Source organism: Lolium rigidum, chromosome 2 (assembly GCF_022539505.1).
Source record: "Lolium rigidum isolate FL_2022 chromosome 2, APGP_CSIRO_Lrig_0.1, whole genome shotgun sequence".
NCBI classification, from domain to species: Eukaryota; Viridiplantae; Streptophyta; class Magnoliopsida; order Poales; family Poaceae; genus Lolium; species Lolium rigidum.
The window spans coordinates 166,934,505-167,002,680 of NC_061509.1; the positions used below are offsets into that span (position 1 = coordinate 166,934,505).

The window sequence follows — 68,176 nt, forward strand, 5'->3', positions numbered from 1 at the left end:
ATCCCCACAAATTCTTCGAGGAAAAAATATGGAGAGGTAAATTTGGTCATTGTGGTGTTGTTTAGTATACACAGTTCTAAACTAGCTTGACCTTTAATCCTTGTGCAGTGTTCTGCCCGGTTAGGACTGTAAGTTGGTGCTGTAAAGTTGTAGTCACAACCGATTAATTAGCAGTGATGAAAGAGGCGATGGCTTGGGCTACTGCTGCTCCATGTCAAAGGTGGGCGGACCCATTAGGCTTTTACTGTTACGTTTGGATCAGCTGATCTTTTCTTGCTTCTCTAGATAATATTTGTGCTGTGTTCAAATTGAAGTTCAGTTAACTGAAAGCAAAATGATAAGATGCATTTATTTCACTCAGTTTTATGATACATGCTCTTAATCGTAAAATACCATGGCCACTTTACCTGGAACTGGAAGAGATGAGTTTTAAAGCTAAAAATCTAATTGAGAAGTATGAAATCTTTTAAACTGTTCAAGTGTCCAATTACTCATTGTTATAGACTTATAGTCTTACATGATTGAATGTTACTGCTTCTTATATTACTTAGGGGCTTAGGCCACTGTTCAAATGTTAATTAGGGGCTTAAGTCATTATGCTTTATCTACATTTATATCACTTCGAAACTTGGTAAGTGAGGGGATAATTATATGTTTTTATTTTTATTTTTCTACTGCACTCATCTTGATTATAGATGCAAGCATAAATGTCCTTACACTACAGCCAAAGGCAGAATATATTATTGTTCTTTCATATCTTCAAAGATAAACAGATGTATTGCCTTATTTGTTACAACTGTTAGATCACCATACAAGTTTTTCTCCAAAATCTGAGACCAGCCAATTTGACCAACTAAAGATTTACATCTCTGCGCTTGAGATCAATATTCTCTTATGCTCTCCGAGCTTTACGTGATATGCTTTGGACTTAAAGAATCACTGGTTGTCTCATGATTCCTTAGTAGTACAATCTGAGTTTCCTATCAGAAGAAATAACTTAATTGTTGATCATGTCAATAATTTGTCATTTCAAATAAGAAAGATGCCCCATTACCACCTTCTTGGTAATACATCTTACCAAGAACTGAATGTTGGAAAAGAGCTCTATTGCAGAAGTCAAGCTTTCATTTGTTCGGCCTTTTCCGTTTATAATTACATCCTCCTTGTGTCATAACTTAATACCATTTCCGGCTTCTATACTCCATGCAACTATTTTTTCGTGTTACCTTTTCCGCACCATACCAAATTATTTACCCTCCTTTGTTGCTGTTACAGTTGGTAGTTGATTCCTATTAATTGCAGGTTACTGCAGGAATGCTTACGATGTGGTTCTGGTGATAGGAGTTGAAATTAGTATGGCTGGACTAATATAGGTAAGTCAGTTTTCTTACTCTAATATTAACCTCTTTTTGCCCAACCTAATAATCTTGGTAAAAGTTTCCCAAAAAGCATTACACCAGCCTCGGTCAGCTACTTTACATTTAATTTTGCATGACTGTGACGAGGGATTAGTAGTGCTAAGTTAACGTGAATATATTATACTAACAAAATAGAGGCTTCTTTTGAGCCTCCATCTTAAAGTTGTAAAAATAATAGAAAATCTTAGTGTATGGTCCTGTCATTTTTGTACATAAAAGTATGACCAACTAAATTAGCTACACAGAGGTATGCAGGAACGCACACTTCAGTATTGTAGCACTGGATATTTTTCTTTTACTACCAGCATATTGAGTATACATACCAAATTTAAGGTCATGTTAAGTGTTACCGAGTTAAGAACAATTGAAGACAATGTCTTCGAACATAGTCAATTTGTAGATCAGGTAAACAATCCCCCTCCGAGTTAAGAACGATTGAAGGCAATATGCATTGTTCCGCTTTTCTTATGTATTTATACCATTTGCTTTGTCCATATATTCTCTTAAAATGTGTGCCTCATAGCATCTCTAACAGTACACTACGGGAGAGCTGAAGTCTGCCGACGGCCGCCAGCCATCGGCACAACACGGAAGGCCGTCGGCACAGGCTGTGCCGACGGTGACCGTCGGCGTAGCATCGTCAGCATAGTTCTGGTCGGGGACTGCCCAACCACCATCATCTCCATGCATGCATCCCCTCTCCGATGGCCCCAAGGCCACCACATGTCAATGGAGTCTAGTAGTACTTGGCTAGGTAGGTCCTAGTCCAGAGGATCCTATCTTGCTCAACGATACCGATGAAGTTGGTAGCCTGGGACTTGTTGTCGACGAGGTGGCTCAGAGCCTCCATGAGAGACTCCCCGGTGAAGCCAACAATGTCCTTGACTGCCTTGTATAGGTTAGGGTGCATGTTAGTACGCTTGTTGTGGCCTGTGCGGCGTCCTTGACGATGTAGGTCATGTTGGAGAAGGCCATGGTCTTGTCGTCGGCATGGGCGCCTCTCTTCCTCTTACCTACATCGGCCTTGTCAGGGCTGATAGCAGGATTGTCAGAGCCATCGAGGATCACATTGTTGGACTCCTAGGTCTCAGCATCCTCCGGTGAAGGCGTAGGTGTGCCAAGGGGCTCACTTGAGCCCATGGCGTACTTGACAATGGGGTGGTTCGGGAACTCTTGTGCCCTTGGGGTTATCCTAAGAAGGGTTGAGAGTGTGTTATTGTGCAAGACAATGATCAATGCTGAAGTGCAACAAAGGTGGTAGATAATATGCTAAGCTGTGACGTGTCCGTGGTAGTGCTCGCTCTCCAAGATGATGGATTTGATGTCATCGCACCATTGAACTCCGCTAAGATCTGAATGCCTGCTAATGGTGAGCCACCGCACTCTCCACTTTCTTAGGTTGGTGTGCACCTGAGCAGAGCTAAAATCTGCTCCATAGTGCTCCAGGAGAGCCTTGGCCACGGCTGTTAGATGGACTTCCTTGAAGCCCCTATCGAGTTCTCACGTTGGTTTTGCACAACTTGCACATCATTTCAAGGACGAAGGTGGACATGAAGGGGAGCCTTCTTAGCGTCACTGCCAGACCGCACTTCCACCACCACCACCATCACCACCTAGGTCTCATGTACGTGTTGTGAATTGGCCACAAAGGAGGGGATTGCGAGTTGCGAATGCACACCATGGCCTCGATGAAATCGTTACAGATTGAGTCCTAATCAAGTACACAAAAGCTGATTCTACACTATCTAAGATTACACCATGCATGAGATCAATGTAACAACATGCAGATCTAAGATTACACAAGCAAAACCTAGCCATATCTGCCCTACCACACCAAGATGTAAGCCTACCTTACCAAGATGAACAGGGACTACACATGCAAAACCTAGCCATATCTGCCCTACCACACCATGACCAACTACAGAAGGCAGAACCCTTCCATCCAAAGTCAATGACATCTGCCAACAAAAATACAGTACTCCAATTAAATTTCATGTTAGTAGACCAATTAAATTAATTTGCACTCCATCCTTTCCATTGGCTGGAAAATATCACATCGATAAAACAATATCAAAACGAAGCATTAGGTATATCCATGTCGGATTTCATGGAGAAGAGCCCCCAAATCCATTTGCAGCAATCACCGCCCCCCATCGGATTTAAGCCCAAAAATATGGAGAAATGATGTATCCTAGCATGTGGAAGAAATGGTAGTTACCATGAGGCGGCCGATGGAAGAAAGGCCAGGCCCTGCTCAACGGCGACGGAGAGGGAGAGCGCAAGGTCGCGGATCAGGAGAAGATGAGCGGCGTCGCTGCCGCTCATCTCCGTCTCCACCAGATCCTCCGCGCGCCAAACCACCATTGCAGCGGTGCAGCCATCGATCAGACGAGGAAAGAGGCGGCGGCGAGGGCGACTTCCGAGCTGCTCGACAGTTTTTTCTTTTCAGGATAGCGTTTTTTCAAAGAAAATGTTGACGATAGCTGCTTGACAAACAGGTAGGGATGTAAACGGATCGGATCGGATCGGATATTGCTCTTACCATATCCTTTACCATATTTTTGTAACGGATTCGGATCGGAGCGGATAATGGTCGGATACGGATTCGGATGCGGATTATATCGGATTACGGATATGGAGCGGATTCGGACCGGACTCGGATCGGATGCGGATTATTAAGAAAATATACATATAAAAAATAGAAGTATGTTTTTTTATGTAAAATATGTTTGTAATTATAGAGTATAGTTAAATGTACACACTTATTCGTACAACAAAGCAAATTGCGTGCTAATAGAGGCCGATGAACAAAATATATTATCTAAATATTTAGGGTTGGGCTAGTTTTTTCGGATTATCCTCTTTGTGGACCTCGGATAATCCGCAAAAAATGGCGGATAATCCGTATCCGTCGGATAGTATCAATACCATATCCTCTACCGTATCCGTCGGATATCCAGCTTGATCACTATCCGCATCCGTATCCATATCCGGCGGATTTCTAAAAATGCATACCATATCCTCAAAAACGGATACGGATGCGGATTCGGAGCGGAAATTATCCGTACCATTTACATCCCTACAAACAGGGGACTGTTTTTAGGGACGAACTGTAACGGGCACTGTCATACATCAGGAAAGGCGGCCCGGTAAATAAGAGGTCCCCAAGCGCCGCCCGTTTTGTTGCTCAAAAACAAAAAGCGCCGCCCGGTTCGAAAGATGTGGCCCGCGTCAGGGAAATCCTATACACCGATCAGGTCCGTGCCTACCAGGCACCGCACATCTTGATCGGGTATTGGGCCTGGTCACTTTTTCCTCTTTCTCTTTCTCTTTCTCTTTTTCGTTTTCTGTTTCTGTTTTTTCTTTTTTCTTTTTTGTTTTCTTTTTTGTTTCCTTTTTTGTGTTTTTTTTTTCAAAATCGAAAAAGTTCAAATTTGAAAATAGTTTAAATTTAAAAGTGTTCAAAACGAAAGATGTACAAAGATAAAAATTGTCCGTATCTGAAAAATGTTCATAATTGAAAAATGTTCAAATTTAAAATATGTTCATTTTCGAAAAATATTCAACTTTTGGGAAAAATCGAATTTTCTAAAAAAATGTTCATTCTAAAAAATGTTCAAATTTTGAAAATTGTTCAATCTAAAAAATATTCAAATTTTGAAAAAAATATATTCTAAAAATTATTTTTTGAAAAAGTTATTTTAAAAAGATAAAAAAATTAAACTTCCAGATTTAAAAGTAAAAGAAAGGACCTTCGCAAAGGTAAGCAGAGATTACCATGTGCTAGAGCTTTTTATTTCAAAGCAATAAGAGTGTTGAAAATATTTATTTTGAGAGGTGCTACTTATGTCAACGGTAGTGATAAATAATATAACTTATGCATAATTACTTCCTGTAAGTTTGCTTGCCTCATGCATAATATACCAATAGTGCTCACACATTGCCCTAATTAGCTTGGACTCCCATGGATTTTCATCGCATGCATATGTTTTAAACAAGTGTCACAAAGGTGTACCTTCTTGCCTCCTGTACAAAGATCCTTAGGAGATGGATCTCATTTGATTTCTCCAATTTGATGAATCTCAACTTTTTTGGACATCCATATCGGAAAAGCAAGGACATGAGATATTTGGACTTTTCCAGCTGAAACTTCCACCATGTGAACATGACTTTAGTTAGCGGTCCAATGTTCCTTTCTAACAATATGCATACTCGAATCTTTGCAACTCATGGTAAATCTCCCTTACTTCAAACAATATGAGCATGCATAGTATTTCACATGATATTCAACAAAAGCATATTGATGGTGGTCCCCATGACAGCATGGTTATCACACAACAAGCAACTTATAAGAACTAAAAATTCATAAAACATAGTACTTGCCACAATAGTTTTTAGAGTACTTTCCCATGAGGTATAATTTACACAAAACATGTGATACTTTTTGAAGGTTTAAAGGTAGCACACAAGCAATTTACTTTGGAGTGGCGGTGAAATACCACATATAGGTAGATATGGTGGACACAATTGGCAACTTTGATTTTTGGTGGTTGGATGCACGAGTAGAGTTCATACTCAGTACAGGTGAAGGCTAGCAAAAAGACTTGAAGCGACCAATTAAGAGAGCAATAATGGTCATAATCATGCATAGCGATAAAACACTATCAATCAAATCATAAAGTGATATTACAAATCAAAAACTAAATGATCATAAAGGCTTTAGTTGATTGGTTATAGTCACAACATGGTGTAAGCATGCGCCAAGTCAACCCAATAAAGTATCAAAGGAGAATACCACAATACTATGTTTTTATGATAGAAACAACACACTTTAAATGACACATTATGCACTCTCAGCTATTTGAAACAAGTCAGGCTAAAAAATAAATACTAAGCATACGACAATAATAACATCCAACATGACATGCCAAAGTCTATGCCACAGTCTATACAAGCTTCCATTTGCATCACTATAGTCATGAAATATTTTACTTGTATCCAACACCAATCAACTTATTTGAAAATAACTCTCGAGAGATGAAATTTATTATGGATCAGAGAGCTAATCATACACAAATAAAGAATACTAACGTGCTCTGAACAAAATTCAAGTGAAAGAACAAGAGCTAAACGCAGTACCAGAAAACTAGAACACTCGCAGAACAATAACAGCGAAAACTAGAGCGTTATATGCAATTAAAAAGGAGCGGATCTTCTCCAAAACAAATGTGTCGGGATCCAACATATGCTACAACAAATAAAACTAAACTAAACTAAAAACAAAAATTAAAGATGCTCCAAGAACAACACATAGCGTATGAAACAATAAAAATATAGCGTATATAGAGATAACCTATTGCTTTGTTGATGAAGAGGGGATGCCTTGGGCATCCCCAAGCTTTGACGGTTGTACCTCTTGAATATGTCTCGGGGTACAGGAGAATCCCCAAGGTTGAGCTTTTGTCCATTCTTCATCCCATCACATCATTCTTCTCTCACTACACTTGAAAACTTCCTTCATGCAAAAATTTCACATAATTCTTCATTAGCAGCATTAGTACAATCAAAATAAATAAATCCACTTGTGTTCAGTACTAACATATATCAAACATCTATTAAAACATAAGCTATTGTAGCAACCTTTAAAAAAGCTCTTTGATGGCGTGTACTCGGCGTATGCGGACAGAGCTGTTGGGGAACCCCAAGAGGAAGGTGTGATGAGCACAACAACAAGTTTCCCTCAGTAAGAAACCAAGGTTTAATCGACCAGTAGGAGAAAGACGTAACTTCTGAAGGTGTTGCTAGTTGACTACTGGCAGGGCGCACTACCGGCATTAGCAGCAACGTGGAACCTACATATAACACAACCAAAATACTTTGCCCCAACTTAAAGTGAGGTTGTCAATCTCACCGGTTTGCTGAACACAAAGGATTAGACGTATCGAATGGAAGGAGATGTCTGCAGAAAATAAACAGAACATGATTGCAGTTGAATTTATCAGTAAAGGAAATAGGACCTGGGTCCACATGTCACTAGAGGTGTCTCTCCATAAAGAAATAGCATGTTGGGTAAATAAATTACAGCTGGGCAATTGACAGAATATCGATCGATACATGACAAGATGATTACTATGATAATTTGGTATTGGGCATTACAACATAATACATGGATCGTAATCCAACTGCGTCTATGACTAATAATCCACCTTTAGGTTAGCGTCCGCACCCCTTCCAGTATAAAGTTACAAGCAATAGACTATCGCATTAAGCAATGTGTATAAAGTAAACAATAGAGTTACCCTCAGATAAAACATTGTTGGGTTATCCCTAGTAGAAACATCACATCTATAACCTTAGAAGTTATATAGTCACTCTCCCAAATTACTAGAGGCATGAACCTACTATCGAGCATAAATAGCCCCTCTTGGAGTCACAAGTGTCCACTTGGCCAGAGTTTCTACTAGCAACGGGAGCATGCAATATCACAAATAACATATGACATGAATATATAATCAATCTTAACATACTTTAACATTCATCGGATCCCAGCAAACCAAATATATAGGATTACATAAAGATGATCTTGATCATGTAGAGCAGCTCACAAGATCGATACATGAAGCACAAGGTGGAAAAGACAACCATCTAGCTACTGCTATGGACTCATAGTCCAAGGATGAACTACTCACGCATCACTTTGGAGGCGGGCATGGCGATGTAGATGCCTTCGACGATGATTTCCCCCTCCGGTAGGGTGCCGGGAAGAGCTTCAGAACCCCCCGAGATGGGTTCGGCGATGGCGGCCGCGATGGAACTTTTCGTGGACTTTGGCTCAAGTCTTCAGGTTTTTCCCTAGAAGATGTATAAATAGGCGGAGGATTCAGGTCGGTGGGGTGCCCAGGGGGGCCACACCATGCCTTGGCGTACGTGGGCTAGCCCTAGGCCGCGCCAAGGGCAGGTGTGGCCGCCCTGTGGCACCTCTTCGTCCCCCCTCCGGACTTTGTCTTTGCTTCGGTAAAATATTGACTTTGGCTTTTGTTTCATCCAATTCCGAGAATATTTCATGTACAACTTTTACTGAAATACAAAAACAGCGGAAAACGAGGAGGCTGGCACAATGGCATCTTGTTAATAGGTTAGTGCCGGAAATCATGTAAAAGTGCAACGAAGTGTAAACAAAACACAAATGAATTGGTGTAAAACAAGCATGGAGCATCAAAAATTATAGATACGTTTGAGATGTATCAGCATCCCCAAGCTTAACTCCTGCTCATCCTCGAGTAGGTAAGTGATAACAAAATAATTTTTGAGGTTACATGAAGCCAACACAATCTTAATCAAGCATGTAAATCATTGTGAGCTAGGATCTAAATACTCTAGCATGGTCATGATAGATATAATTCAATTGAATTTAGCAACTACGGTATAACATGAAGAGTAACTCAAACAAAGGATCATGAATAATAGTGCATTGAAAGCAACTATGTGTTTATAATCATAGAGTAAACATAATAAAGTAGTACTCAACATGTCCTTATGGAATAGCAAAACATAAATGCAAGGACACCTTCAAAGTTCAAAGGGTGACTAGATACAAATAATTTAAGAGCAAACAATAGCACAATTATGAATCAATCAATAATAATTTTGGGACTATGCACATTGCACTAAAAATGACAATTATGCTCTAATAATTTGTGCATAAGGTAAAAGATGAAGACTCAACATAAAAGTAAAAAAAGGCCCTTCGCGAGAGGAAGCGAGGGATTACCCATGTGCTAGAGCTTTTTATTTTGAAAGCAATAAGAGTGTTGAAAATATTTATTTCGAGAGGTGCTACTTATGTCTACGGTAGTGATAAATAGTATGACTTATGCATAATACTTCCTATAAGTTTGCTTGCCTCATGCATAATATACCAATAGTGCTCACACCTTGTCCTAATTAGCTCGGGCTTCCATGGATTTTCATCGCATACGTATGTTTTAACCAATTGTCACAAAGGGATACTCCTTGCCTCCTGTACAAAGGTCCTTAGGATATGGATCTCATTTGATTTCTCAATTTTGATGAATCTCAACCTTTTTGGACATCCATACCGGGAAAGCAAGGACAACAGATATTTGGACTTTTGCCCAGCTGAAACTTTCACCATGTGAACATGGCTTAAGTTGGCGGCCCAATGTTCCTCTCCAACAATATGCATACTCAAATCTTTGCAACTCATGGTAAATCTCCCTTACTTCAAACAAGACGAGAAGGCATAGTAATTCACATTACATTCGATAAAAGCATATTGATGGTGTTCCCCATGACAACATGGTTATCACACAACAAGCAACTTATAAGAACTAAAAATGCATAGGACATAAACCTACCACAATAGTTTTTATACTACTTTCCCATGAGCTATAATTTACACAAAACATGTGATTATTTTTTGAAGGTTTAATGGTAGCACACAAGCAATTTACTTTGGAGTGGAGGTGAAATACCACATATAGGTAGATATGATGGACACAAGCTGGCAATTTGGTTTTTGGTGGTTGGATGCACGGGTAGAGCTCATACGCATTACAGGTGAAGGCTAACAAAAAAGTCTGGAAGTGACCAACTAAGAGAGCAATAATGGCCATAATCATGCATAGCGACAAAACACTATCAATCAAAGCATAAAGTGATATTGCAAATCAAAAACTAAATGACCATATAGGCTTTAGTTGGTGGTTATAGTCACAACATGGTGTAAGCATGCGCCAAGTCAACCCAATAAAGCAACAAATGAGAATACCTCAATTATATGCTTTTATGATAGAAAACACACATAATTTATTTAAATGACACATTATGCACTCTCAGCCATTTGAAACAAGTTATGCTAAAATAATAAATAACAACCATATGACAAGAATAATATCCAACATGACATGCCAAAGTCTATGCCACAATCTAGACAAGCTTCCTTTTGCATCACAATAGACATGAAATATTTTACTCGTATCCAACACCAATCAACTTATTTGAAATAACTCTCATAGATGAAATACAATATGGACCAGAGAGCTAATCACACATAAATAAATAATACTAGCGTGCTCTGTGTAAGGGTATATTGCCCCTATGTGTGGTTTTGGTAATTAATGACAACCCCTATGGACTAATGTTCTCATTGAGTTTATATGAAGGAATATTCCATAGGTACTACTTGTATTCCATGTGTTGGATTCAAGTATGGATGCCAAGTAAATAAAGATACACCTTGTGTATTGGCATCAAGATCATCGATTTGAAGATATATATGTGATATGATCAAGAAGAAGAAATGAAGATGGAGTTCTTATGTGGAACTCAATATTAGCCATGCTCTATCTTATGTAATAAGCAATGAATGATCAAGATCTTGAGAGCTTGATTCCAAGTGAAGAATTCTTTATACACCTCAAGATATTATGATAGAGTATGAGAAGATACAAGGTTGAGTTGGGCAAGTTCAAGATGAGCATCTCAAGTGGATCACATGCTTGAAGCTTGACGTCCATTTGGCGATAATGGACATGTGAAGATGTGCATCAATGGAGCTTTCCCATCATAGTGTATGGGGGAGAATTTGTGAGTCTTCACGAAGCAACATTTATCAAGTGAGGCATTCCGGCTTGAGTGGAGCTTGAAGAGTTATCATCAAGATCAAGCGGGATGCGCAAGACAAAGTTATGGCCTTGATAGGTTTTCCTTTTACCGGTCTCAAGGTGGTTGATGGGAGACCGGATTATAGGATAGATAGCCGCACTATCAAGAGGGGCTTTCGGTTGGGTAACTTGATCACATCGTCTTAGGGAGCTCAATCCTTTGCATACTTTGCATATCCCTATTGCTTCTTGTTTTTTCTCTGTATGAAGTTCTTGAGCTTTTTGCTAGCTTTACAACAAGCCCAAGTTTATTGAAAACGGAGTTCGTATGACTCCTCTATGGCATTTTCAAGGTTGGGTGATTTTACCGGTTATTCATGATATAAGGTTCTACCTTTTATATTCATGATAAAATCCCCTCCTACAGATTCTTGTGTTTTCACTTTCTATAGGATAGCATTTGTTGTTATCTTTCAAACAAAACTGGTTTCATTCAATTCGGAGTTCGGGAGCATTCGTTATTAAAGAAAAAGGAAAAAGGGGAACAGAAAGAAAATAAAAAGAAAGAGAAGGGCCAGCCAACCGACCGGCCTGACCGGCCCAGCCGCCGGCCCACCCGGTCCGCACCGGGGCTGGCACTGATGCCAGCCGGGCCTCTTATTGAGGCGCATCCGGCCCAGTCCGGCCCAGGTGCCGGCTGGCGCCGGCCATGCCTGGCGGTTGGCTCGGCCCAACCGGGCGTTGCCCCTGCTGGGCCTCCTTCTCCCAGGCGCGGCCTGCTCTGCCTTCGGGCCTCCTGCGCGGATGATACGTTGATGGCACGGAGACACACGTCTGTTGGGAACCCCAAGAGGAAGGTGTGATGCGTACAGCAGCAAGTTTTCCCTCAGTAAGAAACCAAAATTATCGAACCAGTAGGAGATGAAGGCCACGTGAAGGTTGTTGGCGGAGGAGTGTAGTGCGGCGCAACACCAGGGATTCCGGCGCCAACGTGGAACCTGCACAACACAATCAAAATACTTTGCCCCAACTTAACAGTGAGGTTGTCAATCTCACCGTCTTGCTGTTAACAAAGGATTAAACGTATGGTGTGGAAAATGATGTTTGTTTGCGAAGAACAACAAATAACAGAGTTTGCAGTAGATTGTATTTCAGATGTAAAAGAATGGACCGGGGTCCACAGTTCACTAGTGGTGTCTCTCCAATAAGAAATAGCATGTTGGGTGCAAATTACAGTTGGGCAATTGACAAATAGAGAGGGCATAACAATGCACTGATCCGTCTCCAACGTAACTATAATTTCTGATGTTCCATGCTTGTTTTATGACAATACTTACATGTTTTGCTTGCACTTTATAATGTTTTTATGCATTTTCCGGAACTAACCTATTAACAAGATGCCGAAGTGCCGGTTCACTATTTTCGTTGTTTTTGGTTCCCCAGAAAGGCTGTTCGGGCAATATTCTCGGAATTGGACGAAATCAACGCCCAGAACCTTATTTTTCCCGGAAGCTTCCAGAAAGCCAGAGTGGGACCAGAGGGGTGCCCTGGGGGCCCCACACATGTGGGCGGCGCGGCCCAAGGGGGGGCGCCCCCCCTAGTGTGAGGAGGCCCCGTGGCCTCTCCGACTCCGCCTCTTCGCCTATTTAAGCCGTCCTGACCTAAAACGGCGATACCAATTGACGAAACTCCAGAAAGACTCCAGGGGCGCCGCCACCATCGCGAAACTCCAATTCGGGGGACGAAGTCTGCGTTCCAGGCACCCTGCCGGGACGGGGAAGTGCCCCGGAAGCCATCTCCATCGACGCCACCGCCTCCATCATGCTCCGTGAGTAGTTCCCCCATGGACTACGAGTTCTAGGCTGTAGGTAGTTGGTATTCTCTCCCCCATGTACTTCAATACAATGATCTCATGAGCTGCCTTACATGATTGAGATTCATCTGATGTAATCGGTGATGTATTTGTCGGGATCCGATGGATTGTTACATTATGATTAGTCTATCTATAAAGTTTGTGAAGTTATTGTTGATGCAATCTTGTTGTGTTTAATGCTTGTCACTAGGGCCCGAGTGGCATGATCTTAGATTTAAGCTCTATACTTATTGCTTAGATTGTATCTACAAGTTGTTTGCACATGTCTATATCCGGAACCCGAGGCCCCGAGTGACGGCAAGCAGGATAAGCTGGAGGGAAGGCGTAGGTATGAGGATCACATGTTTTCACCAAGTGTTAATGCTTTGCTCCGGTGCTCTATTAAAGGAGTACCTTAATTTCCGAGTAGATTCCTAGAGGCCCGGCTGCCACTGGCTGGTAGGACAAAAGATGTTGTACAAGTTTCTCATTGCAAGCACGTATGACTATATATGGAAAACATGCCTACATGATTAATAATCTTGATGTTACTGTCTTAATGCTATTTCAATCCTATCAATTTCCCAAGCTGTAATTTGTTCACCCAACACTTGTTATTGGAGAGTTACCACTAGTGTAGATAGCTGGGAACCCCGGTCCATTTTCATCATCATATACTCGTTCTATATGTCATTGGAAGTAGTATCAACTATTTTACGGTGTCATTGCCTCCGTGTTACTATTACTGTCTGTCGTGTTCATCGTTACTACTGCTCTCATATTACTTGCTACTTTCACAACACCCTGTTACTAGTGCTTTTCCAGGTGCAGCTGAATTGACAACTCAGTTGTTAAGGCTTACAAGTATTCTTTACCTCCCCTTGTGTCGAATCAATAAATTTGGGTTTTACTTCCCTCGAAGACTGTTGCGATCCCCTATACTTGTGGGTTATCATGCACATACATATCACGATGACTAATATGAGATTTAATCAGGGCATTACGACAAAGTACATAGACCGCTATCCAGCATGCATCTATGCCTAAAAAGTCCACCTTCGGGTTAGCATCCGCACCCCTTCCGGTATTAAGTTGCAAACAACGAGACAATTGCATTAAGTATGGTGCGTAATGTAATCAACACAAATATCCTTAGACAAAGCATTGATGTTTTATCCCTAGTGGCAACAGCACATCCACAACCTTAGAACTTTCTGTCACTGTCCTAGATTCAATGGAGGCATGAACCCACTATCGAGCATAAATACTCCCTCTTGCAGTCAAAAGTATCAACTTGGCAACAGCCTCTACTAGCAACGGAGAGCATGCAAGAACATAAACAACACATGTATGATAGATCAATAATCAACTTGACATTGTATTCCATATTCATCGGATCCCAACAAAAACAACATGTAGCATTACAAATAGATGATCTTGATCATGATAGGCAGCTCACAAGATCTAACATGATAGCACAAGAGGAGAATACAACCATCTAGCTACTGCTATGGACCCATAGTCCAGGGATGAACTACTCACACATCAGTCCGGAGGCGATCATGGTGATGTAGAGTCCTCCGGGAGATGATTCCCCTCTCCCGGCGAGGGTGCGGAGGTGATCTCTGAATCCCCGAGATGGGATTGGCGGCGGCGTCTGCGGAACTTTTTCCGTATCGTGGCTCTCGGTAATAGGGTTTTCGCGAAGGAGAGTATAAGTAGGCGGAAGGGCAGAGTCGGGAGAGGCACGGGGCCCCACACCATAGGCCGGCACGGGCCCCATGCTGGCCGTGCTGCCCTATGGTTAGGGCGCCTCGTGGCCCCACTTCGTATCCTCTCCGGTCTTCTGGAAGCTCCGTGGAAAAATAAGACCTTGGGCGTTTGTTTCGTCCAATTCCGAGAATATTTTCTGTGTAGGATTTCTGAAACCAAAAACAACACAAAACAGGAACCGGCGCTTCGGCATCTTGTTAATAGGTTAGTGCCGGAAAATGCATAATAATGATGTAAAGTGTGTATAAAACATGTGAGTATTATCATAAAACTAGCATGGACCATAAGAAATTATAGATACGTTTGGGACGTATCAAGCATCCCCAAGCTTAGTTCCTACTCGCCCTCGAGTAGGTAAACGATAACACGGATAATTTCTGAAGTGACATGCTATCATAATCTTGATCAATACTATTGTAAAGCATATGAGATGAATGAAGTGATTCGAAGCAATGGTAAAGACAATGACTTAAACAACTGAATCATATAACAAAGACTTTTCATGAATAGTACTTTCAAGACAAGCATCAGTAAGACTTGCATAGGAGTTAACTCATAAAGCAATAAATTCTTAGTAGAAAGCTTTGAAGCAACACAAAGGAAGATATAAGTTTCAGCAGTTGCTTTCAACTTCAACATGTTTATCTCATGGATATATCTCATGGATAATTGTCAACACAAAGTAATATGATGAATGCAAATAATCAAGTATGTAGGAATCAATGCACACAGTTAACACAAGTGTTTGCTCCTAAGATAGAAAGAAGTAGGTAAACTGACTCAACATAAAGTAAAAGAATGGGCCCTTCGCAGAGGGAAGCATGGATTACTGTTTTTGTGCTAGAGCTTTTCAGTTTGAAAACATAGAATTTTTTTTGTCAACGGTAGTAATAATTCATATGTGTTATGCATAAGATGTCTATAAGTTGCAAGCCTCATGCATAGAGTACCAATAGTGCTCGCACCTTGTCCTAATTAGCTTGGATTTTCATGGATTATCATTGCATAACATATGTTTCAACCAAGTGTCACAAAGGGGTACCTCTATGTCGCTCAGTACAAAGGTCCAAGGAGATAGATCGCATTTGATTTCTCGTTTTTGATAGATCTCAACTTAGGACATCCATACCGGGACAACATAGACAACATGTAATGGACTCCTCTTTTAATGCTTAAGCATTCAACAACAGATAATATTCTCATAAGAGATTTGAGGATTAATGTCCAAACTGAAACTTCCACCATGATTCATGGCTTTAGTTAGCGGCCCAATGTTCTTCTCTAACAATATGCATACTCAAACCATTTGATCATGATAAATCACCCTTACTTGAGACAAGACGAACATGCATAGCAACTCACATGATATTCAACAAAGGTGTAATAGTTGATGGCGTCCCCAGAAACATGGTTACCGCTCAACAAGCAACTTATAAGAAATAAGACACATAAGCTACATATTCAATACCACAATAGTTTTTAAGGCTATTTTCCCATGAGCTATGTATTGCAAAGACAAGGAATGAATTTTTTTTAAAGGTAGCACTCAAGTAATTTACTTTGGAATGGCAGAGAAATACCATGTAGTAGGTACGTATGGTGGACACAAATGGCATAGTTTTTGGCTCAAGGATTTGGATGCACGAGAAGTATTCCCTCTCAGTACAAGGCTTTGGCTAGCAAGGTTGTTTGAAGCAAACACAAGTATGAACAGGTACAGCAAAACTTACATAAGAACATATTGCAAGCATTATAAGACTCTACACTATCTCCTTGTTGTTCAAACACTTCACCGAGAAAATATCTAGACTTTAGAGATACCAATCATGCAAACCAAATTTCAACAAGCTCTATGGTAGTTCTTCATTAATAGGTACAAAGTACATGATGCAAGAGCTTAAACATGATCTATTTGAGCACAACAATTTCCAAGTATCAAATTATTCAAGATAATATGAAGCATTTTCCGGTACTTCGGCATCTTGTTCAAGATAATTTTTTTGATTCAAAACAGGAACTGCTTCATATTGTCTTGAATAATTTGATACTTGGCAATTGTTTTGCTCAAATAGATCATGTTTAAGCTCTTGCATCATGTACTTTGCACCTATTAGTGGAGAATTCTGTAGAGCTTGTTGAAACTTGGTTTGCATTATTAGTCTCTCACGAAGTCTAGATATTTTACTGGTGAAGTGTTTGAAAAACAAGGAAGATAGTGTAGAGTCTTATAATGCTTGCAATATATTCTTATGTAAGTTTTCTTTATGCCGGTTCATACTTGTGTTTGTTTCAAACAACCTTGCTAGCCAAAGCCTTGTACTGAGAGGGAATGCTCTCGTGCATCAAAACCTTGAGCCAAAACCTATGCCATTTGTGTCCACCATAACTACCTATATGTGGTATTTTACTGCCATTTCAAGTAAATTGCTAGCGTGCAACCTTTAAAAAAATTCATTCCTGTCTATGCAATACATAGCTCATGGGAAAGTAGCTAAAAACTATTGTGGTAAAGAATATATAGCTTATGTATCTTATTTCTTATAAGTTGCTTGTTAGCGGTAACCATGTTTCAGGGACGCCATCAACTATTACACCTTTGTTGAATATCATGTGAGTTGCTATGCATGTTAGTCTTGTCTGAAGTAAGGTGATTTATCATGATCAAATGGTTTGAGTATGCATATTGTTAGAGAAGAACATGGCCCTAACTAAAGCCATGTATCCACGATGGAAGTTTCGGATTTGGACATTAATCCTCAATCTCTTATGAGAATATTATCTGTTGTTGAATGCTTATGCATTAAAGAGGAGTCCATTATCTGTTGTCTATGTTGTCACGGTATGGATGTCCTTAGTTGAGACCTATCAAAGCGAGAAATCAAATGCGATCTATCTCCTTGGACCTCTATACAGCGCATAGAGGTACCCCTTTGTGACACTTAGTTGAAACATATGTTATGCAATGATAATCCATGTAAATCCAAGCTGAAATTAGGACAAGGTGCGAGCACTATTGTATTCTATGCATGAGGCTTGCAACTTATAGGATGTCTTATGCATAACACATATGAGTTATTACTACCGTTGACAAAATTGTTTCTATGTTTTCAAAATAAAAAGCTCTAGCACAAAAATAGTAATCCATGCTTCCCATGCGAAGGTCCTTCTTTTACTTTATGTTGAGTCGGGTTACCTACTTCTTTCTATCTTAGAAGCAAACACTTTGTGTCAATCGTGTGCATTGATTCCTACATATTTGCTTATTTGCATTCATCATATTACTTTGTGTTGACAATTATCCATGAGATATACATGTTGAAGTTGAAAGCAGCTGCTGAAACTTATCTCTTCCTTTGTGTTGCTTCAAAACCTTCTACTAAGAATTTATTGCTTTATGAGTTAACTCCTATGCAAGTCTTATTGATGCTTGTCTTGAAAGTACTATTCATGAAAAGTCTTTGCTATATGATTCAGTTGTTAAGTCATTATCTTTACCATTGCTTTGAATCACTTCATTCATCTCATATGCTTTACAATAGTATGATCAAGATTATGTTAGTAGCATGTCACTTCAGAAATTATTATTTTTATCGTTTACCTACTCGAGGCGAGTAGGAACTAAGCTGGGGATGCTTGATACGTCTCCAACGTATCTATAATTTCTGATGTTCCATGCTAGTTTTATGACAATACCTACGTGTTTTGCTCACACTTTATAATGTTTTTATGCATTTTCCGGAACTAACCTATTAACAAGATACCAAAGTGCCAGTTCCTGTTTTCTGCTTTTTTTGGTTCCAGAAAGGCTGTTCGGGCAATATTCTCGGAATTCGACGAAACAAAAGCCAAACATCCTATTTCACCGAGAAGGACCAGAACACCGAAGGGGAGTCGGAGAGGAGGCCGAGGCCCTCCAAACCATAGGCTGGCACGGCCTAGAGGAAGCGCGCCTATGGGGTGGGCCCCCAAGGCACCCCCTCGCGCCGCCTCTTCGCCTATATTATCCCTCGTGACCTAAAAACCCGACACCAATTGACGAAACTCCAAAAAGACTCTAGGGACGCCGCCGCCATCGCGAAACTCCGTTTCGGGGGACAGAAGTCTCTGTTCCGGCACGCCGCCGGGACGGGAGTGCCCCGGAGTCATCTCCATCGACACCACCGCCATCTTCATCGCCATCGCTGTCTCCCATGATGAGGAGGGAGTAGTTCTCCCCCGAGGCTGAGGGCTCTACCGGTAGCTATGTGGTGATCTTTATGTGATCATGAGCTTTGTATCACTATTAATCTATGTGCTACTCTAGTGATGTTATTAAAGTTGTCTATTCCTCCTCCATGATGTAATGTTGACAGTGTGTGCATCATGTAGTACTTGGCGTAGGTTATGATTGTAATCTCTTGTAGATTATGAAGTTAACTATTACTATGATAGTATTGATGCGATCTATTCCCCCTTTCATAGCTATTGTTGACAGTGTGTATGCTATGTTAGTACTCGGTCTAAATTGCAACGGTCTATTATGCACTAGAGGTTACTTAAATATGAACTCCGGAGGTTGTGGAGCTTGTTTACTCCGGCTTGAGGTGTGCTTTTATAGCCCTACACAATGAATGGTGTTTGTTATCCAACAAGAGAGTGTGAGAAAGTAGCACAAGTGAAGAGAAGTTATTTATTTATGTGATCATTGTTGAGAGTGTCCACTAGTGAAAGTATGATCCCTAGGCCTTGTTTCCAAATATTGAATCACCGTTTATTTCTTGTTCTACTTGCATGTTTACTTGCTGCCATATTTATTTCAGATTGTTATTACCACTCATATTCATCCATATCACTTGCATCTTACTATCTCTTCGCCGAACTAGTGCACCTATACATCTGACAAGTGTATTAGGTGTGTTGGGGACACAAGATACTTCTTGTATCGTAATTGCAGGGTTGCTTGAGAGGGATATCTTTGACCTCTACCTCCCTGAGTTCGATAAACCTTGGGTGATTCACTTAAGGGAAACTTGCTGCTGTTCTACAAACCTCTGCTCTTGGAGGCCCAACACTGTCTACAGGAATAGAAGCGTGCGTAGACATCAGCGGCCCACCCTCCCGTCCGGTCGGTTGCCCGGCTGGGCCGGACTGCTGGCCGGCCTCCTCGGCCCAGCATCCGGTCAGCCGGCCTGTGCACCGGCTGAGCTTGTTTTTCCTGCGATTTTAACTGTTCTTTTTCCCCCAATGGTTATTTTCTCTCCCTCGCTATAAATAGCCTTCTTCCACCTTGAGCTGAGTGAGTTCTTCCCCTTTCTTCACCTCCATTGTTGCTATTCGAAGAACTACCTTCCCCTCTTGATTCCTCCAATGATACTTGCCCATTCTTGAGGATTTGAGAGAGGAGATCTAGATCTACAATCCCCACCAATCAATTTCTCCTCTAAGTGAGGGGAACCCTTTGGATCTAGATCTTGGAGTGTTTTGTTGACTTTCCCCATTGTTCTTCCTCTCCAATCTCATCCTAGCATCTGTTGCTTGGGTGGGATTTGAGTGTGAAGGACTTGGACACCTCTAGTGTTCTTGCTTTGCATCATTGCATAGTGTTGAGCTCTCCACCATGATTAGTTCGAGTGAGATACCGTGAGCTTGTTACTCTTGGAGGGAGACCTCCTAGTTGGCTTGGTCGGTGTCCCGGTGATCTCTTCGTGGAAGATTGTGAAGGGGCCCGGGTTTCTCCTTCGTGGAGCTTGTGAAGTGGTTGTGGAACTTTCCATCTCCGGAGTGGAGGAAAAGCTAATCATAAGGAAAGGGCCATTATCCTTCGTGGGCGTGGCTCGGAGAATAGGGTGAGCCTTCGTGGCGTTGGGGAATCCTTCGTGGGACCTCCACTCCTCCAAACGTGACGTACCTTCTTGCAAAGGAAGGGAACACGAGAATACATCCTCGTCTCCGCGTGCCTTGGTTATTTCTATGCCCGAGCTCTCTTTCCTTGTGATAGCCATCATGCTTGAAGTAAATATATCTTCCTATCACTTGTGCTACATATATCTTGTGCCTATCTTACCTAGCTCTGGTTGTTATTGTTACACTTAGTTGAGCTTAGCATATTTAGGGTTTGTGCTTGTAATCCAAACGTTATTTTAATTCCGCATTCTTACAAGACAAATCCGTAAGAGTTTTTAATTGCCTACTCACCCCCCCTCTAGGCGACATCTCGATCTTTCAATTGGTATCAGAGCAAGGTCTCTCCTTGTTTAAGGCTTCACCGCCTTGAGAGTAAAGATGTCGGCTAGTAATATAGTGCACAATGACACAATTATCTTTAATGGCACAAATTATCTTTTGTGGAGAAATTGCTTGCTTTGTAATCTTCGGTCCTTGTGTCCAAATATAGAGCGATTTCTTGATGTAGGTTTTTCTCCTCCGATGGATCCTCAAAATCTATCTTAGAGGATGAGAAAAGCTTACATCTTGAAGCTCAAGTATCTAATGAGCTTTTATTCTCCTTGAGACCAGATTTTCGTAGGTTCTTGATATATATAAAGCGAAAGTCGTCTCATGAGATGTGGATCAAGTTTAAGGAAATGTTTGGTGGATCCATTTCTCATTTGGTCGGTGGTGTCTCCGAGGAGCTCCCTTCCCCTTCACATCATGAAGAGCTCCAAGTTGCTTCCACCTCCGGCCGTGATGTGTTCTCATCTTCTTCCACTTCACCAACGTGTAGAAAGACACGAGGTAATGATATGGTGAATGGTGAGGAAAATTGCAATGTTGATATTGTGCTCAATAGTGATTATTCTTCATCTATATCCCATTGTAATGTTTCCTCTTTGGACTTGAACACATATAGCACTAAAAATAATCTACATGCTTGTGTTGATAGTCCTTGCATATCATGTGTAAATTGCTTACATAGATCTCATGATGATATGCTTGCCTTGTCTTGCTCCCATAATCAAAATGCTTCTATTTCCTCTAGTTTTTTTGTTGACTAACAATGTAGAGGAAACCGAACACTCTATGGATCAAGACATGATTTCAAATAGGGATTCAAGAATATCTTCATCTTCATCCTCCGGTATGCACATGTGCACGATGCGCGTACATCACGCGTCCGTTGGGAACCCCAAGAGGAAGGTGTGATGCGTACGGCGGCAAGTTTTCCCTCGAGAAAGAAACCAAGGTTTATCGAACCAGGAGGAGCCAAGAAGCACGTTGAAGGTTGATGGCGGCGAGATGTAGTGCGGCGCAACACCGGGGATTCCGGCGCCAACGTGGAACCTGCACAACACAACCAAAGTACTTTGCCCCAACGAAACAGTGAGGTTGTCAATCTCACCGGCTTGCTGTAACAAAGGATTATATGTATAGTGTGGATGATGATTGTTTGCAAGAAAACAGTAGAGAACAAGTATTGCAGCAGATTTGTATTTCAGATGTAAAGAATGGACCGGGATCCACAGTTCACTAGAGGTGTCTCTCCCATAAGATAAATAGCATGTTGGGTGAACAAATTACAGTCGGGCAATTGACAAATAGAGAGAGCATGACAATGCACATACATGATATGATGAATATTGTGAGATTTAATTGGGCATTACGACAAAGTACATAGACCGCTATCCGGCATGCATCTATTCCTAAAAGTCCACCTTCGGGTTATCATCCGAACCCCTTCCGGTATTAAGTTGCAAAACAACAGAGACAATTGCATTAAGTATGGTGCGTAATGTAATCAATAACTACATCCTCGGACATAGCATCAATGTTTTATCCCTAGTGGCAACGACACATCCACAACCTTAGAACTTTACAGTCACTTGTCCCAGATTTAATGGAGGCATGAACCCACTATCGAGCATAAATACTCCCTCTTGGAGTTAAGAGCAAAAACTTGGCCGAGCCTCTACTAATAACGGAGAGCATGCAAGATCATAAACAACACATAGGTAATAGATTGATAATCAACATAACATAGTATTCTCTATCCATCGGATCCCGACAAACACAACATATAGAATTACGAGATAGATGATCTTGATCATGTTAGGCAGCTCACAAGATCCGACAATGAAGCACATGAGGAGAAGACAACCATCTAGCTACTGCTATGGACCCATAGTCCAGGGGTGAACTACTCACTCATCACTCCGGAGGCGACCATGGCGGTGAAGAGTCCTCCGGGAGATGATTCCCCTCTCCGACAGGGTGCCAGAGGTGATCTCCAGAATCCCCCGAGATGGGATTGGCGGCGGCGGCGTCTCAGTAAGGTTTTCCATATCGTGGCTCTCGGTACTGGGGGTTTCGCGACGAAGGCTTTAAGTAGGCGGAAGGGTGTCAACACCCGGATTTTTAAGTCCAGATGCCTATTATGTCATTCATCGCAATCCCAGGATAATGTTGTTGCGAGGCATAATAGTCAAATATCACAGTCATTATTTATTACAAGCCATAATGTCTTACAATCTTGAATCACATGATTCATCTTACACAAATAGTTGATCTTTCAATCAACATACATACACAAGTTCATACATAGCGGAACCATAATAGTAATGGACTCTCTAGTCCACAGGCCAACATTTGACGTTAGAAACCCCTAGTTGTCGTAGGCGTCCTGACTGGTCATCCTCGTGATAGTTCTGTTCATCATCGTACTCTCGCCATTTGAATAGCCAGGGACAAAGCCGTAAGTACTTCAAGTACTTGCAAACTAATACTCATGTAAAAATGCCAACTAAAGGTGCTAAACTCTATTTTCACTTGCATAAGCCACATTTTAGTTCACAAGCTTGGATCATGTGCTAACTAACTTGAGTGGGAACATTAGTGTCATTCCCACAACATTGGTATAGTTCCAAACGAGTCACCAAGTCACCATTCACATTCACTAAGGTTTTTAAAATTCTGACATAGGAAACTGTATGGCCCTTCCAGCCAGTCAGTAGCTAGTGGACACGGCTATTCGAATAGATTTACACTCTGCGAGAGGTTGCACACTTGTGCCACAACATTTGATTTCATCCGTCGGAATAACTCCGAGTCACCGTAACACAATACGCGGATCATCAACCATAACCTTTCACTTACACATCCTAGTATGAGCACCTCTCCCTATGAGCTTGGCCTCCCGAGTGAAAACCAACCGTTAACACAGGGAGCGCACGAGGGCTTGGCCGTACAATTTCACCTCAATTCACATCATTTCTCAACAACGGAGGCAGCCTCGGCATAACCCCTATGATGTGTGTTCAGAGGGAACCCATACTAAGATCTATAAACTTCCAGTTAAGCCCTACCCATAATCAGGTATTGTGGGGGTACTCAAAAATTGGAAAGGTATCGCATTCAAACCAATATCAGGTTTTCATCAAAAATCACCATCTTCTCTGGTTCATAACCTCCTCAAATCATTCAATGGAATGCTTCATCATTCCAAGGTTTCAAATTCAACCATTCACATGTTCCCATCTAAACTAGTCAAGTTTTAGTACTTTAGCACTAGCACTAATCATGAGGGGTGCTACATTGCTTTACTATCTTTACTCATCTAGTAGTCTTGTTCTCTATACCAATTTTATTCTATCCTTTGAAAAACACAACCAGTACAACTTGTGTAGTGTAAATGTAAGATAGGCTTGTATGAAGAAAGGTAAGAATCATGGTGCCTTGCTCAAGGAGAGCTTTGCACTTTGCAAGAGTATTATCTTGCCTTGATAGTTCTCTAGGTTTTCTCCTTCTTCTTCGGGGTAGAATCCTTCTTCCTCTTGGTAGTCTCCGGTGCTAGCGTCTAAATTTGAATATGAAGTATAATCACTAAACAATCTCAAAGCTAGACTAAGCACATCATTACTTCACACAAGCTATGCTAAGCACACACATGAAATAAGTAGGTGCATTGGTTGAGTGACTTGAGGAAAATAATTTCCCCTTATTCATATGTGACAAGTAAATTCCATATGGTTCTTGAGGAATAATTTCCTCTCATTGAAAGCTTCTTAAGATTTAATTCTTCAATCAATAATACATGAACTTATGTTGATCCAAGTCAACCATTCATTATTATTATTGAAGAAAATAATTTAAATGAGGTAGACCACCTCATACCCTTTAATAAATCTATAAATGATTTAAATCTCCAAATGTTCATACAGGAGGGTTTGTACCAGGGGTGCAAACATCACATGAATTCATTTGAGACAATATTTAAATGAAGTACAAATACTTCATAAGATCTACATAATAGTTTTGGACAATATCACCTAACTAAATTAGCTTTATTGTCCATCAATTAAACTAGGGCATGATCATGCAAAGTGACCACACCATTTTCTTGCAGAAACAATTAGTGTAAGTCAAATGTGAGCTATAGGAGTTGGAATTAACTTAATATCTATTTTGGTTGATTTTTAGGAATTAGTTGAATAAGCAAAAGTCTTTGGCTTGATCTTTTTGTCACATTAATTCTACAACAGATCTCAAGGTGAGACCAGTGTCAAGTTATAGATCTTTTTACTAGCTTTCCAAAAATATAAAGTTTGTTAAATTTGGCCAAGCCAAACAGATTCTAGGTAATTTCAAAGTTGGGTTCAGTGTTGAATTCAAACTAAATTTATTAAACGAATTTTGAATTAAAAAGGCTGGCGGGAAAACTAACTGGGCCCAAACGTTTAAAAACGGCCCAAGGCCAGCCCACCACGCATCCGTGCACGCGCGGGCCGCCTGACAGTGGGCTCCACCCGTCAGCGACGCTTAACGCCGAAGCGGTATGGATCAACAGGGGGCGTTGGATTAGAACGCGATCTAACGGCTCATGCGTGTCGTCGTCGACGACGAGAGAGAAGCTCGCCGGCGGCGCAGGTAGGGGGTCGGAGGGCTTACGGTGGCTCCAGCTAGGGTTGGCAGTATGCTCGACGAGGTTGTAGACGACGGCGAGGCTCCTGGTAGCAGTGGCGTCGTCAGGGGCGGCCTCCTTCTCCGGCGATTGCTGCAGGGCTTCCGCGGCAGTGATGCGTTGATTGGGCGGCGGTAGTGGCTAAACGAGCATGGTGGGGTGCTTGGGAGGTCGAGGAATGAGAGGTGAGGTTGGTGGTGTGAAGAGATGGTCGAGGCGAGGCCTCCTTTTATAGGCGCGATGGTGGCCGTGTTGCTGCGGCGAGGTCGACAAGGGCGCGGCTTCTCCGGGGGTCTAGAGAGCTAGGCGGCGACGCGGTCGTGTTCACGACGTCATGGCGAAGCTACGAGCGTGAACGGCGCGGCAAGGGGACGCGTAGGGTGGTCGGAACCGTGCATGTACTGGCGCGGCAAGGGCGGGCGCGTCCGTCCTTTCCGGCGGCCGTGGTCGCCAAGGCGTGACGCACGCATGTCCGACGAGCTCCGCGTGGCGAGGAGGGTACCAGGGCGCGCGGGTTTGGTCGGGGTACGACGGAGTGCTGCGAGCGATGCGTGGCCGTGTCGCGCGCGTCCGTGCACGGTGACGTCGCCCATGCCGCTCGCGGCGTACCTGGGCGTACCTGGGCGCGCGTCGTCCGGGGCTTGTCGGTGTCCTCGCGATCAACGGCGTGCATGGACGATCTCAGCAGGTCGTGAGCTACGCAGTGGACATGGTGGCCGTGGCGATGGTGGAGAGAAAAGAGGGGAGGCGTGTCGAGGGCGACGTGGTCGGCATGGCCATGGCCGGCCATGATCTGGTCGTGTCCATGTCGTGTTCTTGCATGGGTTAGGTTGAGTGAGGTCCAGGGGACTTGGTTTAGCCAAGAAATGGTCAAGGGGCAGCAAGGTTTGATCACAATTTGAAAATGGGGATTGTTGAATCTGTTTCAAAGTCTCATCTTTGCTTGATCCTATCTCTTGATCCAGAAAGATTTTGGTAAGATGATCTATACAAAAGTTGTTCACCTTGTTGTGTACTTGGATGACATGCCAAGAGTTGGATTTGTTTGGTTTGGAAAATTTGAAATAGAGAGGCTCAAAGTGGTGATCAGACTATAAAAGTCAGAAATGACCATTATCTTATGTGATCATATTTTCAAATTCGAAATTGGTTTAAAAGGTAAAACTTTGATTCCCAAAGTTGTAATTACTCTTTAATAACATACTACAACTATTGGTGAATATCAAATGGGTCTAAGATCAAATTTACAAAAAGAACATAGACCATATGTTAGGGTTTTTAGGGTTTTTATAATATTTGACTTCTTTCTCTTTTTGATGGATTGGATTTATGATGATCACTTGATCACTCTAGGGTTTTGGAGTTCATCACATACACAAAGTAACAATCTGATACGTCTCCAACGTATCGATAATTTCTTGTGTTCCATGCCACATTATTGATGTTATCTACATGTTATATGCACACTTTATGTCATATTCGTGCATTTTACGGAACTAACCTATTAACAAGATGCCGAAGTGCCGGTTCATGTTTTCTCGCTGTTTTTGGTTTCGAGAAATCCTAGTAACGAAATATTCTCGGAATCGGACGAAATCAACGCCAAAGATCTTAGAATCCCCGGAAGCATCCAGAACACACGAGAGGGACCAGAGGGGGGGCACAGGCCCACCACACCATACCCTGGCGCCGCCTCTTCGCCTATATAAAGCCCCTGGATCAGAAAACATCACACCAATTGACGAAACCCACAGAAACCTGCCAGAGCCGCCGCCATCGCGAAGCCAAGATCTGGGGGACAGGATCTCGTTCCGGCACCTGTCGGAGCGGGGAAGTGCCCGGAAGGCTTCTCCATCGACACCGCTGCCATCTCCACCGCCATCTTCATCACCGCTGCTTGCTCCCATGAGGAGGAAGTAGTTCTCCATCGAGGCTCGGGGTTGTACCGGTAGCTATGTGGTTCATCTCTCTCCTATGTGTGTCAATACAATAATCTCATGAGCTGCCTTACATGATTGAGATTCATATGATGATGCTTGTAATCTAGATGTCATTATGCTAGTCAAGTGGGTTTTACTTATGTGATCTCCGGAGACTCCTCGTCCCACGTGTGTAAAGGTGACAGTGTGTGCACCGTGTGGGTCTCTTAGGCTAGATTTCACGAATACTTACTCATTGAATGGTATAGTGAGGTGCTTATTTATATCTCTTTATGATTGCAGCATGTTTGTATCACTACTATCTATGTGCTACTCTAGCAATGTGTTATTAAAGTAGTTTATTCCTCCTGCATGTGTGCAAAGGTGACGAGTGCGTGCACGGTGTTAGTACTTGGTTTATGCTATGATCATGATCTCTTGTAGATTATGGAGTTAACTATTGCTATGATATATTGATGTGATCTATTCCTCCTACATATGCATGAAGGTGACGATTAGTGCATGGAACACAAGAAATTATCGATACGTTGGAGACGTATCAGATTGTTACTTTGTGTATGTGATGAACTCCAAAACCTAGAGTGATCAAGTGATCATCATAAATCCAATCCATCAAAAAGAGAAAGAAGTCAAATATTATAAAAACCCTAAAAACCCTAACATATGGTCTATGTTCTTTTTGTGAATTTGATCTTAGACCCATTTGATCTTCACCAATAGTTGTAGTATGTTATTAAAGAGTAATTACAACTTTGGGAATCAAAGTTTTACCTTTTAAACCAATTTCGAATTTGAAAATATGATCACATAGAGATAATGGTCATTTCGACTTTTATAGTCCGGTCACCACTTTGAGCCTCTCTATTTCAAAATTTCCAAACCAAACAAACCCAACTCTTGGCATGTCATCCAAGTACACAACAAGGTGAACAACTTTTGTATAGCTCATCTTACCAAAAATCTTTGTGGATCAAGAGATAGGAGCAAGCAAAGATGAGACATTGAAACAGATTCAACAATCCCCATTTTCAAATTGTGATCAAACCTTGCTGCCTCTTGACCATCATCTTGCCCTAAGCCTAAGTCCCCTGGACCCTCCTACACCTAGCCCATGCAAGAAAACCACATGGACACGGACCAGATCATGGCCGGCCATGGCCATGCCGACCACGTTCGCCCTCGACACGCCTCCCTCTCTTCTCTCCACGCATCGCCCACGGCCACCGTGTCCAAACTGCGTCGACGCATGATCTGCTGAGATCCGTCCATGCACGCCCGTTGACCGCGAGGACAGGCAAGCCCCGACGACGCGCGCCACGGTACGCGCCGGGTACGCCGCGGCGGCGCATGGGCGACGTCACCGTGCACGGACGCGCGCGACACGGCCACGCATCGCTCGCAGCACTCCGTCGTACCTCGACCAAACCCGCGCGCCACGGTACCCTCCTCGCCACGCGGAGCTCGCCGGACATGCGTGCGTCACGCCTTGGCGACCACGGCCGCCGGAGAGGACGGACGCGCCCGCCCCTGCCGCGCCGGTACATGCACGGTTCCGACCACCCTACGCGTCCCCTTGCCGCGCCGTTCACGCTCCGTAGCTTCGCCATGACGTCGTGAACACGACCGCGTCGCCGCCCTAGCTCTCTAGACCCCGGAGAAGCCGCGCCCTTGTCGACCTCGCCGCAGCACCACGGCCACCATCGCGCCTATAAAAGGAGGCCTCGCCTTGACCATCTCTTCACACCACCAACCTCACCTCTCCTTCCTCGACCTCCCAAGCACCCCACCATGCTCGTTTAGCCACTGCCGCCGCCCAATCGAGGCATCACTGCCGCGGAAGCCCTGCAGCAATCGCCGGAGAAGGAGAACGCCCACGACGACGCCCATCGCTGCCGGGAGCCTCGCCGTCGTCTACAACCTCGTCGAGCCCATTGCCAACCCTAGGCCGGAGCCACCGTAAGCCCTCCGACCCCCTACCTGCGCCGCCGGCGAGCTTCTCTCTCGCCGTCGACGACGACACGCATGGCGCCGTTAGATCGCGTTCTAATCCAACGCCCCATGATAGTCCATACCGCTTCGGCTATTATGAGTCGCTGACGGGTGGAGCCCACTGTCAGGCGGCCCGCGCGTGCACAGATGCGTGGTGGGCTGGCCTTGGGCCGTTTTTAAACGTTTGGGCCCAGTTAGTTTTCCCGCCGGCCTTTTTAATTCAAAATTCGTTTAATAAATTTAGTTTGAATTCAACACTGAACCCAACTTTGAAATTACCTAGAATCTGTTTGGCTTGGCCAAATTTAACAAACTTTATATTTTTGGAAAGCTAGTAAAAAGATCTATAACTTGACACTGGTCTCACCTTGAGATCTGTTGTAGATGTGACAAAAAGATCAAGCCAGAGACTTTTGCTTATTCAACTAATTCCTAAAAATCAACCAAAATAGATATTAAGTTAATTCCAACTCCTATAGCTCACATTTGACTTACACTAATTGTTTCTGCAAGAAAATGGTGTGGTCACTTTGCATGATCATGCCCTAGTTTAATTGATGGACAATAAAGCTAATTTAGTTAGGTGATATTGTCCAAAACTATTATGTAGATCTTATGAAGTATTTGTACTTCATTTAAATATTGTCTCAAATGAATTCATGTGATGTTTGCACCCCTGGTACAAACCCTCCTGTATGAACATTTGGAGATTTAAATCATTTATAGATTTATTAAAGGGTATGAGGTGGTCTACCTCATTTAAATTATTTTCTTCAATAATAATAATGAATGGTTGACTTGGATCAACATAAGTTCATGTATTATTGATTGAAGAATTAAATCTTAAGAAGCTTTCAATGAGAGGAAATTATTCCTCAAGAACCATATGGAATTTACTTGTCACATATGAATAAGGGAAATTATTTTCCTCAAGTCACTCAACCAATGCACCTACTTATTTCATGTGTGTGCTTAGCATAGCTTGTGTGAAGTAATGATGTGCTTAGTCTAGCTTTGAGATTGTTTAGTGATTATACTTCATATTCAAATTTAGACGCTAGCACTGGAGACTACCAAGAGGAAGAAGGATTCTACCCCGAAGAAGAAGGAGAAAACCTAGAGAACTATCAAGGCAAGATAATACTCTTGCAAAGTGCAAAGCTCTCCTTGAGCAAGGCACCATGATTCTTACCTTTCTTCATACAAGCCTATCTTACATTTACACTACACAAGTTGTCTTGGTTGTGTTTTTCAAAGGATAGAATAAAATTGGTATAGAGAACAAGACTACTAGATGAGTAAAGATAGTAAAGCAATGTAGCACCCCTCATGATTAGTGCTAGTGCTAAAGTACTAAAACTTGACTAGTTTAGATGGGAACATGTGAATGGTTGAATTTGAAACCTTGGAATGATGAAGCATTCCATTGAATGATTTGAGGAGGTTATGAACCGGAGAAGATGGTGATTTTTGATGAAAACCTGATATTGGTTTGAATGCGATACCTTTCCAATTTTTGAGTACCCCCACAATACCTGATTATGGGTAGGGCTTAAGCTGGAAGTTTATAGATCTTAGTATGGGTTCCCTACTGAACACACATCATAGGGGTTATGCCGAGGCTGCCTCCGTTGTTGAGAAATGATGTGAATTGAGGTGAAATTGTACGGCCAAGCCAGTGCGGTTCCCGGGTTAACGGTTGGTTTTCAACGGGAGGCCAAGCTCATAGGGAGAGGTGCTCATACTAGGATGTGTAAGTGAAAGGTTATGGTTGATGATCCGCGTATTGTGTTACGGTGACTCGGAGTTATTCCGACGGATGAAATCAAATGTTGTGGCACAAGTGTGCAACCTCTGCAGAGTGTAAATCTATTCGAATAGCCGTGTCCACGGTTACGGACGGTTGGAAGGGCCATACAGTTTCCTATGTCAGAATTTTAAAAACCTTAGTGAATGTGAATGGTGACTTGGTGACTCGTTTGGAACTATACCAATGTTGTGGGAATGACACTAATGTTCCCACTCAAGTTAGTTAGCACATGATCCAAGCTTGTGAACTAAAATGTGGCTTATGCAAGTGAAAATAGAGTTTAGCACCTTTAGTTGGCATTTTTACATGAGTATTAGTTTGCAAGTACTTGAAGTACTTACGGCTTTGTCCCTGGCTATTCAAATGGCGAGAGTACGATGATGAACAGAACTGTCACGAGGATGACCAGCAGGACGCCTACGACAACTAGGGGTTTCTAACGTCAAATGTTGGCCTGTGGACTAGAGAGTCCATTACTATTATGGTTCCGCTATGTATGAACTTGTGTATGTATGTTGATTGAAAGATCAACTATTTGTGTAAGATGAATCATGTGATTCAAGATTGTAAGACATTATGGCTTGTAATAAATAATGAGCTGTGATATTTGACTATTATGCCTCGCAACAACATTATCCACGGGATTGCGATGAATGACATAATAGGCATCTGGACTTAAAAATCCGGGTGTTGACACCCTTCCGCCTACTTAAAGCCTTCGTCGCGAAACCCCCGGTGCCGAGAGCCACGATATGGAAAACCTTGCTGAGACGCCGCCGCCGCCAATCCCATCTCGGGGGATTACGGAGATCACCTGCTGGCACACTGTCGGAGAGGGAATCATCTCCCGGAGGACTCTTCACCGCCATGGTCGCCTCCGGAGTGATGAGTGAGTAGTTCACCCCTGGACTATGGGTCCATAGCAGTAGCTAGATGGTTGTCTTCTCCTCATGTGCTTCATTGTCGGATCTTGTGAGGCTGCCTAACATGATCAAGATCATCTATACGTAATTCTATATGTTGTGTTTGTCGGGATCCGATGGATAGAGAATACTATGTTATGTTGATTATCAATCTATTACCTATGTGTTGTTTATGATCTTGCATGCTCTCCAGTTATTAGTAGAGGCTCTGGCCAAGTTTTTGCTCTTAACTCCAAGAGGGAGTATTTATGCTCGATAGTGGGTTCATGCCTCCATTAAATCTGGGACGATGTGACGGAAAGTTCTAAGGTTGTGGATGTCTTGTTGCCACTAGGGATAAAACATTGATGCTATGTCAGAGGATGTAGTTATTGATTACATTACGCACCATACTTAATGCAATTGTACGTTGTTTTGCAACTTAATGCTTGGAAGGGGTTCGGATGATAACACTGAAGGTGGACTTTTTAGGAATAGATGCATGCTTGGATAGCGGTCTATGTACTTTGTCGTAATGCCCAATTAAATCTCACAATATTCATCATATCATGTATGTGCATTGTCATGCTCTCTCTATTTGTCAATTGCCCGATTGTAATTTGTTCACCCAACATGCTATTTATCTTATGGGAGAGACACCTCTAGTGAGCTGTGGATCCCGGTCCATTCTTTACATCTGAAATACAAATCTGCTGCAATACTTGTTCTCTCTTGTTTTCTTGCAAACAATCATCATCCACACTATACATATAATCCTTTGTTACTGACAAGCCGGTGAGATTGACAACCTCAACTGTTTCGTTGGGGCAAAGTACTTTGGTTGTGTTGTGCGGGTTCCACGTTGGCGCCGGAATCCCTGGTGTTGCGCCGCACTACATCTCGCCGCCATCAACCTTCAACGTGCTTCTTGGCTCCTCCTGGTTCGATAAACCTTGGTTTCTTTCTGAGGGAAAACTTGCCGCCGTACGCATCACACCTTCCTCTTGGGGTTCCCAACGGACGCGTGATGTACGCGTATCAGGCACATGTGCATACCGGAGGATGAAGATGAAGATATTCTTGAATCCCTATTTGAAATCATGTCTTGATCCATAGAGTGTTCGGTTTCCTCTACATTGTTAGTCAACAAAAAAACTAGAGGAAATAGAAGCATTTTGATTATGGGAGCAAGACAAGGCAAGCATATCATCATGAGATCTATGTAAGCAATTTACACATGATATGCAAGGACTATCAACACAAGCATGTAGATTATTTTTAGTGCTATATGTGTTCAAGTCCAAAGAGGAAACATTACAATGGGATATAGATGAAGAATAATCACTATTGAGCACAATATCAACATTGCAATTTTCCTCACCATTCACCATATCATTACCTCGTGTCTTTCTACACGTTGGTGAAGTGGAAGAAGATGAGAACACATCACGGCCGGAGGTGGAAGCAACTTGGAGCTCTTCATGATGTGAAGGGGAAGGGAGCTCCTCGGAGACACCACCGACCAAATGAGAAATGGATCCACCAAACATTTCCTTAAACTTGATCCACATCTCATGAGACGACTTTCGCTTTATATATATCAAGAACCTACGAAAATCTGGTCTCAAGGAGAATAAAAGCTCATTAGATACTTGAGCTTCAAGATGTAAGCTTTTCTCATCCTCTAAGATAGATTTTGAGGATCCATCGGAGGAGAAAAACCTACATCAAGAAATCGCTCTATATTTGGACACAAGGACCGAAGATTACAAAGCAAGCAATTTCTCCACAAAAGATAATTTGTGCCATTAAAGATAATTGTGTCATTGTGCACTATATTACTAGCCGAGCATCTTTACTCTCAAGGCGGTGAAGCCTTAAACAAGGAGAGACCTTGCTCGATACCAATTGAAAGATCGAGATGTCGCCTAGAGGGGGTGAGTAGGCAATTAAAAACTCTTACGGATTTGTCTTGTAAGAATGCGGAATTAAAATAACGTTTGGATTACAAGCACAAACCCTAAATATGCTAAGCTCAACTAAGTGTAACAATAACAACCAGAGCTAGGTAAGATAGGCACAAGATATATGTAGCACAAGTGATAGGAAGATATATTTACTTCAAGCATGATGGCTATCACAAGGAAAGAGAGCTCGGGTATAGAAATAACCAAGGCACGCGGAGACGAGGATGTATTCTCGTGTTCCCTTCCTTTGCAAGAAGGTACGTCACGTTTGGAGGAGTGGAGGTCCCACGAAGGATTCCCCAACGCCACGAAGGCTCACCCTATTCTCCGAGCCACGCCCACGAAGGATAATGGCCCTTTCCTTATGATTAGCTTTTCCTCCACTCCCGGAGATGGAAAGTTCCACAACCACTTCACAAGCTCCACGAAGGAGAAACCAGGGCCCCTTCACAATCTTCCACGAAGATATCACCGGGACACCGAGCCAAGCCAACTAGGAGGTCTCCCTCCAAGAGTAACAAGCTCACGGTATCTCACTCGAACTAATCATGGTGGAGAGCTCAACACTATGCAATGATGCAAAGCAAGAACACTAGAGGTGTCCAAGTCCTTCACACTCAAATCCCACCCAAGCAACAGATGCTAGGATGAGATTGGAGAGGAAGAACAATGGGGAAAGTCAACAAAACACTCCAAGATCTAGATCCAAAGGGTTCCCCTCACTTAGAGGAGAAATTGATTGGTGGGGATTGTAGATCTAGATCTCCTCTCTCAAATCCTCAAGAATGGGCAAGTATCATTGGAGGAATCAAGAGGGAAGGTAGTTCTTCGAATAGCAACAATGGAGGTGAAGAAAGGGGAAGAACTCACTCAGCTCAAGGTGGAAGAAGGCTATTTATAGCGAGGGAGAGAAAATAACCATTGGGGGAAAAAGAACGAGTTAAAATCGCAGGAAAAACAAGCTCGGCGGTGCACGGGCCGGCTGACCGGATCTTGGGCCGAGGAGGCCGGCCAGCGATCCGGCCCGGCCGGAGCAACCGGCCAGGACGGGAGGGTGGGCCGCTGATGTCTACGCACGCTTCTATTCCATGTAGACGGTGTTGGGCCTCCAAGAGCGAGAGGTTTGTAGAACGGCGGCAAGTTTCCCTTAAGTGAATCACCCAAGGTTTATCGAACTCGGGGAGGTAGAGGTCAAAGATATCCCTCTCAAGCAACCACTGCAATTACGATACAAGAAGTATCTTGTGTCCCCAACACACCTAATACACTTGTCGAGATGTATAGGTGCACTAGTTCGGCGAAGAGATAGTAAGATGCAAGTGATATGGATGAATATGAGTGGTAATAACAATCTGAAATAAATATGGCAGCAAGTAAACATGCAGTAGAACAGTAAATAAACGGTGATTCAATATTTGGAAACAAGGCCTAGGGATCATACTTTCACTAGTGGACACTCTCAACAATGATCACATAAATAAATAACTTCTCTTCACTTGTGCTACTTTCTCACACTCTCTTGTTGGATAACAAACACCATTCATTGTGTAGGGCTATAAAAGCACACCTCAAGCCGGAGTAAACAAGCTCCACAACCTCTGGAGTTCATATTTAAGTAACCTCTAGTGCATAATAGACCGTTGCAATTTAGACCGAGTACTAACATAGCATACACACCTGTCAACAATAGCTATGAAAGGGGAATAGATCGCATCAATACTATCATAGTAATAGTTAACTTCATAATCTACAAGAGATTACAATCATAACCTACGCCAAGTACTACATGATGCACACACTTGTCAACATTACATCATGGAGGAGGAATAGACAACTTTAATAACATCACTAGAGTAGCACATAGATTAATAGTGATACAAAGCTCATGATCACATAAAGATCACCACATAGCTACCGGTAGAGCCCTCGGCCTCGGGGAGAACTACTCCCTCCTCATCATGGGAGACGAGCGATGGCGATGAAGATGGCGGTGGTGTCGATGGAGATGACTCCGGGGGCAATTCCCCGTCCGGCGGCGTGCGGAACGGAGACTTCTGTCCCCGAAACGGAGTTTCGCGATGGCGGCGGCGTCCCTAGAGTCTTTTTGGAGTTTCGTCAATTGGTGTCGGGTTTTTAGGTCACGAGGGATAATATAGGCGAAGAGGCGGCGCGAGGGGGTGCCTTGGGGGCCCACCCCATAGGCGCGCCCCCCCTCTAGGCCGTGCCAGCCTATGGTTTGGAGGGCCTCGGCCTCCTCTCCGACTCCCCTTCGGTGTTCTGGTCCTTCTCGGTGAAATAGGATGTTTGGCTTTTGTTTCGTCGAATTCGAGAATATTGCCCGAACGGCCTTTACGGAACCAAAAAGCGAGAAAACGGGAGCGGCACTTTGGTATCTTGTTAATAGGTTAGTTCGGAAAATGCATAAAAACATTATAAAGTGTGAGCAAAACACGTAGGTATTGTCATAAAACTAGCATGGAACATCAGAAATTATAGATACGTTGGAGACGTATCAAGCATCCCAAGCTTAGTTCCTACTCGCCCTCGAGTAGGTAAACGATAAAAATAATAATTTACTGAAGTGACATGCTACTAACATAATCTTGATCATACTATTGTAAAGCATATGAGATGAATGAAGTGATTCAAAGCAATGGTAAAGATAATGACTTAACAAGCTGAATCATATAGCAAAGACTTTTCATGAATAGTACTTTCAAGACAAGCATCAATAAGACTTGCATAGGAGTTAACTCATAAAGCAATAAATTCTTAGTAGAAGGTTTTGAAGCAACACAAAGGAAGATATAAGTTTCAGCGAGTTGCTTTCAACTTCAACATGTATATCTCATGGATAATTGTCAACACAAAGTAATATGATGAATGCAAATAAGCAAATATGTAGGAATCAATGCACACAGTTGACACAAGTGTTTGCTTCTAAGATAGAAAGAAGTAGGTAAACTGACTCAACATAAAGTAAAAGAAAGGACCTTCGCATGGGAAGCATGGATTACTATTTTTGTGCTAGAGCTTTTTATTTTGAAAACATAGAAACAATTTTGTCAACGGTAGTAATAACTCATATGTGTTATGCATAAGACATCCTATAAGTTGCAAGCCTCATGCATAGAATACCAATAGTGCTCGCACCTTGTCCTAATTAGCTTGGATTTACATGGATTATCATTGCATAACATATGTTTCAACCAAGTGTCACAAAGGGGTACCTCTATGCACTTTGTACAAAGGTCCAAGGAGATAGATCGCATTTGATTTCTCGTTTTTGATAGGTCTCAACTAAGGACATCCATACGGGACAACATAGAAAACAGATAATGGACTCCTCTTTAATGCATAAGCATTCAACAACGAGATAATATTCTCATAAGAGATTGAGGATTAATGTCAAAGCTGAAACTTCCACCGTGATACATGGCTTTAGTTAGCGGCCCAATGTTCTTCTCTAACAATATGCATACTCAAACCATTTGATCATGATAAATCACCCTTACTTCGAGACAAGACGAACATGCATAGCAACTCACATGATATTCAACAAAGGTGTAATAGTTGATGGCGTCCCCAGAAACATGGTTACCGCTCAACAAGCAACTTATAAGAAATAAGATACATAAGCTATATATTCTTTACCACAATAGTTTTTAAGCTACTTTCCCATGAGCTATGTATTGCAAAGACAAGGAATGAATTTTTTTTAAAGGTTGCACGCAAGCAATTTACTTGAAATGGCAGAAAAATACCACATATAGGTAGTTATGGTGGACACAAATGGCATAGGTTTTGGCTCAAGGTTTTGGATGCACGAGAAGCATTCCCTCTCAGTACAAGGCTTTGGCTAGCAAGGTTGTTTGAAACAAACACAAGTATGAACCGGTACAGCAAAACTTACATAAGAACATATTGCAAGCATTATAAGACTCTACACTATCTTCCTTGTTTTTCAAACACTTCACCAGAAAATATCTAGACTTCAGAGAGACCAATAATGCAAACCAAATTTCAACAAGCTCTACAGTAATTCTCCACTAATAGGTGCAAAGTACATGATGCAAGAGCTTAAACATGATCTATTTGAGCAAAACAATTGCCAAGTATCAAATTATTCAAGACAATATGAAGCAGTTCCTGTTTTGAATCAAAAAAATTATCTTGAACAAGATGCCGAAGTACCGGAAAATGCTTCATATTATCTTGAATAATTTGATACTTGGAAATTGTTGTGCTCAAATAGATCATGTTTAAGCTCTTGCATCATGTACTTTGTACCTATTAATGAAGAACTACCATAGAGCTTGTTGAAATTTGGTTTGCATGATTAGTATCTCTAAAGTCTAGATATTTTACAGTGAAGTGTTTGAACAACAAGGAGATAGTGTAGAGTCTTATAATGCTTGCAATATATTCTTATGTAAGTTTTGCTATGCCGATTCATACTGTGTTTGCTTCAAACAACCTTGCTAGCCAAAGCCTTATGCTTGAGAGGGAATACTTCTCGTGCATCCAAATCCTTGAGCCAAAAACTATGCCATTTGTGTCCACCATACGTACCTACTACATGGTATTTCTCGCCATTCCAAAGTAAATTGCTTGAGTGCTACCTTTAAAAAAAATTCATTCCTTGTCTTTGCAATACATAGCTCATGGGAAAATAGCCTTAAAAACTATTGTGGTATTGAATATGTAGCTTATGTGTCTTATTTCTTATAAGTTGCTTGTTAGCGATAACCATGTTTACAGGGCCATCAACTATTACACCTTTGTTGAATATCATGTGAGTTACTATGCATGTTAAGTCTTGTCAATAAAGTGATTTATCATGATCAAATGGTTTAGTATGCATATTGTTAGAGAAGAACATTGGACGCTAACTAAAGCCATGAATCATGGTGGAAGTTTCGGTTTGGACATTAATCCTCAAATCTCTTATGAGAATATTATCTGTTGTTGAATGCTTAAGCATTAAAGAGGAGTCCATTACATGTTGTCTATGTTGTCACGTATGGATGTCTAAGTTGAGTCTATCAAAAACGAGAAATCAAATGCGATCTGTCTCTTGGACCTTTATGCGGCGACATAAGTACCCCTTTGTGACACTTGGTTGAAACATATGTTATGCAATGATAATCCATGAAATCAAGCTAATTAGGACAAGGTGCGAGCACTATTGTACTCTATGCATGAGGCTGCAACTATAGACATCTTATGCATAACACATATGAATTATTACTACCGTTGACAAAAAAAATTCTATGTTTTCAAACTGAAAAGCTCTAGCACAAAAACGATAATCCATGCTTCCTCTGCGAAGGACCCATTCTTTACTTTATGTTGAGTCGATTTACCTACTTCTTTCTATCTTAGGAGCAAACACTTGTGATTAGCTGTGTGCATTGATTCCTACATACTGATTATTTGCATTCATCATATTACTTTGTGTTGACAATTATCCATGAGATATATCCATGAGATAAACATGTTGAAGTTGAAAGCAAGCTGAAACTTATATCTTCCTTTGTGTTGCTTCAAAGCTTTCTACTAAGAATTTATTGCTTTATGAGTTAACTCCTATGCAAGTCTTCGATGCTTGTCTTGAAAGTACTATTCATGAAAAGTCTTTGTTATATGATTCAGTTGTTTAAGTCATTGTCTTTACCATTGCTTGAATCACTTCATTCATCTCATATGCTTTACAATAGTATTGATCAAGATTATGATAGCATGTCACTTCAGAAATTATCCAGTGTTATCGTTTACCTACTCGAGGCGGTAGGAACTAAGCTTGGGGATGCTTGATACGTCCCAAACGTATCTATAATTTCTTATGGTCCATGCTAGTTTTATGATAATACTCACATGTTTTATACACACTTTACATCATTATTATGCATTTTCAAGGCACTAACCTATTAACAAGATGCGAAGCGCGGTTCTGTTTTGTGTTGTTTTTGGTTTCAGAAATCCTACACAGAAAATATTCTCGGAATTGGACGAAACAAACGCCCAAGGTCTTATTTTTCCACGGAGCTTCCAGAAGACCGGAGAGGATACGAAGTGGGGCCACGAGGCGCCCTAACCATAGGGCAGCACGGCCAGCATGGGGCCGTGCCGGCCTATGGTGTGGGGCCCCGTGCCTCTCCCGACTCTGCCCTTCCGCCTACTTATACTCTCCTTCGCGAAAACCCTATTACCGAGAGCCACGATACGGAAAAAGTTCCAGAGACGCCGCCGCCAATCCCATCTCGGGGGATTCAGGAGATCACCTCCGGCACCCTGCCGGAGAGGGGAATCATCTCCCGGAGGACTCTACATCACCATGATCGCCTCCGGACTGATGTGTGAGTAGTTCATCCCTGGACTATGGGTCCATAGCGATAGCTAGATGGTTGTATTCTCCTCTTGTGCTATCATGTTAGATCTTGTGAGCTGCCTATCATGATCAAGATCATCTATTTGTAATGCTACATGTTGTTTTTGTTGGGATCCGATGAATATGGAATACAATGTCAAGTTGATTATTGATCTATCATACATGTGTTGTTTATGTTCTTGCATGCTCTCAGTTGCTAGTAGAGGCTGTTGCCAAGTTGATACTTTTAGTTGCAAGAGGGAGTATTTATGCTCGATAGTGGGTTCATGCCTCCATTGAATCTAGGACGGTGACGAGAAAGTTCTAAGGTTGTGGATGTCTTTGTTGCCACTAGGGATAAAACATCAATGCTTTGTCTAAGGATATTTGTGTTGATTACATTACGCACCATACTTAATGCAATTGTACTGTTGTTTGCAACTTAATGCTTGGAAGGAGTGCGGATGCTAACCTGAAGGTGGACTTTTAGGCATAGATGCATGCTTGGATAGCGGTCTATGTACTTTGTCGTAATGCTACTGATTAAATCTCATATTAGTCATCGTGATATGTATGTGCATGATAACCCACAAGTATAGGGGATCGCAACAGTCTTCGAGGGAAGTAAAACCCAAATTTATTGATTCGACACAAGGGGAGGTAAAGAATACTTGTAAGCCTTAACAACTGAGTTGTCAATTCAGCTGCACCTGGAAAAGCACTAGTAACAGGGGTGTTGTGAAAGTAAGCGATAATATGAGAGCAGTAGTAACAGTAACACAGCAGCAGTAATAGTAACACAGAGGCAATGACACCAGAAAATAGTTGATACTACTTCCAATGACATATAGAACGAGTATATGATGATGAAAAATGGACCGGGGTTCCCAGCTATCTACACTAGTGGTAACTCTCCAATAACAAGTGTTGGGTGAACAAATTACAGTTGGGAAATTGATAGGATTGAAATAGCATTAAGACAGAACATCAAGATTATTAATCATGTAGGCATGTTTTCCATATATAGTCATACGTGCTTGCAATGAGAAACTTGTACAACATCTTTTGTCCTACCGGCCGGTGGCAGCAGGGCCTCTAGGGAATCTACTTGGAAATTAAGGTACTCCTTTTAATAGAGCACCGGAGCAAAGCATTAACACTTGGTGAAAACATGTGATCCTCATACCTACGCCTTCCCCTCCGGTTATCCCGATTCTTTGTCACTGCGGGGCCTCGGGTTCCGGATATAGACATGTGCAAACAACTTGTAGATACAATCTAAGCAATAAGTATAGAGCTTAAATCTAAGATCATGCCACTCGGGCCCTAGTGACAAGCATTAAACACAACAAGATTGCATCAACAATAACTTCACAAACTTTATAGATAGACTAATCATAATGTAACAATCCATCGGATCCCGACAAATACATCACCGATTACATCAGATGAATCTCAATCATGTAAGGCAGCTCATGAGATCATTGTATTGAAGTACATGGGGGAGAGAATACCAACTACCTACAGCTAGAACTCGTAGTCCATGGGGGAACTACTCACGGAGCATGATGGAGGCGGTGGCGTCGATGGAGATGGCTTCAGGGGGCACTTCCCCGTCCGGCGGGGTGCTGGAGCAGAGACTTGTCCCCCGAGGTGGAGTTTCGCGATGGTGGCGGCGCCCACAGGTCTTTACGGGTTTCGTCAATTGGTATCGCCGTTTTAGGTCGGGACGGCTTAAATAGGCGAAGGCGGAGTCGGAGAGGCCACGGGGCCTCCTCACACTAGGGCGCCCCCCTTGGGCCGCGCCGCCCACATGTGTGGGGCCCCCGGGGCACCCCTGCGGGTCCCACTACGGCTTTACTGGAAGCTTCGGGAAAAATAAGGTTCGGGCGTTGATTTCGTCCAATTCCGAGAATATTGCCCGAACAGCCTTTACTGGAACCAAAAACAACAGAAAACGGGAGCGGCACTTCGGCATCTTGTTAATAGGTTAGTTCCGGAAAATGCATAAAAACATTATAAAGTGCAAGCAAAACATGTAAGTATTGTCATAAAACAAGCATGGAACATCAGAAATTATAGTTACGTTGGAGACGGATCAGTGCATTGTTATGCCCTCTCTATTTGTCAATTGCCCAACTGTAATTTGCACCCAACATGCTATTTCTTATTGGAGAGACACCACTAGTGAGCTGTGGACCCCGGTCCATTCTTTTACATCTGAAATACAATCTACGCAAACTCTATGTTATTTGTTGTTCTTCGCAAACAAACATCATTTTCCACACCATACGTTTAATCCTTTGTTAACAGCAAGACGGTGAGATTGACAACCTCACTTTGTTAAGTTGGGGCAAAGTATTTTGATTGTGTTGTGCAGGTTCCACGTTGGCGCCGGAATCCACTGGTGTTGCGCCGCACTACACTCCTCACGCCAACAACCTTCACGTGGCCTTCATCTCCCTCTTGGTTCGATAATTTTGGTTTCTTGCGAGGGAAAACTTGCTGCTGTACGCATCACACCTTCCTCTTGGGGTTCCCAACAGGACGTGTGTCTCCGTGCCATCAACGTATCATCCGCGCGGGAGGCCGAGAGGCGAGGCGAGGCCGCGCACGGGGAGAAGGAGGCCCGGCGGGGGCAACGCCGGTTGGGCGCGGAGCCAACGCGCCGAGCATGGCCGGCGCCCGGCCGCACTCTTGGGCCGGACTGGGCCGGATGCGCCTCAATAAGAGGCCCGGCTGGCATCGGTGCCAGCCCCGGTGCGGACCGGGTGGGCCGGCAGGCCTGGGCCGGTCGGAGCCGGTCGGTTGGGCTGGCCCTTCTCTTTCTTTTATTTTCTTTACGTTCCCCTTTTTCCTTTTTCTTTAATAACGAATGCTCCCGAACTCCGAATTGAATGAAACCAGTTTTGTTTGAAAGATAACAACAAATGCTATCCTATAGAAAGTGAAAACACAAGAATCTGTAGGAGGGGATTTTATCATGAATATAAAAGGTAGAACCTTATATCATGAATAGCAGGTAAAATCACCCAACCTTGAAAATGCCATAGAGGAGTCATACGAACTCCGTTTTCAATAAACTTGGGCTTGTTGTAAAGCTAGCAAAAAGCTCAAGAACTTCATACAGAGAAAAAACAAGAAGCAATAGGGATATGCAAAGTATGCAAAGGATTGAGCTCCCTAAGACGATGTGATCAAGTTACCCAACCGAAAGCCCCTCTTGATAGTGCGGCTATCTATCCTATAATCCGGTCTCCCATCAACCACCTTGAGACCGGTAAAGAAGAAAACCTATCAAGGCCATAACTTTGTCTTGCGCATCCCGCTTGATCTTGATGATAACTCTTCAAGCTCCACTCAAGCCGGAATGCCTCACTTGATAAATGTTGCTTCGTGAAGACTCACAAATTCTCCCCCATACACTATGATGGGAAAGCTCCATTGATGCACATCTTCACATGTCCATTATCGCCAAATGGACGTCAAGCTTCAAGCATGTGATCCACTTGAGATGCTCATCTTGAACTTGCCCAACTCAACCTTGTATCTTCTCATACTCTATCATAATATCTTGAGGTGTATAAAGAATTCTTCACTTGGAATCAAGCTCTCAAGATCTTGATCATTCATTGCTTATTACATAAGATAGAGCATGGCTAATATTGAGTTCCACATAAGAACTCCATCTTCATTTCTTCTTCTTGATCATATCACATATATATCTTCAAATCGATGATCTTGATGCCAATACACAAGGTGTATCTTTATTTACTTGGCATCCATACTTGAATCCAACACATGGAATACAAGTAGTACCTATGGAATATTCCTTCATATAAACTCAATGAGAACATTAGTCCATAGGGGTTGTCATTAATTACCAAAACCACACATAGGGGCAATATACCCTTACACAGAGCACGCTAGTATTATTTATTTATGTGTGATTAGCTCTCTGGTCCATATTGTATTTCATCTATGAGAGTTATTTCAAATAAGTTGATTGGTGTTGGATACGAGTAAAATATTTCATGTCTATTGTGATGCAAAGGAAGCTTGTCTAGATTGTGGCATAGACTTTGGCATGTCATGTTGGATATTATTCTTGTCATATGGTTGTTATTTATTATTTTAGCATAACTTGTTTCAAATGGCTGAGAGTGCATAATGTGTCATTTAAATAAATTATGTGTGTTTTCTATCATAAAAGCATATAATTGAGGTATTCTCATTTGTTGCTTTATTGGGTTGACTTGGCGCATGCTTACACCATGTTGTGACTATAACCAGTCAACTAAAGCCTATATGGTCATTTAGTTTTTGATTTGCAATATCACTTTATGCTTTGATTGATAGTGTTTTGTCGCTATGCATGATTATGGCCATTATTGCTCTCTTAGTTGGTCACTTCCAGACTTTTTTGTTAGCCTTCACCTGTAATGCGTATGAGCTCTACCCGTGCATCCAACCACCAAAAACCAAATTGCCAGTTGTGTCCATCATATCTACCTATATGTGGTATTTCACCTCCACTCCAAAGTAAATTGCTTGTGTGCTACCATTAAACCTTCAAAAAATAATCACATGTTTTGTGTAAATTATAGCTCATGGGAAAGTAGTATAAAAACTATTGTGGTAGGTTTATGTCCTATGCATTTTTAGTTCTTATAAGTTGCTTGTTGTGTGATAACCATGTTGTCATGGGGAACACCATCAATATGCTTTTATCGAATGTAATGTGAATTACTATGCCTTCTCGTCTTGTTTGAAGTAAGGGAGATTTACCATGAGTTGCAAAGATTTGAGTATGCATATTGTTGGAGAGGAACATTGGGCCGCCAACTTAAGCCATGTTCACATGGTGAAAGTTTCAGCTGGGCAAAAGTCCAAATATCTGTTGTCCTTGCTTTCCGGTATGGATGTCCAAAAAGGTTGAGATTCATCAAAATTGAGAAATCAAATGAGATCCATATCCTAAGGACCTTTGTACGGGAGGCAAGGAGTATCCCTTTGTGACAATTGGTTAAAACATACGTATGCGATGAAAATCCATGGAAGCCCGAGCTAATTAGGACAAGGTGTGAGCACTATTGGTATATTATGCATGAGGCAAGCAAACTTATAGGAAGTATTATGCATAAGTCATACTATTTATCACTACCGTAGACATAAGTAGCACCTCTCGAAATAAATATTTTCAACACTCTTATTGCTTTCAAAATAAAAAGCTCTAGCACATGGGTAATCCCTGCTTCCCTCTGCGAAGGGCCTTTTTTTACTTTTATGTTGAGTCTTCATCTTTTACCTTATGCACAAATTATTAGAGCATAATTGTCATTTTTAGTGCAATGTGCATAGTCCCAAAATTATTATTGATTGATTCATAATTGTGCTATTGTTTGCTCTTAAATTATTTGTATCTAGTCACCCTTTGAACTTTGAAGGTGTCCTTGCATTTATGTTTTGCTATTCCATAAGGACATGTTGAGTACTACTTTATTATGTTTACTCTATGATTATAAACACATAGTTGCTTTCAATGCACTATTATTCATGATCCTTTGTTTGAGTTACTCTTCATGTTATACCGTAGTTGCTAAATTCAATTGAATTATATCTATCATGACCATGCTAGAGTATTTAGATCCTAGCTCACAATGATTTACATGCTTGATTAAGATTGTGTTGGCTTCATGTAACCTCAAAAATTATTTTGTTATCACTTACCTACTCGAGGATGAGCGGGAGTTAAGCTTGGGGATGCTTGATACATCTCAAACGTATCTATAATTTTTGATGCTCCATGCTTGTTTTACACCAATTCATTTGTGTTTTGTTTACACTTCGTTGCACTTTTACATGATTTCCGGCACTAACCTATTAACAAGATGCCATTGTGCCAGTTCCCTGTTTTCTGCTGTTTTTGTATTTCAGAAAAGTTGTACATGAAATATTCTCGGAATTGGATGAAACAAAAGCCAAAGTCAATATTTTACCGAAGCAAAGACAAAGTCCGGAGGGGGGACGAAGAGGTGCCACAGGGCGGCCACACCTGCCCTTGGCGCGGCCTAGGGCTAGCCCACGTACGCCAAGGCATGGTGTGGCCCCCCTGGGCACCCCACCGACACAGAATCCTCCGCCTATTTATACATCTTCTAGGGAAAAACCTGAAGACTTGAGCCAAAGTCCACGAAAAGTTCCATCGCGGCCGCCATCGCCGAACCCATCTCGGGGTTCGAAGCTCTTCCGGCACCCTACCGGAGGGGAAATCATCGTCGAAGGCATCTACATCGCCATGCCCGCCTCCAAAGTGATGCGTGAGTAGTTCATCCTTGGACTATGAGTCCATAGCGGTAGCTAGATGGTTGTCTTATCCACCTTGTGATTCATGTACCGATCTTGTGAGCTGCTCTACATGATCAAGATTATCTTTATCTTTACGTAATCCTCTATGTTTGGTTTGCTGGGATCCGATGAATGTTAAAGTATGTTAAGATTGATTATATATTCATGTCATATGTTATTTGTGATATTGCATGCTCCCGTTGCTAGTAGAAACTCTGGCCAAGTGGACACTTGTGACTCCAAGAGGGGCTATTTATGCTCGATAGTAGGTTCATGCCTCTAGTAATTTGGGAGAGTGACTATATAACTTCTAAGGTTATAGATGTGATGTTTCTACTAGGGATAACCCAACAATGTTTTATCTGAGGGTAACTCTATTGTTTACTTTATACACATTGCTTAATGCGATAGTCTATTGCTTGTAACTTTATGCTTGGAAGGGGTGCGGACGCTAACCTAAAGGTGGATTATTAGTCATAGACGCAGGTTGGATTACGATCCATGTATTATGTTGTAATGCCCAATACCAAATTATCATAGTAATCATCTTGTCATGTATCGATCGATATTCGTCAATTGCCCGAATCTGTAATTTATTTACCCAACATGCTATTTCTTTATGGAGAGACACCTCTAGTGACATGTGGACCCAGGTCCTATTTCCTTTACTGATAAATTCAACTGCAATCATGTTCTGTTTATTTTCTGCAGACATCTCCTTCCATTCGATACGTCTAATCCTTTGTGTTCAGCAAACCGGTGAGATTGACAACCTCACTTTAAGTTGGGGCAAAGTATTTTGGTTGTGTTATATGTAGGTTCCACGTTGCTGCTAATGCCGGTAGTGCGCCCTGCCAGTAGTCAACTAGCAACACCTTCAGAAGTTACGTCTTTCTCCTACTGGTCGATTAAACCTTGGTTTCTTACTGAGGGAAACTTGTTGTTGTGCTCATCACACCTTCCTCTTGGGGTTCCCCAACAGCCTGTCCGCATACGCCGAGTACACGCCATCAAAGAGCTTTTTTAAAGGTTGCTACAATAGCTTATGTTTTAATAGATGTTTGATATATGTTAGTACTGAACACAAGTGGATTTATTTATTTTGATTGTACTAATGCTGCTAATGAAGAATTATGTGAAATTTTTGCATGAAGGAAGTTTTCAAGTGTAGTGAGAGAAGAATGATGTGATGGGATGAAGAATGGACAAAAGCTCAACCTTGGGGATTCTCCTGTACCCCGAGACATATTCAAGAGGTACAACCGTCAAAGCTTGGGGATGCCCAAGGCATCCCCTCTTCATCAACAAAGCAATAGGTTATCTCTATATACGCTATATTTTTATTGTTTCATACGCTATGTGTTGTTCTTGGAGCATCTTTAATTTTTGTTTTTAGTTTAGTTTAGTTTTATTTGTTGTAGCATATGTTGGATCCCGACACATTTGTTTTGGAGAAGATCCGCTCCTTTTTAATTGCATATAACGCTCTAGTTTTTATTTGTTATTGTTACTGCGAGTGTTCTAGTTTTACGGTGCTGCGTTTAGCTCTTGTTCGTTCACTTGAATTTTGTTCAGAGCACCTTAGTATTCTTTATTTATGTATGATTAGCTCTCTGATCCATAATAAATTTCATCTCTGAGAGTTATTTCAAATAAGTTGATTGGTGTTGGATACAAGTAAAATATTTCATGACTATAGTGATGCAAATGGAAGCTTGTATAGACTGTGGCATAGACTTTGGCATGTCATGTTGGATGTTATTATTGTCGTATGCTTAGTATTTATTTTTTAGCTCGACTTGTTTCAAATAGCTGAGAGTGCATAATGTGTCATTTAAAGTGTGTTGTTTCTATCATAAAAACATAGTATTGTGGTATTCTCCTTTGATACTTTATTGGGTTGACTTGGCGCATGCTTACACCATGTTGTGACTATAACCAGTCAACTAAAGCCTTTATGATCATTTAGTTTTTGATTTGTAATATCACTTTATGATTTGATTGATAGTGTTTTATCGCTATGCATGATTATGACCATTATTGCTCTCTTAATTGGTCGCTTCAAGTCTTTTGCTAGCCTTCCATCATGCTGAGTATGAACTCTACTCGTGCATCCAACCACCAAAAATCAAAGTTGCCAATTGTGTCCACCATATCTACCTATATGTGGTATTTCACCGCCACTCCAAAGTAAATTGCTTGTGTGCTACCTTTAAACCTTCAAAAAGTATCACATGTTTTGTGTAAATTATACCTCATGGGAAAGTACTCTAAAAACTATTGTGGCAAGTACTATGTTTTATGAATTTTTAGTTCTTATAAGTTGCTTGTTGTGTGATAACCATGCTGTCATGGGGACCACCATCAATATGCTTTTGTTGAATATCATGTGAAATACTATGCATGCTCATATTGTTTGAAGTAAGGAGATTTACCATGAGTTGCAAAGATTCGAGTATGCATATTGTTAGAAAGGAACATTGGACCGCTAACTAAAGTCATGTTCACATGGTGGAAGTTTCAGCTGGAAAAGTCCAAATATCTCATGTCCTTGCTTTTCCGATATGGATGTCCAAAAAAGTTGAGATTCATCAAATTGGAGAAATCAAATGAGATCCATCTCCTAAGGATCTTTGTACAGGAGGCAAGAAGGTACACCTTTGTGACACTTGTTTAAAACATATGCATGCGATGAAAATCCATGGGAGTCCAAGCTAATTAGGGCAATGTGTGAGCACTATTGGTATATTATGCATGAGGCAAGCAAACTTACAGGAAGTAATTATGCATAAGTTATATTATTTATCACTACTACCGTTGACATAAGTAGCACCTCTCAAAATAAATATTTTCAACACTCTTATTGCTTTGAAATAAAAAGCTCTAGCACATGGTAATCTCTGCTTACCTTTGCGAAGGTCCTTTCTTTTACTTTTAAATCTGGAAGTTTAATTTTTTTATCTTTTTAAAATAACTTTTTCAAAAAATAATTTTTAGAATATATTTTTTTCAAAATTTGAATATTTTTTAGATTGAACAATTTTCAAAAATTTGAACATTTTTTAGAATGAACATTTTTTAGAAAATTCGATTTTTCCCAAAAGTTGAATATTTTTCGAAAATGAACATATTTTAAATTTGAACATTTTTCAATTATGAACATTTTTCAGATACGGACAATTTTTATCTTTGTACATCTTTCGTTTTGAACACTTTTAAATTTAAACTATTTTCAAATTTGAACTTTTTCGATTTTGAAAAAAAAAACACAAAAAAGGAAACAAAAAAGAAAACAAAAAGAAAAAAAGAAAAAAACGAGAAACGAAACGAAAAAGAGAAAGAGAAAGAGAAAGAGGAAAAAGTGACCAGGCCCAATACCCGATCAAGATGTGCGGTGCACTGGTAGGCACGGATCCTGATCGGTGTATAGGATTTCCCTGACGCGGGCCACATCTTTCGAACCGGGCGGCGCTTTTTGTTTTTGAGCAACAAAACGGGCGGCGCTTGGGGACCTCTTATTTACCGGGCCGCCTTTCCTGATGTATGACAGGCCCGTTACAGTTCGTCCCAGAAAAACAGTCCCCTGTTTGTAGGGATGTAAATGGTACGGATAATTTCCGCTCCGAATCCGCATCCGTATCCGTTTTTGAGGATATGGTATGCATTTTTAGAAATCCGCCGGATATGGATACGGATGCGGATAGTGATCAAGCGGATATCCGACGGATACGGTAGAGGATATGGTATTGATACTATCCGACGGATACGGATTATCCGCCATTTTTTGCGGATTATCCGAGGTCCACAAAGAGGATAATCCGAAAAACTAGCCCAACCCTAAATATTTAGATAATATATTTTGTTCATCGGCCTCTATTAGCACGCAATTTGCTTTGTTGTACGAATAAGTGTGTACATTTAACTATACTCTATAATTACAAACATATTTTACATAAAAAAACATACTTCTATTTTTTATATGTATATTTTCTTAATAATCCGCATCCGATCCGAGTCCGGTCCGAATCCGCTCCATATCCGTAATCCGATATAATCCGCATCCGAATCCGTATCCGACCATTATCCGCTCCGATCCGAATCCGTTACAAAAATATGGTAAAGGATATGGTAAGAGCAATATCCGATCCGATCCGATCCGTTTACATCCCTACCTGTTTGTCAAGCAGCTATCGTCAACATTTTCTTTGAAAAAACGCTATCCTGAAAAGAAAAAAAACTGTCGAGCAGCTCGGAAGTCGCCCTCGCCGCCGCCTCTTTCCTCGTCTGATCGATGGCTGCACCGCTGCAATGGTGGTTTGGCGCGCGGAGGATCTGGTGGAGACGGAGATGAGCGGCAGCGACGCCGCTCATCTTCTCCTGATCCGCGACCTTGCGCTCTCCCTCTCCGTCGCCGTTGAGCAGGGCCTGGCCTTTCTTCCATCGGCCGCCTCATGGTAACTACCATTTCTTCCACATGCTAGGATACATCATTTCTCCATATTTTTGGGCTTAAATCCGATGGGGGCGGTGATTGCTGCAAATGGATTTGGGGGCTCTTCTCCATGAAATCCGACATGGATATACCTAATGCTTCGTTTTGATATTGTTTTATCGATGTGATATTTTCCAGCCAATGGAAAGGATGGAGTGCAAATTAATTTAATTGGTCTACTAACATGAAATTTAATTGGAGTACTGTATTTTTGTTGGCAGATGTCATTGACTTTGGATGGAAGGGTTCTGCCTTCTGTAGTTGGTCATGGTGTGGTAGGGCAGATATGGCTAGGTTTTGCATGTGTAGTCCCTGTTCATCTTGGTAAGGTAGGCTTACATCTTGGTGTGGTAGGGCAGATATGGCTAGGTTTTGCTTGTGTAATCTTAGATCTGCATGTTGTTACATTGATCTCATGCATGGTGTAATCTTAGATAGTGTAGAATCAGCTTTTGTGTACTTGATTAGGACTCAATCTGTAACGATTTCATCGAGGCCATGGTGTGCATTCGCAACTCGCAATCCCCTCCTTTGTGGCCAATTCACAACACGTACATGAGACCTAGGTGGTGATGGTGGTGGTGGTGGAAGTGCGGTCTGGCAGTGACGCTAAGAAGGCTCCCCTTCATGTCCACCTTCGTCCTTGAAATGATGTGCAAGTTGTGCAAAACCAACGTGAGAACTGATAGGGGCTTCAAGGAAGTCCATCTAACAGCCGTGGCCAAGGCTCTCCTGGAGCACTATGGAGCAGATTTTAGCTCTGCTCAGGTGCACACCAACCTAAGAAAGTGGAGAGTGCGGTGGCTCACCATTAGCAGGCATTCAGATCTTAGCGGAGTTCAATGGTGCGATGACATCAAATCCATCATCTTGGAGAGCGAGCACTACCACGGACACGTCACAGTTAGCATATTATCTACCACCTTTGTTGCACTTCAGCATTGATCATTGTCTTGCACAATAACACACTCTCAACCCTTCTTAGGATAACCCCAAGGGCACAGAGTTCCTGAACCACCCCATTGTCAAGTACGCCATGGGCTCAAGTGAGCCCCTTGGCACACCTACGCCTTCACCGGAGGATGCTGAGACCTAGGAGTCCAACAATGTGATCCTCGATGGCTCTGACAATCCTGCTATCAGCCCTGACAAGGCCGATGTAGAGTAAGAGGAAGAGAGGCGCCCATGCCGAGCGACAAGACCATGGCCTTCTCCAACATGACCTACATCGTCAAGGACGCCGCACGAGCCACAACAAGCGTACTAACATGCACCCTAACCTATACAAGGCAGTCAAGGACATTGTTGGCTTCACCGGGAGTCTCTCATGGAGGCTCCGAGCCACCTCGTCGACAACAAGTCCCAGGCTACCAACTTCATCGGTATCGTTGAGCAAGATAGGATCCTCTGGACTAGGACCTACCTAGCCAAGTACTACTAGACTCCATTGACATGTGGTGGCCTTGGGGCCATCGGAGAGGGGATGCATGCATGGAGATGATGGTGGTTGGGCAGTCCCCGACCAGAACTATGCTGACGATGCTACGCCGACGGTCACCGTCGGCACAGCTCGTGCCTGACGGCCTTCCGTGTTGTGCCGATGGCTGGCGGCCGTCGGCAGACTTCAGCTCTCCCGTAGTGTACTGTTAGAGATGCTATGAGGCACACATTTTAAGAGAATATATGGACAAAGCAAATGGTATAAATACATAAGAAAAGCGGAACAATGCATATTGCCTTCAATCGTTCTTAACTCGGGGGGGGGATTGTTTACCTGATCTACAAATTGACTATGTTCGAAGACATTGTCTTCAATTGTTCTTAACTCGGTAACACTTAACATGACCTTAAATTTGGTATGTATACTCAATATGCTGGTAGTAAAAGAAAAATATCCAGTGCTACAATACTGAAGTGTGCGTTCCTGCATACCTCTGTGTAGCTAATTTAGTTGGTCATACTTTTATGTACAAAAATGACAGGACCATACACTAAGATTTTCTATTATTTTTACAACTTTAAGATGGAGGCTCAAAAGAAGCCTCTATTTTGTTAGTATAATATATTCACGTTAACTTAGCACTACTAATCCCTCGTCACAGTCATGCAAAATTAAATGTAAAGTAGCTGACCGAGGCTGGTGTAATGCTTTTTGGGAAACTTTTACCAAGATTATTAGGTTGGGCAAAAAGAGGTTAATATTAGAGTAAGAAAACTGACTTACCTATATTAGTCCAGCCATACTAATTTCAACTCCTATCACCAGAACCACATCGTAAGCATTCCTGCAGTAACCTGCAATTAATAGGAATCAACTACCAACTGTAACAGCAACAAAGGAGGGTAAATAATTTGGTATGGTGCGGGAAAAGGTAACACGAAAAAATAGTTGCATGGAGTATAGAAGCCGGAAATGGTATTAAGTTATGACACAAGGAGGATGTAATTATAAACGGAAAAGGCCGAACAAATGAAAGCTTGACTTCTGCAATAGAGCTCTTTTCCAACATTCAGTTCTTGGTAAGATGTATTACCAAGAAGGTGGTAATGGGGCATCTTTCTTATTTGAAATGACAAATTATTGACATGATCAACAATTAAGTTATTTCTTCTGATAGGAAACTCAGATTGTACTACTAAGGAATCATGAGACAACCAGTGATTCTTTAAGTCCAAAGCATATCACGTAAAGCTCGGAGAGCATAAGAGAATATTGATCTCAAGCGCAGAGATGTAAATCTTTAGTTGGTCAAATTGGCTGGTCTCAGATTTTGGAGAAAAACTTGTATGGTGATCTAACAGTTGTAACAAATAAGGCAATACATCTGTTTATCTTTGAAGATATGAAAGAACAATAATATATTCTGCCTTTGGCTGTAGTGTAAGGACATTTATGCTTGCATCTATAATCAAGATGAGTGCAGTAGAAAAATAAAAATAAAAACATATAATTATCCCCTCACTTACCAAGTTTCAAGTGATATAAATGTAGATAAAGCATAATGACTTAAGCCCCTAATTAACATTTGAACAGTGGCCTAAGCCCCTAAGTAATATAAGAAGCAGTAACATTCAATCATGTAAGACTATAAGTCTATAACAATGAGTAATTGGACACTTGAACAGTTTAAAAGATTTCATACTTCTCAATTAGATTTTTAGCTTTAAAACTCATCTCTTCCAGTTCCAGGTAAAGTGGCCATGGTATTTTACGATTAAGAGCATGTATCATAAAACTGAGTGAAATAAATGCATCTTATCATTTTGCTTTCAGTTAACTGAACTTCAATTTGAACACAGCACAAATATTATCTAGAGAAGCAAGAAAAGATCAGCTGATCCAAACGTAACAGTAAAAGCCTAATGGGTCCGCCCACCTTTGACATGGAGCAGCAGTAGCCCAAGCCATCGCCTCTTTCATCACTGCTAATTAATCGGTTGTGACTACAACTTTACAGCACCAACTTACAGTCCTAACCGGGCAGAACACTGCACAAGGATTAAAGGTCAAGCTAGTTTAGAACTGTGTATACTAAACAACACCACAATGACCAAATTTACCTCTCCATATTTTTTCCTCGAAGAATTTGTGGGGATGATAACACGCCATGATGTAAGCCTACCTTACCAAGATGGAGGTGCAGGTGCGGTTACTTACAGTCCTCGGTGGAGGGAAGATCTCGAGGAAGAGGAGGAAGTAGGCTTGCTGTCGCCGACTGGAGATGAGCATGCCGCTTACGTGCTCCAAGGTTTTTTTTCTCGGTCACAATTTTTTACCGGAGGACCCCGGAAAATTCGGTTACCGCGAAATCTCGGAAATCTCGGGAATTTCTCAAACGAGTTTATTCAAAAAAAATTGAATTCAAATTTTTTTTAGCGTGAAACAAAGAAATTTCTACGGTATTCTATCACAACTGCTAACGTAACATAGTGGGAAGAACTTCCTGTGGAACAGCAATAGGTTTTGGGTTCGAATAACAGTTCTGCCACTTTTATTCTTTTTACGCAAAAACAAAGAATAAAATGATCGAAAAACATATCGCTTGGTCGGGTACTCGAACTCAAGACCAGATACAGATAGTCACCCGTGAAGCTAACCATCACGCCCCACCTACTCCGTAGTTCATTGAATATAGAAGGTTCTTTTATCAAAAACTGTAGTCTAAATTCAAATCCAACTGAAATTTTTTGGCCGGTATCACTCTTTCTCGTAGGGTAACGGAATTTGCGGTTTCCGGCGAGATTTCGGATATTCCGGCCGAGAAAAAAATCCCTGACGTGCTCTGGGACCCGGCAATGGAGCTCGAAGAGGGGGTAAATGGAGGTTTTCAAATCGGGAGTGAGGGTGGAAGGTAGAAACATGGATTTCGAATCGATGGGTCGTTCTGGGGCAGCGACTCAGAGACTAGTCAAGACTAGTCGACTCATGTTTAACACTAAATTACTAATATGTTTAATGTAGGATATAATATAAGGCTGGGTACAGAGGAGTGAGGGAAAACCTGGGCAATTCCTTCCAATGGCCAAGGCCTTCCTCTTGTCCATGAACCTGCAGCCTACAGGTTGGCAGGGGAGTGGGGGAAAACCTTGGCAATTCCTTCCAATGGCTGGCAGTTTCTTGCAGAGGCGACGGCCAAGGGAGAGAATACCAAGATGTGTTTTGGCTTTTGGGGTCGAGCGGGGGAAACTGTCTCTCGATCTTGGTTTCACGGGGAAACACGGGGGAAAGACATCGTGCCATCTATTCTCGCCATATCTAAAATAAAGTACTTCACGGTGCACAAGGATTTAGATGAAGACTTATGTGGCAGCTCGGTCCTTCACATCAACAGTTATACATCCTTTAGAGCAAGCTTCAAGAGGCGCACCTTATCGATGGCGCAGGGGACACAATTACTTGGAAGCTTACAAACCATGGGAAGTACTTGCGGCCTCGGCCTACGTGGTGCAATTTGAGACGACACCCACCTCATTCGTGAAACAGATGGTATGGGAGAATTGGGCTTTCCCAAATGCAAGTTTTTCACTCGGTTCATTCTCCAAACCATGTATGGACAATGGACTGGCTTGCCCGCCGTCGTTGGCCCCATTGTGGCCTTTGTCGACTTTGCAAGAGGGAACCGGACCACGGCGCATCTCATATTCAAATGTAGATATCAAGGAGTGGCTTGACTTGGAGTATTGTGACACCTCACAATGGAACAATCAGACGACGGTTGAAGATTGGTGGTACTCTATCACAGGGATAATGGACAGCAGCTTAAACGGCTATCATATTTGCTACTGCTCACCGCTTGGAAAATCTGGAATGAAAGAAAGGTATGGATTTTGTGAAGCTTTGCTTCCATGCCGTTCATTGTAGTATCAACAATTAAGAAGCGGAATGCCGCTCTTTGGGGTGCCACATGAGCGAAACCTTTGGGCGCAATTTTGCCGCTGGAGTAGGCTTTCGTATCGGAGCCGTTTGGCTAAGTTTCTAACATAAACTTCTCTTAGTTAGGGAAATAGGCAAAAAATTTGCCTTTTCTCAAAAAATGTAAAAAAATATAACCATGCCAGGCTGAAGTTGCCAAGTAGGTGTTAGAGCAAGAAATGTAAACCGATAATTCCAGAATATAAGCAGTAAGACTCATCAACAATTCTGTTACACCGATCAAGTTAAATGACAAGGAAAAACAATTCAGTCATCTTGTTCTTCTGTGAAGTCTGGCTCCATGGGCTTCTTGAGCGCCTTGCCGTCGATACTGTGACGACGACACCTCACTCGCCCTCCTGTCCGCGCGTCGCTGGCCTCGGGCATCCTCTGCTCCATGGACGCTCGGTGACGCTTGTGCCGGCGCCATGCGGCCTGAATGAAGCATGCCGCCCACGTCCGCCACTGGTGCGAGTAGAACCGGAATCTGTGCCTGATCCGCGCGCTGTGTAGGCGCCGGAATTGTGACGCCACGAACCTGAGGTCCTCCGCGACGAGTGCGAATGCCTCGACTTCGGACACTGCCCGCACGGTGCGCGTGGACCGTGGCAGGTACTCGGAGGGCCTCGGGTCCAACGCCCATGTCAGGAGCTCCTCTCCGCAGAACTCCCCTGCTCCAATGCGGCACGAGTTGAAGAAGCCAGACCTCCCACCCTGCGTCGTGTATGAGTCGAGGTACCCCCGGATGATGAAGAGCATGGAGTCCACGGGGTCCAGCTCGCGCACCAGACGTGTGCCCCGGGTATACAGTGCCGGTCGCAGCCGCTCGCAGATGGCCTCCAGCGTCCGCTCATCCATCTCGTCGAACAACGGCACTCTTCGGACGAGGTCAAGGCAGAGGTGGCGTTTGATGTCACGACGGATGTCCATGGGGAGGTCCTTGAGCAAGGCCTCCTCGTCGACGCCCCGGGTGGCCACCCATTTGTACTGCTGGTACCTCCTCACGCACTGCTTCAGCGGCTGGGGTATCTGCCGGTGGTGCATCCAACGCTCCATGTCCGTCCGCTTCGTCCGCCACTCCTCTAGCCGGATCATCGTTGCTTGGAGGTAAGACTTGAGTGCAAAGGCAGAGCTAGAAGTGTCAGTCGTGGTTATCTCTGCGGGCACAATTGGTTGAGCAGAAGGAACGAGTTCTTACTTGCATGTTGCCAATGAGCAGGGCAAACAAGACCAGCCCAAGAACGCCAATGACGATTGCAAATGTTATCTCTCCAATGAACAAGCTCGTTGCGAGGTTCTGTCCTAAGCAACTGAAACATTTTTTTTTTTTTTGCATTAGTTAGAAACATGGTCGATATGTAACTGATGAAGAATTCACATGCATAGATTCATTTAGTTCCTAACCTCAGGTTCTTTAGTCCCCACCAGAAGCAGTAGAAGTACTTCTCCGTGAACGCCGATGTCGTTAGCTTATAGTCAAACGCTTCTGCGTAAATCCCGAACTGGTAGAAGCTATTGCTCGGAGTGCACAGGCTTGTTATGTTGCTCAGCTCGTACCAGATGGTCCTGTTGCTGCTGACAGTATTGCAGTCGAAGAACTCAGTCTGACACATGGGGGCCTCCAGATGGCACGCCTCTCTCCAGCATGCTTCCTGCCTCTGCACCGAGAAGAGATACCACAAGGCTCCAAGCACCTGCATTTCCAGTTAGAATTAATTAATCATAGTGGAAAAAATGGAGGGAACTGAAGAGACCTAGCAGCGACACATGTACATGGCTTGCGAGCATGTAGAGTATGAGGTTGTATGCGGCGCTGGCCCATGCGTTCTCCGTCATGGCTCCGGTGGCCATGACGATCTGCCTCGTGAGCGGGAAGATCTGTAAAAGCCGGGGGAGGTACTGGAAGATGATGCTGAAGCGAAGGATGTCCTTCCGGTTTGCCGTTGCAGATTCCTTCATCTTAGGCACGACAACCCAGATCACAAACTGTTGACAGCAAGAGACATATATTTATTTCAGAGATTCCACAGAATAATTTGTCAGTGTTGTTTCAGGTGTGCCGCATCTGACGAACGTTACCTGTGGTAGAGGCAGTGCGGTGATGAGATCGAAACAGAAGGTACATGAGAGGTACCTCCTGGCAATCTTGTAGGGCTGAATCACAAGCTCCCTCTCCCGAACACCCGAGAAGACGGCGCGATGAAGGCCGTCCGGAAGCGGAGGAAGATGTGGACCGCGTAGAAGACATCCAGCAGCGACCGTATCATGGATAGCGTCAGCGCCAGGGAGTACTTGAACTCGATGCACATGTTCTGCTGTGTCCCAGTGAGGTAGAGGAACAAGGGGTCGACGAAGAGCGAGAACAGGCACGCCGTGAGGAAGATCTTGTTCCACAGGTGGATCACCCGGCCGCGGGGGTCAAAGAGCAGCTGGTTGCCTGAGTGCATCAGCGAGTCCAGCTCCTCCGAGAACGCCCGCGACAGCACCCTGTCCTTGAGGCTTCTGCACGACCTCTCCGGGCAGCCCCGGGAGCCTAGATTGCATTTCCTTGGATCGTGAGGTAATTTGCTCTGCTTTCTGCTCGTTGATGGGCTCTCCAAGGAGCTTGCTTTCAAGTGTTGGATCTCGAGATCGTTCTGAAACCTGGAACATGAAATGCAAGTAAGATAATATGGCATAGTCTCGAAAACGTGAACATAATGGATTTTCTGGGTCGGAATTTCTTGGTCTGCGACATTGGAACATCCACTATATGCAGTGATGGGAAAACAGTGAACTATCGAACCAACATGCCTGAAATTCTATATGCATAAAGTCATCAGTTTCATCAGTTCAATCCTATGTTTTTCGAATATAGTACAGAGAGATTCAGGCGAGGAAGAATTGGAGTTTGAATGACTTTGCCAGGCTGGTTGAAATGTCAAACAATTTTACCCTGATAAGCAAGTTGACACTGCTGGAGAGGACGCTCACCTGACGTTTCGTGAACCACAGCATGCCATGCTGCTCTTTAACAGTTTCTGGTCAAAACTATCACGCATACATGGCGGCTTACTTATAAGCAAGTGCACTTGTATGATCTGCAAACAGCAGGGAGATCACATTGCTGTCGTCTTCGGCAAAAGGGGAAGAAAGTAACAGCAAAACTGTGCTCCGCCACGGGAACTGATAGAAAGGTCCATCTACAACTAATTTTACAGGGATCTCGTGATTTTGTGCTTAAAGGCAGATCGACCCAAGGAAAAGATTGTTGACATTGTTCATTTGACAGGGAAACACTGACAACATGTGATCAGGCTACCAACATGTGATGCTCCTTTAATGTTTCTGTGTCATTTTCTCTTATGTCTGAGCACAAGCCCCCTATTATGCCCTCACCGTCCGGCCGTACATTCAGGTCTAATGATTATGTCCAACAGGAAAATTCGTAAAGATCATCCGTACATAAGTACAATTTTAAAGAGAGCATGTAGCTATGGTGCAAATAAACTTCAATAACAGTTGTACAGGTGGACACAACCTCTACGCGTATGATATAATATGATCATTTCTTTGGAGGTAATAATGGTAATAAGCAAACTTGAAATGAATAAGTAGTGAATGCTTGCTTACCCAGATCTTGCTTTTCCTCGGGGTGCCCTGAACCATGTGACCACCCAATGGTCACAGTTGGTTCACACCAGCACGCTGAGTGTCCATAGAAATGTGCTGTCCTCGAGTTGATAAATGCGCATGGCTAAGTTATATTCATTGACCTAATGTTTATGTGATGAGCTCAGCATTTCCATGCCCCATTCAGAACACCTAAAACATTAACCTATATATGAAGAAAGTTGGTGATTGACGGCTCAAAGCCACCAACTTTTTACTGAAGGTCATATCCATAGAGTTAAGCGTTCTTTGAAATTTGAAAGTTGTTGGCTCAAAGAACAAGATCTCCAAAACTGTGTAAGAGCTGATTGGCACTCTACTAAAAATAGATCGTTATCGGCCAGGACTGACCATCTTGCATGCACTCTCTTGATTTGCCCAAAAAGAAAAGCCTTTGAATCAAGAACTCAATAATCTGGAAGTACAAATCAAGCAAATCCTGATGTGAAAGATTGGGATATGATGACCAGAGTCCTCTAACACTTGTGTTATAATGATTGTGAAGTTCAAATCTTCTAATATAAGTATTTCTCCTTTAATGCAATGTCTATATTTGTCTTGCAAACCAGCAGTATGGCATCTACACAAAGATTTCTAGGAATTTCACTAACCAAATCACATGGGAGAAATTTATAAAATTCCCAATCTAGCGAATATAGAAAATTGGACGTTGTCAGATTAGTCCGTGTTGTTCCCTGTGGTGCTGAGGAGCTCGCTATGCTTGTTCGTATCCGAAGAAAACATGGTGTTAGCGACCAACTCTCGGGGAGGATGCACTCTGGCTAGATTGCAGTGTGAGGGGCAGTCGGGTTGCGAGAACTACATGGCTTTTAACGATCGCCTCTCTCTTTTGGAGCTTGTCCGTGCCACGGGACTTGGAGAAGCTGTAAGGGGTGTAGGTTAAGCTAAGACGTGTACAATAATTTTAGGTTCCAACCTCTTAAGTGAGTCGCTCATCTTGCTATTCATGCGTAAGATGTGCAGAATGGTTTTTAGGTTCTTCCAACCTCTTAAACCGAGTGGCTATGCGCTTGTTTGATTGTAGACATGTATGGAAAAATGTGAGATGCAACCGGGATTTCTCCGAGTTGCTGTTAGTGGTCAATCAGATCTGTGTCAGTAGCTCATTCGGCTCGCTGTCGATGTTTGTAGGCGTGCTAGGTGGTTGGAAGACCTACTTGTAATTTTTATTACTTTTGGGTTAGTTTGATCTTGCTATTAATGATTATTATTAATAGATCGGTGGAATTTCGCAAAAAAAGTTCAATCGATTCGGAAAACCGACAATTCAGATTATCCAGAGAGCGCACTATTGCTCCATTTCGAAGAAAAACATCATATGATGCTCTCACAGTGTACCCCATCAAGGAACACGATCAGGCAATAATACGGTGACTGCATTTTGGTCATTTGGTGGCACTTCAGCATGAGTGGCCATATACCTGATTACATGTACCCATCATATCTTCAGTTGGACAAAACAATTTCTCTCCTGGTGCCAAAATCTCTGCTATGCGCACCAAATTGTGCAAGACTTTTCTCGATGGCCCACGGTTGAAATCTGCAGTAATCAGCAGCGGCATGTACGTGACGGTGTCCATGCTCGGCAGTTTCACAGCTCCAAAAACGTTATCGAAAAGATCTTGTAGGCTGAAAATCAGCAGGTTTACCATCATACAATCCATTGACCAGGGTGCTTCGCTTCGAGAAAGTAGGAAACAGTAGGCCTGTGTGCCGCCTGAGTGAACACAGATAGCGTTTCGTGTCTCCACTGAACTTTAGTCTGTGGAGATTACCGCGGTCCATATCCATCGATCTGGATGCAGTTTGGAGGGGCCCGTGTGGGTGGATACTGGCAGACGTCGCGATTCCTCCTTGGCAGTGGTGATGTAGTTTTCGGGGCCTCCCTCAGCAGACACATCACGAGACGTTTTCGTGGTGGAGATGTGACTTCTATGAGCCCTTGTTTGGTAGAACGTGCGGAGGCTAGACGTGCTCATGAGGAAGATAGCTACACATGTTTTCTTCATATATCCTTAAGTGCTGGCCTAGAGCTGATAATTATTGTCACTTGACAGTTGACGTGTCACCTTCTTGTTTATCTATATATGTTCCAGGACCATACATATCAAAATATGAATATATGATCTAGCATTAACAAAACATATATATGCACACGAGTTCCTCGTATGGCCTCATGTAGCCAAATGCATCTACATGGCATTTCCATGGCCTCATATGATGTGAAGGTACATGAGGTCGCCAGGATTTTCTGGTCCCCCCTTTGCGTGGACGACACAGTCGCGACAAGGTGGCTGTAGGTCCTTCGTTTTGCCAACCTCCATGCACTAAATAATTGGACCGGAGTGGTACCGGTGCGGATTAAGATTTAAGATTACCAAACGGACCCACAGATATCCAGTTGCCACTTGCCATTATTTCACTCTATATCTATACATACTGCAGTTTCGTAAATGTGAAGTTACGCAAATATTGCATTGGCATGAAGGTACAATCGGTACATTGTCGACAACATTTCTCTGGTAGTTTTTTTGCGGATAAAAGGGGATATGTAAAGTATCAGTGATTACAAGGAGGTGAAGGTCAAGGGCCTGAGTGATACCATCAGGTCCTGAGCCTCACCACATGACAGTACGGGCTTCTGATCTCACAAGATTAGCGAGACCGTGACTAACACTATTCTCACGAACGGTCCACTTTCACGAAGGAGATAAACCTCATGACCACGCATAAGAAACTTAATCTCTGAAATGACTTGCACTAGTGCTGAACGTTCTTGAGTATTCTTATTCACTGTCTCCGCTGAGTATGAGCAGTGTGATTCCATGATAATCGGTTTATCTGACCATTCAAGGGCAAGTTTTTGTTAGTAAATCCTCAATTTGGATGTGGATGACTCAAGATATGAACTCACAACTTTTATAGTTGTCTAAATGAAGTCGAACGAGACTAAGACTAAAACTTGACTGAGCCTCTCACTACGAGGAATGGGAGAAGACGCCGACGGCCAAACAAGTACACCGACGGCTTTTTATCGGGGCCGTCGGCGTACGGCCTCGCCGGGGCAGCTCGGAAGCCGACCGTCGGCGTACAAATACCGTCGGCGTAGAGGAGGCTACGCCGAGGGCAGCCGTCGGCGTCACCTCTGGCCCTCGGCGTAGCACCGGCATCGCCCGGCCCGGCCCGCGCCGTCGTCGCCCGCTCACGGCGTCGGTCGGCATCGCCGACGGCCACCCTCGGCATAGGGCATGGGCACCCTATGCCGACGGCCACCCTCGGCATATAGGATTTTTTTTATTTTTTTTACTTTTTCCCTCTCTCATATTACTTTATAATATGTTTCTATTATTTATTTACTAGTATGAATTATGTAAAAAATGGTTCTATTTTTTAAGAATTCGTAGATGGCATATGTAGGTCCCATGGGTGACGTCGCTCTTCGCGGACGGGTCAGCCGGAGCCACTAGGCCCAACATTTGCTATCGATGTACATATGGGTAGATCCGCGGGGTCCCCGCCCTACCGTAACCCTAACTCTAGCCCTAACCCTAACCCTAGGGTTTCCACATACATTGCTAACTCTAACCCTAACCCTAACCCTAACTCTAACCCTAACAGCATCACCGAGCGTCGGAATTGTTGGAAAACTTGCTTCCGCCCCTAACATACATGTACAAGTGTGATGTAAGGTTTGTCTAACCTTGGATGTACCGGCGTTGACGATTTCCGCATAATGGGCTACCGAGTTGGTAAAATCCGGGATCCGTATGTGGAAACCCCGCCATGGCTCGAACGGAGCCTATTTTATGGTAAAGTATGCCCAACCTATGGTTTCCATGTACATATGTCCTAAACAAAGCAAAATAAATGAAAAAGTCCACTGGTAAACCCTCGCACGGAGAAAGCTATAGGGGTAGATGTGCGGGGTCCCCGCCCTAGGGTTTTCCAAGTTACAGACCACCGGAGCGTCGGAATCGCTGGAAAACTTGTGTGTGCCCACATGGCATGCACAAAAGTGATTTGAGATGGTTTTATATCCAAGGATACCCCCAAGGTGTGTCCGGCTTCTCGGACAGGGGGTTCCTACACTTAGGCGGATTCTGGATGTATAGGGGAACTCCTCGGAGGTGAACCGGAGAGAAAAGTGATACATTTAAGAACTTAAGACCCAGACACGATACAAAACACTTAAATAACTAGACCCACACACATACCAAAGCGCTTAAAGTACTAGACCCACACACGAACTGAAACACTTAAAGAACTACACCCACACACAGGAACCAACACACTTAAAGAACTACACCCACACAGGAACCAAAACACTTAAAGAACTAGACGCACACACAAACCAACACATTTAAAGAACTACACCCACACACGAATAAAGCACTTAACGCTAGACACACGGACTCGACACACACACATATTAATCAGAGAAGTCGAAATCTTCGTCCTCGCTGGGGGTGTCCTCTGAAGCGGTGGTTGTGAAGATCCACGACCACCGTTCATCATCCTCCCCCCATGTCGACGCCTCTCCTTTGGCGTACTCTGCTTCAACCGCAGCCTTCCTCTGCCGCTTTCCCGCCCTCCTCTCTCTCCTGTACGTCTGCTTGTCCTTCCAGAATGCGCGCTCTGCCTCGATGGCTCCGGGATGGTCTCTGCGCCACTGTGCCATGAACTGCTCGTCCGCCTCGGTGGTATAAATCCGCCGCTGGCCAGACCTGTACCGCCGCGCTTCACCCTGTGAGCGAAGTAGCGGCTCAGTAGAGAGACTCGAGCTTCCGTCGAGACCCGACCTCCGGGAAGTTCATTTCGTGGCGCGGCCGGCCAAACCTCCAAGCCGCAACGTCGTATGCGCGGGCAGCAGCCTCCTTCGTGTAGAAGGTGCCGAGCCACACACGCGTACCACCCGGCGGTGATTTCAGCCCGCGAAATGTCCCGCAGCCGCGGGCGAACGCCGATGAAGCCCGTGTTGCTACGGCGACGAGGAGCCATCTCGCGGCGGCTCGGCTCGGAGGATTTTGTGGTGCTTGTTGGATGAGAGAAGTGATGAGGGGAGAAATGTTGCTTGGTGCTTGTTAGTGGAGAAGACATGGCTATATATAGGCCGACGAGGGGCCGAAACGGCGGGAAAACTTGGGGGGAGAGAATGGGGGGGAAAGGGGGGGGCGGGAAAACTTGGCGGGAGAGAATGAGCGGGAAAGGGTGGGCGGGAAAACTTGGCGGGAAATCATGGCGGGAAAAAAGGGCGGGGAGAAGCAGCGGAAAGGGCGAGCGGTAAAAAGGGCGGGAGAGAAGTAGCAGGGGCGGAGGGAATGGCCCCAAAACTAGTGTGTGTCCACATGGAATGCACAAAAGTGATTTGAGATGGTTTTATATCCAAGACTACCCCCGGAGTGTGTCCGGCTTCTCTGGACAGGGGGTTCCTACACTTAGGCGGATCTCCGCATGTATAGGGGGAACTCTCTCGGAGGTGAACCGGAGAGAAACTTGAGATCATATGGGGTGATCCTTGTTTCCACATGTACCTATGACCTAACCAAGCTCAAATGGAGGCATATGCCCACCGGGGGACCCCCGATGGGATGCAGTCAAAGGGGTAGACCGCGCGGTCAACAGAACTAGGGTTTCGTCGGAAATCGAGCATCGGATCTAGGGAATGGCCCAAAAACTTGTGTGTGTCCACATGGAATGCACAAAAGTGATTTGAGATGGTTTTATATCCAAGGCTACCCCCCCAGGTGTGTCCGGCTTCTCGGACAGGGGGTTCCTACACTTAGGCAGATTATGCATGTATAGGGGGGAACTCCCTCGGAGGTGAACCGGAGAGAAACTTGAGATCATATGGGGTGATCCTTGTTTCCACATGTACCTATGACCTAACCAAGCTCAAATGGAGGCATATTCCCACCGGGGGTCCCCCGATGGGATGCAGTCAAAGGGGTAGACCGCGCGGTCAAACGTAACTAGGGTTTCGTCGGAAATCGAGCATCGGATCTAGGGAATGGCCCAAAACTTGTGTGTGTCCACATGGAATGCACAAAAGTGATTTGAGATGGTTTTATATCCAAGGCTACCCCCCGCCGGTGTGGCCGGCTTCTCGACGAGGGTTACTACACTTAGGCAGATTATGCATGTATAGGGGAACTCTCTCGGAGGTGAACCGGAGAGAAACTTGAGATCATATGTGATGATCCTTGTTTCCACATGTACCTATGACCTAACCAAGCTCAAATGGAGGCATATGCCCACCGGGGGACCCCCGATGGGATGCAGTCAAAGGGGTAGACCGCGCGGTCAACAGAACTAGGGTTTCATCGGAAATCGAGCATCGGATCTAGGGAAGGGCCCCAAAACTTGTGTGTGTCCACATGGAATGCACAAAAGTGATTTGAGATGGTTTTATATCCAAGGCTACCCCCAGGTGTGTCCGGCTTCTGGACAGGGGGTTCCTACACTTAGGCGGATTCGCATGTATAGGGGGAACTCCCTCGGAGGTGAACCGGAGAGAAACTTGAGATCATATGGGATGATCCTTGTTTCCACATGTACCTATGACCTAACCAAGCTCAAATGGAGGCATATGCCCACCGGGGGAACCCCGATGGGATGCAGTCAAAGGGTAGACCGCGCGGTCAACAGAACTAGGGTTTCGTCGGAAATCGAGCATCGGATCTAGGGAATGGCCCCAAAACTAGTGTGTGTCCACATGGAATGCACAAAAGTGATTTGAGATGGTTTTATATCCAAGGCTACCCCCCCAGGTGTGTCCGGCTTCTCGGACAGGGGGTTACTACACTTAGGCAAGATTATGCATGTATAGGGGTAACTCTCTCGGAGGTGAACCGGAGAGAAACTTGAGATCATATGTGATGATCCTTGTTTCCACATGTACCTATGACCTAACCAAGCTCAAATGGAGGCATATGCCCACCGGGGGACCCCGATGGGATGCGGTCAAAGGGGTAGACCGCGCGGTCAACGTGAACTAGGGTTTCATCGGAAATCGAGCATCGGATCTAGGGAAGGGCCCCAAAACTTGTGTGTGTCCACATGGAATGCACAAAAGTGATTTGAGATGGTTTTATATCCAAGGCTACCCCTCAGTGTCTGTCCGGCTTCTCGGACGGGGGTTACTACACTTAGGCGGATTCTCGCATGTATAGGGGGAACTCCCTCGGAGTTGAACCGGAGAGAAACTTGAGATCATATGGGATGATCCTTGTTTCCACATGTACCTATGACCTAACCAAGCTCAAATGGAGGCATATGCCCACCGAGGACCCCGATGGGATGCAGATCAAAGGGGTAGACCGCGCGGTCAACGGAACTAGGGTTTCGTCGGAAATCGAGCATCGGATCTAGGGAATGGCCCAAAAACTTGTGTGTGTCCACATGGAATGCACAAAAGTGATTTGAGATGGTTTTATATCCAAGGCTACCCCCCCAGGTGTGTTCGGCTTCTCGGACAGGGGGTTACTACACTTAGGCAGATTATGCATGTATAGGGGGGAACTCTCTCGGAGGTGAACCGGAGAGAAACTTGAGATCATATGTGATGATCCTTGTTTCCACATGTAACTATGACCTAACCAAGCTCAAATGGAGGCATATGCCCACAGGGGACCCCCGATGGGATGCGATCAAAGGGGTAGACCGCGCGGTCAACGGAACTAGGGTTTCATCGGAAATCGAGCATCGGATCTAGGGAAGGGCCCCAAAACTTGT

General features: G+C 43.2%; 1 pseudogene; it reads right to left on the minus strand.

Annotated features, from left to right (window-relative positions):
* Positions 1-56,931: 56,931 nt before the first annotated feature.
* LOC124687654 lies at positions 56,932-59,862 on the minus strand (annotated as a pseudogene).
* Positions 59,863-68,176: the final 8,314 nt, after the last annotated feature.